This window comes from Amphiura filiformis, chromosome 1, assembly GCF_039555335.1.
Source record: "Amphiura filiformis chromosome 1, Afil_fr2py, whole genome shotgun sequence".
Lineage (NCBI taxonomy): Eukaryota > Metazoa > Echinodermata > Ophiuroidea > Amphilepidida > Amphiuridae > Amphiura > Amphiura filiformis.
The window spans coordinates 96092885-96164973 of NC_092628.1; the positions used below are offsets into that span (position 1 = coordinate 96092885).

At 35.0% G+C, this 72089-nt stretch overlaps 1 protein-coding gene across 1 annotated transcript; it reads left to right on the plus strand.

Moving 5' to 3' along the window:
- The first annotated feature begins 10575 nt into the window (after positions 1-10575).
- LOC140158823 (uncharacterized) lies at positions 10576-48141 on the plus strand. Its single transcript, XM_072182057.1, is given in 8 exon segments — positions 10576-10807; positions 38237-38592; positions 40373-41077; positions 42436-42612; positions 45312-45560; positions 45563-45881; positions 45884-46668; positions 46671-48141. Coding segments are annotated over 7 exon segments (2904 nt in total). The 5' UTR covers positions 10576-10807; positions 38237-38316; the 3' UTR covers positions 47064-48141.
- The last annotated feature ends 23948 nt before the right edge of the window (positions 48142-72089 follow it).

Consider the following 72089-nt stretch of genomic DNA (forward strand, 5'->3'; position numbering starts at 1 on the left):
CTCTTAAGAAGTGGTCCGCCATTGCGGTTTCAACGGTCTTAGTAAATCTTTGGTTGGATACCAGTACACTTCAAAGGATGCAGAGATTTGATGAAAGCTAATTTGTTAATCGTTGCTCACGGTATAGGATACGATCCTAGCCTGATTTTTTTTGTGTGGAAATTTACTTCAAGATTTAATTAGTAACATTTCTCTGGTTTTGTGTTGAAGTTTTAAAGTTAAATAATTTGTAGCCTAGAGGTACTATAGTTAATTAATGAAAAGGATTAATTGCGTATGGTTAATTTGTGCGGAAATATTTGATTAAATTATGCCAAGCATGGAATGTCACTTGTAAGAGCCTCAAGTTTGTTTGCTTGTTTCATACGGTTGGCTAACACTAACAGCTTGTATCATCTGAACAGTAATTGATGAAGTGGTATGATTGTAGTAGTTCTTCTGCAATTATTTAAGTCTAAGTCCCTCCATCACAAGAAGGAATACATGTGGAGCTGTGGCAGACTCTCCCTGGCATTATAACAGCTCGCTCTGGCAGCCTCGAGTGGAGTGGCTTTGCAGCCATGTGCGCTTCGCGCACTAATCACACTAATCAAGGGTATCATGATGATCAGAGGAACTGAATCCGTTCTAGTAGAGCTGTGTTCATGGTTTTGAATCAATTTAAATCGCATCCAACCAATAGAGTAAAAGGTAGGAATTTTTGTTATCTATTTGTGTCATACATGTACAGGGTGTCCCTGAAAGAACTGTATCATCAGGAACATTAATTTTGGGGAATTTATTGCCCAAACCAACCAAAACTAAATGAATGATGTGGTTAATAAATAAAACGGTTATCACTTACTTTTTGAATTTTGACAATTTGACCCCTCTGTTCTTGAGATATAAGAATTTTATGGACATGCCTCATGTTCAACCCACTCCACATAGTCAAATACCAATCAATAACAAATATGAATGCCACATGTGCACAGTGCACAGTGGCACTCCTAATGATTATTGATCGATATTAAATCCATGGAACGGTTTGAAAATGAGGTGGTTTCGTAAAATGGCTTACCAAGAATGGAGTGGTCAAATGCTAAAATTCTAAAAATCTCTGTAAGTTGACATACTGCTCATCCACATTTATTTACTTATTTTTAGTTTGGGCATTAAAATACCCTACAATGTACATTTCCGACGATTCAGTTCTCTCAGGGATGCCCGGTATAAGATAGGCAGGTCCGACATTCTGCATCTTTTTTACTGGGGAATGGTTTCGGGTGACATACATGATTTGGTTTGGAGTGATACCGGTAGGAGAATTCACATCGGTGTAACCATGTAACAAACTTTTGGTGTGATGAACAGTGGACCATTAGCTACTTTCCACACAACAGATTGACTGGTGATGTTTGTACCAGAAGTTTGAAAGCAAACTGTTGACGCACCCGACTTGTTACAACTTATTAAAGAGTTTTCAGTACTTCAGGTACACACCGAAAAGTTCAGAACTGTACCATCAATCAGTACATGCAGCAACCCTTATTTTGAACATCAGTACATGTAGAGCTTCATGATCAGTAAAAACATGCTGTAGAGAACCGGATTGCTAGTTGGCCAGTTATGCTTGGTAACAAAATGTGAAGTGATATCAAGTGTCCAGTATAAATAGATATAGGCATATTTTGAGTAAGTGCCGACAGCCGATATCCACTACTAGTTTGGGTTCTGAATAGCTTACGGTTGTATGAGTTACATAATGTGCATTATTTATGCATAATATTAATGAACTACTTTGTATGTTTAGGCCAACAAACTATTAATCCGTACTGTCACTGAAACACCAAGTTAGATTTATTTTGGAAGTTGGTAGGGTGTTTTATGGAAGAAACACAGAAGTGTTTTGATAAAATAATGATTAAATTGAACTAGATGCTTATTAATCAATCCAAACCTGTGGAGCATTGAGCAGTTACTTACATCAACTTATTCTGCTGGTTACATGTAGGTGAAACAGTTTACAAAACTTGAAATCTCTGAACTTAGTGATAGGATCTTTCAGAATGTTTTAATAGGATGTCTCTGATCTTGTTGAATTTTGAGGGCTGGAGAGGGATCAAGGGAGAGCTAGGGAGGGAGGAAGCCCAGGGGAGGTACTCAGTACAAATGACCAAACAGGTATGTTCCACTAACATGGGTAGTATTTTCAGCATTTTGGTATATCAATGACCCCTTTAGGCCAATTTTGGTATATGGATGGGTCCTTTTTTCAAAATTGTCTTAATTTTTTTGGAAAATAACCAATTTTGCCTCTATATGGTCAACATTTTTGAAATTTCGCCAAATTTTTGGGGGAAAGTTATTAAAAACTAAGACAATTTGGGTTAAATGTGGCTGAAAATTTTGACTGGTCCAAATTTCTTGAAATATAAGTATATTGATGGGTCCACTTTCAAATTCTCAGCAGTGCACCCCTAACAAAACCAAACTTAAGTACCCCCACTGGAAGAAAGTAACATATTTACAGGGATTTTTACAATCTTCTGTAAAGCTTTATAAACTTGGAGATAATAAATAAAGTAAATTTCATGGTTAGAATGGTGCTGAGACAAAAATACCTAAAGTACCTTATGTACGGTATTTTCCGGAGTATGGTCCTGGAATAGAGGTTATCCACTTCACTCATGTGTGACTTCTAACAAAAGGCACTGGTTCCCGTAGTATTCCTCATTCAAACTAATTCAATGCACGACCTCGGAGTTACCTGCATGACTTTGGCGGGCTATTTTGAAACAGTCATGGTTGCACATGCAGGTACTTCTTTAGAATGTCCTAAACAAGGTATAGCAGTCGTTGATAGGATATGCACCTTATAGAACATGGATAACCTCTATATTGTGCATAGATTTCCTTGTGTTCACCACAAAGCATTATCAATCCACCCCATAATCAAATTCATGCACTGAGATTACTTTAAGCTTTCCTTTATTGATTACTATTGATAAAGGTAAAGGTAAATGCAAGGTGTTTACCTAAGGCCAAAAAAAAAAAAGTTGATTGTTTGTCATCCACCGCCCGCTCCTCAGATGAAGGCCTGACCAATTTTTTTAAAAATAAAAATAAGTAAAATTCATTTTTTTTTTCAGATTTGAAGTATCTCTGGACCTAGCTAGAGCTAAATACTAAGATCTTTCATGGTTGAAAATTAAAAAATCCCCCAAAAAACATTTTGTGTCTTCAATATGCAAAGTTATAACTTGTGTTCATGTCATAGTCTATTATTTTTAGTGACTTCAAAATACATTGGATTTGAAATCATTAAAAGACTATGATATGACTAGTCTTTGTCAAAGACGACTCACGATCCTTGCCGAGGGGGGAGCCGGGTTGCGACAGCTCGCGCCCGGCGGCAGTATCAGGTCGCCGCGGAGCGGCGACCAGCTCGCCGCTGAAGCGGCGAGAGCGAGCTTGATCGCCCGAAGCGGCGACCGTGAGTCGCCTTTGCCAATGTGCAGTGTTTTCGTATCGCAACTAAGTCACGTTACCTGTCAAAGTCGGGCCGCCCTTTCACTAATAATCACTGATTAATAGACCCAAAATATAACTTCGTCTATCATCAACTAATTATCATGATTGCATCATACTGTGCTAATCAGGCATGGTAAACACGACCCATCACAACACTTGGTCCGGGTCGGGTCAACGTTGATCGGAGGTGACCTTGATGTTTGGTACAATCGAACATCCAGGGAAGCTGATCCCGGAAACTGAAGTGATGATGCTTGAAGTTGAGTGTAGAATTCCAATATTTAATATAAATACTGGAGTAGGCCTATATAAAACAAATATGGGTACATGTATGACGCACCTTCTCTGATATAATATTTGAAACGTGATGAACCAATCACTTAATTTGGACCATACACTCTCTTTTCAAATCATTTCTGCTGCAGCAGTCGGCGCATCGATGACCACAAAGCTGCCGAGTTTTTATATCAAGTAGAAGTATATAAAGGCCTTTATGAGACTGTTTCCGTGTTTTCTTCCTCGTCACAAAACAACCCGGAAAACAACCCGGAAAACAAACCAAAAGAGAAGGAACTTCATAATTAGGCCTACATTAATAGTGAATATTGTCCAAATATGGCTTTATTTGGGACTTCATTTTCACTTTTTCTAAAATCGTCCACCAAATGGAGCTAAATGGTTTAAATCGGGCTTTCATATTGCATTTTTTTCCAAATTCATAGGGGGTGAGAGAGAGAGAGAGAGAGGGGTGACATTCCCCTCAGATTTCCCCCTGCGTATGCATAAAGAAGTTGCCCTTTTCGTTTCTGCTTAAAGCTGCTTTAGACACCCGACACACCATTTAAAGCAATAATTTATAGGCCTAGGACTAATAGTCAAAACTCCCGGTCAAAACTTGAACATGAACCATATTCCCGACCATATTGGGCCGTCATTCCACAAATTGTCGGCTTTTTCAAACAAGTCATGTAGTACATGTAGTAGGCTAAGAACTAATTTGACAGAAGCATATTATTACACGTGATTTTACACCCCAACTCAGACCACATAGGCCTACATACAGGAAAACAAACCTGTCTTGTTAATTTTATACTCCAAAAGTATTAAAAATCTATGAATGAAGTCAAAACTCTTAATTTGATTATTGCGACCCATTTTTAGCTGAGCTGTGCTAGAGAGCAATGCATGCTGCATTGCCAGCTATAGCTGCATGCAGGTCTGGTCCAAACCGCAACTAATTACCACCTGTTATCCAAGCAGCGGGGTGTCATGATGGTCATGAGTGAATTTCTTGGCTGGCGTGATTGATATACGTAAGCCACACCTCTAATACCATATAAGGATGGAGAAATGCCAAATAAGGTCTGGGGAAACTGGGGAAACTTTCTTATGGCAATGCGATACGATAAGTTTCATGTTGGCACAGACTGGGAAACCAACTCAATATTTACCATGCTGTACTCCTACACATGTTGGTAGCTCATGGGTAGTAATCAGTTTCCCAGTCTGTAACACAGACTATGATATGACATGAACACAAATTATAACTTTAACTGCATATTAATGAAACAAAATGTTTTTTTTTTTAAGTCACCATGAATGATTGTAGCATTTAGCTCTAGCTAGGTCCAGGAATGCGCCAAATCCCAAACAAAAAAATTAAAATAAAAAAAATCCGCCCGCCCGCGCGTCCTCTTTTAAAGCTGTGGAGGACAAACAAACAATTTTTTTTTTGGCCTAATCAATAAAGGGCGGCTCTCTGGCTTTCAGGTGAACAAGGCAAGTTTATTTTAATGGCGCAAAGTTTTTGACTACACTCATTGTAACCTTTATTTAATTACTTCCCATCTATTTACCAAAGATATAAAATCTTTGTTCCCATTTCCAAGATCTCTGTGATCAAATTCATCACCCCAGAAAATCTAGCCAAGACAAGAAGAATGGTTTGTTTTGTTATTGTAATATCAACCTGCTGAATAATAATGATAAACTGGGACTGTCCCTGAAATGTCAGAAAATCCCTGCTAGGGTGTAGAGGGCACACTCATACAGGATTAGCAAAGTTAACATATAGGGCCCAATTGGGTGATTTTTGATGATGCTTAATGCACTGATTGTTCATGTTTTCATTATTTTGTCCCATGGAAACCGGTGGTTAAGAACACAATTGGGTATATTTTCAACATTTGCTATCTAAATTTCCAATTTAAGTTTTCTGTTTTGTAGAAATCATAAGTTAAGAAATATTGGGTGATTTTTGATGATTTGTTCCTTGATTTGGGCTCCAAATTTTGGGAACCCTGCACTCATGCAGTAATGCGTGTGGGTTTATTTTGGTTGAATCAATCTGTGAGTCACCTCAGGGTCACTTACTCCATTGTGAATGGTGCATTGTGATTGGACGAGAGTCATCCACTAATAATGGTATCAGAATGTGTGTAGAGTTTTACTTTGAAATCAGTTTGGTGTAAAAACTCTTTGAAGTGATCAGTTCCAATTTTGACTCCCGGTGTCGTCACTTAACATTGACTATGTGTACGCATGATCGTTCAAAAAATAAAAAAAAAAGGGGTTATTTTTAAACTATGTTCGCGAACATTTTATATTCGCGATGTTTAAAAAATAGGGTTGTTTTTGACCACGGTGTACTCGAAATTAAAAAATAGGGTATATTTTTGTGAATCATGATAATGTTGAAATCACATGATGCATCCTATTGGATGTATTTGTATATATTTTCTGTTATTTTCCTCATTTATATATTAAAAGGACAACAGAGTTCTCCTCAGAAAAGACAATGAATCAGAACAAGTGTTTTTGTGTGTTCTTGAAATGTTAAAAAGGGGTACTTTTGTAAAAGTGTACTTGAAATGCAAAAATAGGGGTATTTTTAAGGCTAATTTGTACCCGTTTTAGTGTACAATAGGGGTAAAAATGACGAAAATTTTCTTAAAACCGCGCAAAATAGGGGGGGTATTTTTGACTTAGGGAACGATCATGTGTTACGCCTTTGAATGTTAAGTGACGACACCGGGTTTTGACTTCCATAGTACAGCAACCATCAGGGCCATACTTAGTGGTTATTCCAATGTTGTGACAAGAAGTTGGTGCATATAAAAATCTACAGGCAGACTGGTTCTTCTTATTTTGGCCAGTGGTGCCATGCCAGATTGTGAGTGGAAAAATTATGGAATTAATTAAATATGCACATTTTATAATGCACTGAGCTGTACTTCATTGAGTGGAGAAGAAGAGTGGGCTGTATCAACATTGGCTGTGAATGTTATGGAATGCAATTAAAAAATCCTAAGATATTGATTCACCTGAGTCTGGGGCAAGGCTGCTGTGCAACGTCTTAGAAACAAGTTGGAACAAGTTGGTAAAATTTTGACGCATTTTTGAAGGAATATAGAAACGGAAACGCATTTAGCCTTGGATGTGAAGGAATTTATTTAAGAAGGCAAGTATCTATATGTAGTCAATCAACTAATTTATTTAAAGAATATAATTCTGTTGGCATTCCCATGCAGCTTGCAGTTGACAATTAACAAACTTCTGGTACTGGTACCTGTGGGTTCAATGTACGTTGGCTGTATGCAATTGCAATGCAATGAAAACCATGTGTAAAATGCATGACGATCTATGATGTGATGGTTGCGTAGTATACAGGTCTGGCTAAATCCCGGGGCTAAATAGACTAGAAATGAAAGGGCGGTGTGAAAATTAGCACCTGTTTTCTCAGGTTGATAATGATAAACACTGGATCTGGTATCAGCTAAAACAATGTTAGTTTTTTGATAAACCGTATTTCCTGTGCTGTCCTGGATTACAACTTTAGGTGTACCATGTTAACAGACTCCTAGATCCTCTAGATCATAGATGCATGTATTTATGGATAGTGTTTTGGAATAAACTTTCTTGTTGAACATCATCATCATGTATCATCATCCTCCAAATTGCTTATTTGGTAGGTTTATTCAATATTAACTATTAATGAGAAAGACACTTGAAAATATATGTCCAAGTCCAAAATGCATGTACATTTGTACATGTATACGGGACTGGTATCATCACTGGTAATAACCTGAGACAAGCAGAACTGAAAGTACATAAGATGACATTGACAGGTATTTGAGATGTTGGCTGGGACATATTAGAATTCTACAGGTGATCTTGCAGTTGGTATGTAAATTAATTGTAAATGGGTGGGGTGTAAATAAACATCAATAAGAATGTGTACCTTTAAAGTTAATTAATATATGCACATGTTTGAACTCAACTCTGTCAACTCAGTCACAAACATCTGTCAATTTATACAAAAATACATAATAAAAGGTCACAAGATAAATGTGATATAAAAGGTAATATAAAAAGTGCCAAAACATTGTTGTCTATGGCAAAGACCATTGCCATTGTTATTTCACTGTGGCATTTAATATTCAAGGAACCATTTATTTGGTAATTTTAGTGTGATGGTGGCATGGTGGGTGCTAAACTCTGATCCTCCCTGTCATCTCATTGCCAACTTCAAAATTATAATGAGTCTCTTAACCTTGACCAGTACTCTCATCAACTTGAAAAGTTTATTTGTAGTTTGCCAAAAAGGCCAATACCATGTCATTTTATGTCATAAATGACACCATTCAGTGTATTAAATTTGACCATGGTGCATGTGTAAATGTATGATGTAGTAGGCTTCAGTGATTAACTGAGAGTAGGGAAGAATTGAGCTCTTTGTAATAGCAATTTCTCCCCAGGGGTAAAACAGTTTATGAAGGAACACATGGCCCTACTAGTTTGGTGGGCTCCACTTGTATTTAGGGACCATCTCAGCATACCATGAATTGTAGTATTTTGATGATGATTTTAGGAAGTTGGTCCAAGGTCATGTTAGTGCCAGCTCAGCTGCTTCATTCAGAATCCAGTATCATCTGCTTGGGCCTCTTTTGAACTATGGTACATCACAGATCTGTGTGTACATGCAAACAGTAGCAGAATGAGAAAGTGACAGTGCTAATCATGCATGCAAGTTGCAACTTAGCAAGTTATTTTCTGGAGAATAATTTGCATCAATTCCAAAATATCCAACATGACATTTTTATGCTGCAAGCTTGAGCTTTACACACTGCATACACACACCCCCACCCCTACAAGTAGGCTACATTTAAACGCAGGCAACTGCGGATGACTGGATGTCAATCCGCCTTTCAAGTGCAGACACCCATTTGAGGTTGTTGGGTTTTTTTTTGCCTTACTGTGGATGTAAATGTAGGCCTACATGTAGTTCAGTTTTCCTTACATTGGTGTACATCGCTGGCTGCATGCGGCCATCAATGCCTTTTAAAGCCATATTGTAACATTTGCTGAGGAGGGCGTCCTCAATATTTTTTGGTATTTTTACCCTGCCAAAATCAAGACTTTAGGTGCTGTAGTTCTGTCAGAATCTGAGATTTTGAATAAACTAAATATTATATTATGATGGAAATATTAGTCAAACGCATGCACGATGGACGTAAAGGGCGTACATGGCGTGTGGGCGGTCATGACATATCAAAAGAACCGACTGGACTCATCGAATAAAGGAGCGGCTCATATTGCTTTGTGATTTACATTGTATTGCCTCATCTCTTTGGGCCAAAATGAGGACACATCTGACAGTGAAAACTAACATTTTGTGAAAAAAAATACAATTCTATTTTTTATAGAAATGTTACAAAACATGTTTTTATACCGTTTTTTCAATGTAGCTCAAACGCTGCCCATGGAATGGGTAGAACATGGTGTTCACAGTAAACAAATATTTCTTACTTCTCATTTGCAGTGTTTACAACAAGACTTTACTGTGTTGTGGTCCATTCATGACCTAAATGAAGACAAATTTTTTCTAATTGTTGGTATTATTCTGACAGCTGTTCTGCAATATAATAACACACTGTTTTGTCAAAAAATTGTGGCTGTGAAATGTTTTTCACCTCCTTTTAAATACCCTATGGTCATTAATACAAATAATGCAACCATTCTGCTTGATTTCTGGCATTATATTTGCATACAGGTGAACTCCGCCATATGCCCTGATGGACCTCATGTCGGCTTTTTAACTTTGAAAACTCACTCAGGCAGAAATATTCTCCTTCCTACATTTGCGGTGGGATGTTGTATGTAGCAGACTACTTAATGAGATTCTTGACTTGATAAAAATAATATTTTGTGTCATTTTTCTGCTAGGATAGATACATTGAGGCACGTGTAGACACAATTTCATTTGACAAGTTTCGTTCTTTTGTTGATAGTTGTAATTCTTTCCTGTTGAGAGATGGTTTTGTTTTTTATTCTATTTTGAAAAGGTAGGGGTCCTAAATATTTCTCTCTGGTAGGAAAGTAATGTCTGTTCAATGTAGTCATATTTTCAAACCTATTCTACAACCAAATTCCTCTCTGCAAGTTTCAGAAAGTGGTTTCCAACCACAATTACTTGGGAATGCAAGTTAGTATGGTAACTGGTCTCTAACCATCTTGATTCAAGTTATAATTAAATGATTTAAGATTTTAAGTCCAGTAATTATATTTTGTGGTGAGATGATGAATGAGATCTGAATACTAGTATGTGAATGTGATGCAAAATTGAGGGCAGTACAGGAATATAACATTGTTGATAACACTAGTTGTTAGTAAACAGACCTCATAGTGTTGCCATAGTGACATGTGAATTATATGAAGAGAAGCTTAGAATCAAGTAAGAGTAGATTCATTAATTAAGGGCAGCACTTTGAACTGACCTGGAACTGGATAAATATAGCCTGACACTATGATATGAATACTGAATTTTAAGTCCCAACTTTAGAAAACCTTATAGCGAAGCACAGGCACTCAACCCATAGTTCTCTAATTACATCCACAGTGTGAGCACATGCATGCACAAGTGATGCGCATGATACGGTAGTCCTGGTAGTTGGAATAAGTCTATTGTGTGCTACGCACGTACGTGCAGAAGAACAGTGCACTCTGTCGTTACTAGTATAGAGGATCTGTCAAAACTGTATAGAGCATTGAGCTACTGAAGTATAGATGCAATTATTGGCAAGATTCAGGTTGTAACAAATGTGTGCAGATCAAGATGTGATTGTAAACTATGTAAATGAGTACTACAGGTGGATTATGAGTAAATACAATGGATGTACATCACTTATTGTTATCTAAATGGAAGTAGTTCTGTGATCGTTCTCATAATGTTGTATGCAGTATCCATGGAATAAGTTGACCGAGGATATGATGTCATCATTTGGTTGATGTTGGGGTAAGTACAGAGTTGTGTGAAAACATTAGGGTAATTCTGTTTTGTTTGCGTAGTTGTGTGTGCATTATGATGTGTGAACTGTGAATGAACCAGGGTGTTAAAATAACCCCATTTGTTGCAGTGTATTGAACATGATGCTGGTTTAAGCATTAAAAATTGCTTGTATCTATAATGCATGGTACACTTTGTTATGGTTATAAGATTATTCTAAAGCACATTTGCAGCGTAAATTGTTATGACATCTTTTCATGTGTGAATGTGACGTATGTCATCACGACACATGTCATCACAACTGGTTAAATGAAGTTATAACTAACTCACAAATGTACAAATGGTGCTATTTTCTGATGGAGAAATATCAGGGCTGCAGTTTCATTATTTTTCAAGGTAGGGCACGTCATATTTTACTCCATGATCCAGTCTTTGGTGCAATTGGGATTTTTGAAAGTGAGCTATGTCACAAACCCAACAATTAATGAATTATGCCAAAGAATGTAACTAAAGGTACATCCTAATGACTTGGCATTTTATGCACAGAATTGAATAATTGTTCTAATGCAAAAAGCTTGACAAGAATATTGCAATATGATATCATTGGTACCAATTATGAAAATATTATATTTCGTTTTTATCCCAGCTAGACTCGAACACTGACACTAGTAAAGAATGCTTTCCAGGGTCTGTGCTTACAATGTACCTAAAGGCAGGAATTTGTGTGGATTTCTTGGAATCAGCATGCATTTTCAATTTGTTTTGCATAATTTGTAAGACATCTGCACTTTCTGACTTGAACCTGCATCACTGCATAGTGAGTAGGGATGAGCAATAAAATAAACTATTATTAATATTAATTAACAATAACAAAAACAGTTTTTTTTATGAATTCAATATTTTTTATCACTATTTTATATTGTGAGTGTAAAAACCTTATATACATGAGCTGTTTTTGAGATGTATGTTATTTTACAGTGCAAAATTCCATATGCTGAGTGTCATTGCAGTATTGTTCAAATTTGATTGATATGGAATTTCTCAGAATATAGAGTGAAAATGTCTGTTTTCATTCTTGGAATGAAAGCTAAAGTGATTGTGTAAATTTTAATTGTTGCTGCCGATGTTTGCCAAACAAGTTTTTGCAAAATAATATTAATGTTTTAATGGTATAGATCAATGGCAATCTAATTAGAACATGTTGGTATTGACATTGTAACAGAACCAGTAGACAATATTGATATGTAATATGACAACAATAAATACTCATCATCAATAAGGCACGGCAGTGCACACATGTTCTAGTTGTGAATCAATACTAGTCAAATTAAAATAGCGGCTATGCCATCATCGATGGATGGTTATTGGAAATTATAGTGTGATTGACATCGGGGTGAAGCAATAACTGAAAACTAAATTTTTTGTGTGTCATTTTGGTGTTTGACATGTAGGTCAGAATTTTTCAATTTCATACAATGTATCAATTTATAATTGAATGACAAGCTTGTTGAACATTAACAAAAAGAAAAATAAGTGAATTCTGGAACACTATTTTTTGGCCTGCAAAATTTGTAGGAAAAATAAAACAGCTTCACTTCAGAATTAGGTCCAAAATATATTATGACAATTATACTAGTAAATGTTGTGCTTGACTTGAATTTGTTTTCCTGTCCTGAATGACATTGTTTATAGTTTATTTATATTTGTTTGTTTTTAAACCCTTACCGTACTCGCTTGTAGGAATTTCAAACCCTTGCATCAAACTTGCTGTTTTAACAGATAACAGTTAAAACTGTTTCATTGTTGCTCCTACTATTTTCTAATTCAGCAGGATTTAATTGCTTATGCATAGATGTATGTTGCACTTTGCATAACTGTGTGTACTTGTAATTATGCATACCAAAAGCAAATGAACAGTCAGTATGATGCATTTTTAATAATCCTCTAACAAACATTGACAAACATCCCAATATTGGAATAATCCAAACATCCGGTAAGACAAAGATGCATTGTGTGGGTCATCATCTTAATTAGAGACCCATGCTAATGAAGCCTACATAATGACCTCATTCATTATCTAAATCTATGCATCAGGAACACTCATAAAGAAAGCTATTCATTAGGCTTGGCCATTCATTAGTTGCTTGGATTCAGATCACTAGAAACAATGACTGAGATTGTAAAATATGGTGAATTTATTACAGCATTGCTACATGCTGGAAATTATGACCAAAATGGAGGAAATGGGGAAAAATATAATTTTATGACTTGTATTTTAATCATTTTTGAAATACAGTGGTGAACTGGTTGTAGCATAAATTATGCTTGATGTTCAGTATGCTCTAGATACTGTTGGTGACTGGTTGTATTTGCATTTTTGAAGTATTGTAAAAAATGATAACTAGGCCTACCTGTAGGCTAAAATGTTTTGCAGAGGTCTTTTTACAAGTTGCATTGCGTATTATTTTGCAGAAGGCCTTATGCAAATGTTTGACGTCGTGCACGTATACACAAGGACTTGCGCTTAAAAGAACCATTGCAAACTGCCTGGCTGAGTTTCTTTTGGGGTGTTTGGTAGAACAGCCATGTCACCAAAGGTGTCGGCGATCAGAGGATCTATGCCAGTCGCAGGTATCTGGCTCAGTCAAGTGAATCTGCCTTGAGCTTGTCCAGAGGAAACTGCGAACTGAATTATTTGTGGGGGAAAGTGAGATGATATTTGGCCAAGGTGATGGATGATGATGATGCTGAGGTGATACAAAATCATCCAAGCTGCAACTTTGCCATCTGTCCAAGTATCACACCTGACCATCTGCTAATAGCATGGTGATAAGCACTCATATATTTGCATTTTTTGATGTTTAAAAAAAATTTGATTAGCCTATATTATGGATGTAACAAATCACAGATTCTAGAAGGGGAAGGAAATAATTAATTTTGAAAAATGGTGATATATTTGTGTTGTGTGAGAAGTGTACATTTTGTAGATCATAAAACTGACAGTTCGTACCTTTGAAACGGACACCCATTGTTTTTACAAACTTAAAAACTTGAGTTGTCATTCTCGGTTTTTTGTTAGTTTGCCTTTGTTTTTAAATTTGATAAGTTGACATACAAGTAGTAGGCTTTTATCACTTATGTGTGCTAATTCAGTAATTGTGATTTTATAACAGGTCCTAATGATTGTGTGGCAATTTGCCTCTAGGCCTAGTTGATATGGTCTTGTCTGTACAATTTTTTGCTAAAATTAAAAAACTTTTTTTTTAATCTGTAAAAAATATTCCTTTACAGAAATTAAAGTGGTATTTTAGGAGATTTTCCTCAAGACTATCATAATCTTGTGTTTTGATATCTGAATGATGCAGACCTTGTGGCAAGTTTACTTAGAATTTTATGATCATTAATATCGGTATTATCCATTGTCTTTTAGTTCAATTAATTTATTTATCCTTCGATAAACAGGAAAAGGAAACAACCAGCATTCAGTTGCAATATTCTCAATACTAATACTTTAGATTTTACCTTGACTTATCTTAACTTTTAATGTACGTATGACTTTGTACATTGAAAGTAACATGGTCAAACAAGATAATCCTGTAATTATCACAATGAGTAAACAAATTGCATTAAATCTCAATGTAATGGATTACAAATTGGTTCTATTGGAGATGATCTCGTCTAATCTATGCAACAAAACTATTTTATAGCCTAGATCCAGGAAAGTTGCCTAGATCATTGTAGATACTTCCTGAATTCTTAGGCAATTTTTGTTTTATTGGACAAGTTCATTAGGTTAATTTGGGTGCCTTTATAATACACACAATAGTATACATTCTTTTATGCTGATGAAGATATATATGAAGTTCATTTCCCCAGGGTAAGGATATTTAATTGTTTGGGTTGTAAAAAGAATTCCATTTAGACAAAAGAGAAAGAATTTGCTTTGTATTGAATAGAAAGTCATCAATCACAGCTGTGGTTTATAATAATTTAATGTGATTCATTGGCATGCAATGCGGTGAGTATCACTTGTGAGGAAGTCCACAGAATTCACAAATTTTGTGTAATGCATGTCTGACTGCAGTGTGATTAGTGTAATTTCTGGGAATAATGGGTGGGTATTTTATTTTATTGGCAAAAAACATTGATTTTAATGATTTTGTCATTCTAGTGCCCATATTAAGGGGGTACTACACCCCTCGATAAATTTGTGTCTATTTTTGCATTTTTCTCAAAAACTCATAACATAGTGGTAACAAAAGTTATGTATATTATAGGGGCAAGGAATCCACTTACTACACTGGAATTTCAGAGACCCAAGACAAGCGGTTTGTTATATAAATTTATGATAAGAAATAAGGTACCGCTGGGATGTACCTCGTTTCCTATCATATATACTGAACCGCTTGTCTTGAGTCACTGAAATTTCAGTATAGTAATTGGATTCCTTGCCCCAATAATATGTATAACTTTTGTTACCAGTGTGTTATTATTTTTTGAGAAAAATGCAAAAATAGTCAAAAATTTACCACAGGGGTGTAGTACCCCCTTAAACATAGTACAAATATTGGGTAAGTTGGGTTTACACTAGGAAGAGTTTAATCCACTCAGTTTTTCCTTTTCACGGCACTAAAAAATGAAATAACTTGAAATCAAGAGATTAGAGAGTAAGTAAAATCTGAAACAGCTTTGGTATAGAGTGTTTAAATTCTTTCCATCGCATGGTTCTTAAAATTAATTTTTTTTGTTTTTCTTTCCATTTTAGTATTTTGTTGTACTCTAAACACTAGACATGGCTTGAAATCACTCTTTTGAGAGTTGTAGGTTATGTAGGCTGGTATATCAAATACTAGATCACAGTATATAAGAATTTCTACATCTTTATTTACGCACACCACCACGAAGTGCAGCTCCATTCGTTGCTCCATGGGACATGTGAGAAATATGTTGACTTAACGTGATGTTTTTCCATTTACGCTTGATTTGGGACTTGCTATGCAGCACTGTGTAAACAGGCTACCAACTGTGAATATCTCTTAAGAAATTATTGTGAAAATGATATAATATATTTCAAATCATTTCACATTGTCGTTCTCTGTTCTGGCACGTGAGAAGTTTAAGGTGAGTATCTATCTTTGGTTGAAAGTTTACAGGAGGTGGTTTGCCTTTCATCTACATTATCATAGATGAACAGATTCAAATGTTGCAATTTACATGTAGAGGGTATTCATTGTCATAACGTGGGTGCATCCTTGAACCTTCTGAACCTTCTGAAGTTGTAGTCAGCAGGGCGAAAACCGCAAATCGCTAACTATTTGGTGACCTGCAAGCTAGAGGTTTTTCTTGAATATATCTAAAGATGGGGCTGATATAGTGGTTTGAGTGAGGGAATTCCATGCCCTTCCAGTTCTTGGGAAAAATGAGTTTTTATAGACGTCCTTCTTGATGAATGGAATTTCAACATGTAGGTGGTGGTTTCTTCTCAAACCCGCAGCAGAAGAAGTTTGAATATAGGCTTCTTTGTTGATTCCGACCAACTCATTTTGGATTTTGTAAAACATAGCTAAACGATTTCTCTCCTTCTGACAGCTAGAGTGTCCCATCCGAGATCTTCCAGCATCTGAGTGACACTACTTTCTCTTTGGTAATCCCCTGTGCAAAATCTTGCAGCTTTTCTCTGCACACTTTCAATCTTCTTTATGAGTCCCGCCCTGTATGGGTCCCATGCACACGCAGCATACTCTAAGACTGGACGCACTAACGTTAGATATGCAGTAGACTTCACTTCCCTTGGTGTGAGATGTTCATGAGTTAGACTATTGAGGAATATGGGATGTTTGATTTGATCCATGCACAATTTTGAATTCTGAATTTGGGCTGATTCAGGCCAAAAAGTTGTGTAATTCAAGTTGCTCTAACAAAATAATGTTGGGCCAAATTTTTGATTGAAGTATGTGTGAGACTCATCAAATTATGTTTGGACCAAATTTTACACGGGTCCTGTACATGTAAGTGTCATAACACATTTTTCATAGATCTGAAACCTTCATTTCATGATTGGAATTCTTTGGAAGTGCATTCATTTTGTATAAAGTACAATCATGCATTTGGTTGGATCATTGAGAAGGACAGCCTAACAAAAGGAAAACCTAGAAATGAAAGCAAGTAGGTATTTGAACTCTTCACTTTTATTGCCAACTTATATGATTAGTGACAGTGTATACAACCAGACCTTTTAAACTCAGTTCAATTTATTTTATGGAGTAATATGCAAGCAGTCATGAACAAAGATTCAACAATATTTTCAATCTCAAACACAATAATCTTTATTGTTAAAGAATCCATTGTTGATCAATCATCCATTCTGCCAATGTATTTTGTATGTCTATTGAATTTGGTATAACATGCTGTGTAATAGGAATAATAAAGGGGGTTGCCAACACTAGACTATTGGCATATTTATTAATATGTCCAAAAAATTGAATTTCAATTTCTCACCTTTCATACTTCATAGAATTCATAGTACAGGTTGCATACATGTTGCAAATTGGAAGTTTCAGTCATTTTAGTGTCCTATATGTAATACGGCCTATTAGTATTACTACAGAAGTGCAGAATTTAGTTGAGTAAATTGAAGGAAGTTTAGAATTGATTCTGTTTTGGGAGCTGATAAAGAGCCAATCGGTAAGTCTAATTAACCATAGCAACGAGCAGGTGAAAGTGTAACTCATTAATAGAACTAAAAGTACATATACATTGGTATGACAGCTGAATTTGACATAGGCTATGTGTGTACTGTTAATGAGGAAATGCTGTCTTCAGAAGACAACCGCAAACAATTAAAGGCTTTTTGTCCTATTGGAGCGGATCTTTTGATGTGATATCCTTGAGGTGGTTCTCAAGATTTCCTGATTTGGGATTATTCATAAAATATGAATAATATTTTTGATTTATTAAGTCATAATTGTAGTGTGTAATATAACATGTACAGGTGTCATTCATTCAGCCATACAATCCAATATTAAAGTAACATGCTTAAATGTTTATTGGATTTTCTAAGTGAAAGATGCACGTACTGCATGTTTTGTGTGGATTTATTAAAATATTATGCTATCTGATCAAGCAAACTGTGTGTGGACAATGTCACCCAAGTTGCTTTTGAGCAAGCTGATTTTCGATTTATCAATTAAATCCTTTTTGCTTTCTTTTACATGTCACTTTTGATAGCATTTACATCACATTATTAAAGCTGATTTTAAGGTCTTGATCATGATGCAAAAGAATGAAAATTGACTTTCCTCAACATTGTATATTCATTTTGCTGAAATAATGTGTTAAATGTTTGAGCATAAATATTGCATATTCTGTGATTTTAGTACAAATTATGGTCCAGATGTCTGCTCAGTCATATAAATTATTGGATGATTGCATCTTGGTGACAATATCATGATTCAGGCACAAAACATGATCCTCAATTCCACATCATTATTTCATGCTTTTATGATCAGGTTTCTGTGTGTGCCGCCTGTTCAATAGGTTTGAAGAAACGATGGGTAGAAGTTAACCATTAATGCATTGAAATATTAATGAAGTTTTATTATATTTTTACACCTTCTGTGATATTGTTAGCTGATATGCTCTGAGGACTGACCTTTGATTGACCCCTGAAGAAAGAAGCTATATACTCAAGAGCCTAGAGCTGCCAAACCAGCCTCAATTAATGCGATGGCAAATCTAACGCTCAAATCATGCGCGGTGTTGGATAGTTAGAAGTGCATCGCTGCGTCATTGCTTACGCTAGCTACCTAACCTAAACCTTGGGAGTTATTTCCAACTCTATGGACTTAAAAACAGTTTAATATCCACAAATTGTCTAGCCAAATAATGATTGTTCATCTAGCGAAATAATTTGTAGATCACTCAGGCCTTGAACATAGTGAATGTAACTTGTACACAATTGTTTTAGTTTATTAAATTCACAACTAATTTAGAGTAAATGAGAAAATGCAATATGTTCTGTGTTTATAGCCGAATCAATGCACATGATTTATCTTGGTAAAATGTAAACCTATTTTTAATTTGCAGTGCTCTATATTGTCAAACTTATCACAGTATCACAAATTGCCACCATGATTAAAGCATGATAATGCTTGTGCTTGTATTGTTGTAATGCAGATACTGGAACACATGTGTCCTGATGCCACCTACTTTGGCCAAAAGGATAGTATTGTTAAATTTTCTTGAAAGCCGACACCCCTTTGGCAAAAAAGCAGTTCATACATTTGGGCATCTTCATGAATAGTAATAATTATTATAAACCGCAAAGTTCTATTGATTGTCAGGATTTCAAGCAGATAGACCTTCAAGGTATATGATTTATATGAGCTAGCTCAAATATTGATAACTGGGATTTACCTTCAGAGAGCTTCTATGTTGTTTTGTTTGCTGTCAACATTAGCATTGTACAACTCAAAATTCTCTTTTGTAGTCTCACAATTTGCTTTTACTATTGGCAATCCATAATGTATCAAACAAAGCATTGAATGGCTGTATTTGGAGCTGAGCAAATCTAGTCATTTCAATTTTCATAATGGGAAGTGAGCAATTTAGCAAAGAGTATTATTTTATTTAATAGTGAAGGGAGGGAGGGGGGAATAATAGGGAAATACTGGGAGCTAGGGAATGGATCAATACTATGTGTGCTAGTGAAAACAAGTTGATTGGGCGGACAAGAGAAATAGGAAAACAATATCCCTGGTAACTCAGACTTTGAGACTCCAGAAACCACAATATAAACATGGAAATTGTTATTCAATTTCTTTTTATATCATCTTTATACTGCAATGAAAATTAAAATTTGCTGCAATAAAATCTTGATTTTTTTTTAAATATGGAATTAAGATGGTCATAGTATAGGGGACCTAAAATTGTCTAAGCATTTTCTTGAATGTAAATATTGTAAATCTAAAAGTGTTCATTATTCCCAGTCTGTGAAAATAAAAAAATGTTTGGACAGAATATATAATGAGCAGTGATTACGATAAAGCTAAATACACTAGTACTTGAAAAATAAAATAAAAGCATTTATCTAGAGCGGACTTACGGAATTGAATATCTTTATGCAATATTGTGATTGCAAACTAGCACAGCGAAGTAATGCTCTTGTGATGAAAGGTATCTTTTTTGTATTTGATAAATGAAACTGCAATTTCAAATGAAAAGAAAGGCTTGGATGTGTGTTGAATCTCCAGGGAAATAAGGTGTACAAGATTGGAAGTTTCAATTATCTTTTGAGTCATGGTATTTGTCTCCTCAGAGAGGATGAGAAGATCATTTTTTCTGATCTCATGCATTCTCTATCTTGAGATGCAAGTAGTGAGTGAGAAGTATTATACTAGGCCTATACTAATATTATGTGTAGCTTTATATACTGAACTCTTCCATCTTGAGTGGTTGGATAGCATGATGTTGTCCTAATCAAATTTTGCATTCTCTCTCTGATCAGGAAGTGGGTTTGTATGCACTACTATATAAAGTGATTTGCATTGGGACTTATCTGTGTTGCTTTAAAGTGATCAATTTATAATTATAGGCATTTATTTGTATTAAAGCAATTATATTGATAGCTATCTGTTGTTGGTTTTGATTTATCAATTTATAGGCATTGATGATATAAAATGGAAGGTGGAGAAGCAAGAAAGGGTGCACATTTACAAGATCAGCACACGTACGAGCATCTGGTTAACCTTATATTAGAATCTATAGAAGAGTTCAGATTAAAAAGCAGATAAACACCATTTTCAAACTTTTTGAGTTGGGCCACCATTTATCTCTAATCATCCCAGAGACCTAATACTGCACTGTCCTTGTGCTAAATGAGCATCTCCTTCAGCAATCACTTATCATTGGAATAGAGATGTAATTGCAATCTGCAAATAAATCATTCCTAGAAGAAGAGATAATAGACAGACATCATTTAGCTGGTGTTATCTGTAAGGCAACTAGATACGGCACATTTACCTAATCCAGTCAAGCATGCATGTTCCAGTGCTCAGTTTATGCCAAAGGGATATTATTTATCAAGCCCTATGGATAGACATGCTCATTATCATGCAAATGACTTGTATTGTTTCTATGGATTTCAGTGTATGGTTAGCCATGTCTCTTTTGGTAAAAATACGTCTAGTCGTCTACGTCTATCTCATTTATTTCTTGAAGATATATTAAAAGCAAGGAAGAGATTTTCATGACACATGGTGCTGAAAAGTTGACTCCAATGTGTCTGAGTACATTTTATCCACTAATCATGCTAATGAATTGATTTATCACTGAGCTTCAATGCATTTTGTTCAGGTCGTTGAATTTGGCACACTGGGTATAATGAGTGCAGTGATTAGATTGTGCATTGAGTCAAAGAGAGGATATACATAAGAAATCTGCTGAGATGAAATGAGATGATTCAAACAGTGTTCTAGTTGGCTTGAGTTGCTTAAAAGCTCGCATGGCAAGGTGCTGTCCAGGAATTGACAATGCATTTGGCAGTTTGCTATAGTGTGTATACATGATGAGTACTTGCAAGGAATTTGATGGTGAGTTAAACTAGAACTAGCATTTGCAAATCACAAGGTCCCTTGAATAACGTGAGCAACAGTGAGCAAAATTGCTAGCCTTTCATTTGGTTGCTCTTGCTCTATCAGAGCAGTGAATCAATGCTATGGTTTTTGTACCCTAGCTCTGTTCATGATACGATGTTGCTCTTCTTGTGTTCTGGCAAAACTCCATCCATGTAAAGTTTGCAGACACCAGTGCATGGATCCATGCACATTGTACAATTTGCCAAATTTGTGATTTTATATTGGTTTGAACTTTGAATAATACAGAGAATAAGGGGCATGTAATAAATGCCAATGATTTGTCAAATATCTTCAATTGAAGTTGTTGCCTATGTATAATAATATCCGTAAGCAAACAGACCTGGAAAATGTTGGCTGGTCCTTGGTTTCTAAGGCTGGACCTTTGTACCATTTACGGTTTTATATCAAGCATCTCTGATAGAGAATGCCTTTTAAAATGTCTTTGCCTGGATCAAGGTTTCAAATTTATCAACATTTCATCCCATTGTTTGTATTACTGTGACTACTGATGGGTAGGGCCAAGCAGCGTCTATGGGCCAAGAGGAATTCAGAAGCAAGTAATATCAAAGGAATTTGCTAATGAAGTAGCCACCATGTATCCATGGCCATTATACCAAGACAACAATTATGTACATTGTAAACAGAAAAAGGCGGTTTGGATGGATGATGGCTTTGGGTAGCTTTGAAGTCTACCGAGATGTGTAAGGTGAGATGGAGGTGGTAAAGTGAATGTGAGATCATTGTCATGTGATGAAAACAAACAACATTCATCATTGAATTACATTGGAGTACTTGCATGTTTATCTTGCTAATGCATTATGCTAGAGTGTCTAGATCTAAAATGTCTGGATTGTCTCCATCAAGAGATGTGATTATGGAAGTAGAAGACACAAAGAGTTAGCAGGATCTGATATTTCGGAAGGGGGGGGGGTCATGATTATCTAAGAAGCAACAAACTATAGGCCTACATTATTTCAATTTGAAATATGAATACTTTTAGAACACCAAAAAAATCGCAGGTTTCCATTGAGAAATTTTAAAGAATGGTGCATAAGGGGCACGTACACAAGTTTGTATTAAATGTGTAAAATGTTAGAATATTCTAAAAGATCAACTTTGAAATCTGTTTGGAATTTGTATTTGCTCCATAGAATTGTACCTCTGGCTCATGTCCTCATCAATGTTTGTTTGCTTTTAAATTATTTGTTTGTTTGCTTATTCTTCTTGCAAATCAACAAGCCACATCTGGTGAATGGTGACTAGACCTTATTGTAATATGGCAATACATCTAAAGATGGTTTCAACACATCCCAATTGTGCTTGTAGAATGCAAATTTCAGAGAAAATCCCTAAATCCCAGGCTTGACTGAGGGATTTGTGCATAATGACCTCTCAGTGTTGGATAAAGAAAATATGGGGGAAATCGTTATTTTGACAGTTCCAATTATTCATGATTCAGAATGTTAAGTTTGATACTGATGAAAGTTAACATTTTGATAGCCTGTTTGTATAATTAAGACTAGATATAAAACGATGCCCTATTATTTGCTGTTTTGCATCTTTTAGATTACCATGTTCAAGTTGACCCACTCGGCGACAAAATTTAAAGCACCATCAAATTGTGCAACAACTTTTTCATTCGTGGTAGAATTGTATGGAAAGTCTTTTGGTAGAACTAGAATGGGAGGGCAAGCCCAGAGGTGCATCAAATGCAAACAATCCCTGCTGTCAGACAGAGAAGCCTACTCCTCCCACATCTACTACCATGACAACGAGTAAGGGGTCATGACAGGATACATATGCTGGTACTATAAAATGCAAATATCCTCACTACATTCATTTTGACAATTATGTGCTTTTTGTGCTCCAAACAGCTACGAAAAGTAAGAATTTGCAAATATATTCTGTAATGTTTCCATCTATTGCAATGAAGCTTAGTTAAAATCTTAAATTTTGAAACAAGTGAAACAGTTCAAATTGGGCAAAGTGTGAGGCCTACAACCGGGCTTCAATTTACACCGTACCACCATGACTACCACAGATCCCAGTAGGATCTGTTGTAGTAGGCCTACAGTACTGCTGCATGAAAAATTTATTCTTTTGAAACCATATTATGAGCACAAGAGATTGATCTCAATTCTGATAAAATTTGTACCTCTGCACAGCACATCACAAAAGGCAAAATAAATTACCATACTCAGGAATTTTCAAAAGTTTACTACTTTACTTTAGAATTGATAATACCAGCATACAACAAAAGCTGTACATTTTATTTGGATTTTCATATCAATGTATCCAAGGATTTGCCATATAGCCTATGTATGCTGCAGATGGATTCTGATTTTATTTTATTCCTGTGTAATTAAATGTATTTTACTACATTTTAATATCCAATGTAACATTGCGTGAGAAACCTGTAGACTTTGTGGTTTACAGCTGCAGGCGAGTTTTAGTGGTTTTGATACTGTTTGTTTGGTACCAATTGGCTTGCTTCTTAGAAATCACAGCATATTACGGACAAATAAAAAAAAATCCAGTTGATCCTACCAATTTTTCAAGAAAGAAAAAACTTCTTGTTATTTTTTTATTATTTTGATGGAGGTGAAAAGATGGCTGGTCTGGCCTTTTATTAATTCTCCTTTGGTCAAAAATTTATTTCCAGGATCTGTAATTCAAAGAGACTGTTAAAATATTTTGACTCCAGGACAAGTTCTGTGATACAAAATATAAAAGTAGGCCTATATAAAAGTTGTCAACTTGAAAATATTGTATGCCAACTGAACAAGAATTTTTTACTTAAAAAGTGCTTTGAAAACTTGACTTCTTTTCCAAGCAGACAAATTGCTGTGAAAATATAATCATTTTATGCTCTATGTCAATTTGTTGCATTGAAGCTGCTTGGCTATTAATATTTCATAGTCATGGTGTCACCATTTTATTTGCACTTTATTTTATACAATTTTAAACAACTATCACATTTCTGGTCAAATTGACAGTATTGTTGCAATGACAACCGACTTCCTCTCGACTGAAATTGCTTTATACAAAAACTCCCTGTTTGAGATCAATAATTAACTGTATTTACTTGTTGCCCTTGAATTTGCATGGTAACGATGAAGAGTCGTTTGCACGTACGCTATGGTGAGATGTGCATAGAGATAGTATTTAAAGGTGATACTATGTGGTATTTAGTTTCTGGCTGTTTTGGGGGTTTTGTATCAAATATACAATTGCCATGGATCTTGATAATTAATTATAGAGTTGGTAAGGAATTATTGATTTAACCAAAAATACAAATTTCTGTTTGGGGTTTTTGTTTGCAAAGATGTTGTTGCAAAATAATAAAACATGTGAATATGCAAAAACAAAGTGGGTAATGGACACAAAACACATCAAGGATCAATAAATGATACAAGAGGATACCTTGAATATGAACCGAACAGGAAAGAAAACAAGCAAGGTACACCAACTTAGATAGCGCAAAATTGGCATTTGGCAAAGCACAAAAAATTACTAACTACTACAAACAAGATTGTCAACTTTTATGCAAATTATGTACATGTAGAAGAGAAAAGTCTAATTTTGGCAAATTTTTTACCCCAGTGCAACTCAAATTCTAAGAGTGGCCTACATTGTGACAACAGTTGTGCAAAAATGTGTTTCTATTCTTGGCTGTCAAAAAGGTTCTATGGAATATTCCCTTTAAAGAACTAGAGTTAATAATGCATTGATTGAGGCATTGATGTGCACTGAATGTTATATAAAGACAAAGAGAGCCCGACGACAGTAATTGTATCTGAATCGATTGGTATACGTATGGCGGATATTGGTGAATAATGAATAGGTAGATATCTCCGGCTGAGATGGATACAATCTTGCCAATCTGTGATGCAACCAAGAGATGCATAGTTTTCTATATGGTTACATCTCATCTTTTATGAATGGGCTTCTTATCTCGGGGCCATGATTATGATTTTTGAAATATCAGTGAAAAACAATTGCATAAAGGGTCATGAGTTGTGATACTGTTAACCTGGCATCATGGTGCAGTGATAAGAATGGTTCTGAAAATGAAAATGGCATATATATATCATTCTGCAATAATTTATGAGTAAAAATTAATACTTTCTACTCAAAATTCTAAATACATTTGCTGTCAATTTAATGGAATTGGACAAAGTATTTGCTCTTTCTGATTTTGAAACAAGGTATGGTAAATCATGAGCAGAAAAAGGAGAAAATAAAGAAGAAAGAGCATTTGGAATGACATCACTTATCAAAATAAAATTGCCTCCACTTCTAACAAAATATAGCCATGACTATGAGTTCATGCAAGGAGTAGAACATAAAGCCTAGATTGAAAGAAGAAAGAATCCCATTTCCTTATTCTGAAGATGGTAATTTCCTTCATCTTTAAAGGCTGCAAACGAATTGAGCTAACCAAATGCACTAGCGTTGATGAGTTTATAATAAGTCCATCCGTGCATCCATTTGAGCAGTAGATATGGAATAAATAAGTACGCATCACCAGTGATTCTTGCTGGAGGCATGAAATTTTGCGCCGATAGATAAAGTTGTCAGTGAAACCTGGTATTATTACTATTATTGATTCAAGATACGATATTGATTTGGGGAATCCATCATCAAACAGTGTGACATTATACAGAGATATTTTATTAAAAGGCTTTGAAATTTGAAAATATGTGAAAATAATTGTGTAAAAAGTGATGCAGGATCATGCATTCAACTTTTAATTGTTGAAATTACAGATGAGAAATGTTTAATCCATTATGAAATTATTGTCAAAATATAGGGCCCAGTTCAATTTGGAAATTTGAAATATTTTATTGTTATAAGTAAAAGATAATATGAAAACAGTTTTGTTGAGTCATGGAACAGTTGAGTCGATCAGTTTCTATGCAGCTTCCAATTTCAAACACGATTTGCAAAATTTGTTGGCCAACAATGTTAATTAAAATTCCTCATTTGGACAACCATTTTATCTTCAACTTTCTAACCCACTTGGTTTGAATAATTTTACTAATCCTCCAATTTTCCACCTATTTATCCAAAATATTTGAAAACTTAAGCTTACCTTTTGCCTGGAGTAAGCCCAACTCTAATTAAGGTGGATTAAGTGAAAATCTAACATTTAACTTCAAAACACACAGTTGCTAAATCTAAAAAAAGAAAGAAAAGGGGAAAAAAGGTCATAATCCAGGCTCAACCAATTCATTCACAAGTCTGGTTCTTATTAGCAACAAAAGGCATAAACCCTTAGTAAATCTGCACACCAATAACAATGTATAACCACACAATTCTTCTGGTCAATGCTCATTTTGGAGGTTTTTGACTGTTCAAAGTTGTTCATGTGTAAAATGAAAGAACACAGGATGCACGGAGGCTGGTTTTTGTTGCAGGTGTGTGTGTATACCAAGTTTATGTTGGGGATTGCTGGAAATGGCAAGTGGTGGACACAACATTGTAGTATTTACATTGAATAATAATATTACCACAGATCATTGTTGGAAATACCTCAACTTTTGAGTGTGCAGATTGAATCAAGATGTCTATGCATTCTGGTAGACAAAAATAGTAAGTAAAATTCTAAATACAGCTGTGTTTGTGATTGTATCTAGTAGTTGGCATTATAAAAAGTTAAGAATAGAAATTTTCCTTCTGTATATGGTTGTATTGATTGCTAAATCAGGGTGGTCAAGGTACTTTAGTAATTGATTGAGCTTTCAGTTACTTGAGTGACCATTGCAGTCTTATGTATTAACTGACCAACAATGATAGAGAAAGGATACTAAAAATATTGTATTGTTGAGAAGAAAAGCAAGATTTAGTTGCATTGGATGTGCCTGAGTGTCTCTTTATACAATGTGGTCATGTATCACTACTTTCTTGAGCTCTTTTGCTTTTAGTATGATGTATTCACTCAGAAAGGCTGCATCAGTCCAGAGAGGTTGTGTTGCCTGCGTCAGGCCAGCCCTTTGGGCTGGCTTTGCACCCTCCAAGTCTGTGAGAGCCAAAGACTGCAGGTAGTGTAGTGGTCATGATGCTAATGCTAACCAATATTATTGTGGATTCTTACTGAGTAATTATGTGAGTACAATGTATCTATTTCATTGAATCTTAGTTCAGTTTTCAATTCAAAACTGTCAATTGGTTTCAATGCAAGATGATAGTCCAGTTTCATCCATGGTCATTTCGCCTTGCTGGATAAGTAACGCCGTAAGTCCATTTACGGAGTTTCATGCTTCAATAGAATTTCAACCACTTATATGATACTGAATCTTCTTTTCTGATGAAATTAGTGAAACTATTAATCTTACATGCTGAGCTCTACAACCTGTTGTAAAGTGTTTGGCATGCACAAAGGGGGGAGCTGGTGGTTTGTGAGCCGAAAATGTTTGAGCAGTCGGGGGGATTGGTGGAATCAAGACCCTCCTATCCCACTTTGGGAAACCTGTGCCTGCAACTGGTGTTCAATGTTCCATCCATTCCCAGATCTTGATGTTTGATTACCTGAAATTTGCTGCCTGATCAGGAACAAACCTGTTGGCCAACCAGGATATGACTGACTGCTACACCAGGGCACTGAACCTGTAGCTAGGTTATCACTAAATTCAGCATTTGTTTCACTATTTTATTTAGTTTCCATTCCACCAATGTCGATCACCATCCTTCTATTCTCATACCATGTCAGATTAAATCGGTGAGCACTATCTGTCTTCTTAACCGTGTGAATGAAGTTGGCATTCCAGCTATGTGAAATGGAACAAATAGGCGTATAATTGCAAATCACATTGTAGGGTTGATGTTTACATTAATGTGTCTGCTTAGATATAGTTTACATGCCTTATCTGTCAAGTGGTATGTATGTGAACATGGGTATTTCATCTTGGGATGATGAGATTTCTGTCATGTGATTTTCTGGAAAGTAGGATCCTTTTTCAAACCTGTTGTATGGAGCACTGTTCTGTCAAGCAGGAATTTATGAAAGATTGAAGGAATGAGATTAATCATTTTGATGTATAAAGCACAGTGGAACTGCAACCCAAATCCATAAAACATGAAACCCAATTTCGTAGTAAATTACAAGGGAAGGGCAGGCAACTAAAATTTAACCTAAATTCTTTGTCTTCCAGCGCGTGTGGCATATTCCCCACAGTTCAAATGAAGTAATGACGAGAGTGAATAAAATTATATAAATTTTGCCTTCATCTGGGATTGACCCAGGAACCTCCTGCAGGAGAGTCAAAGATCTTTATTTTTACTGGACCCTGCTCTCACTTGTTGATACGTATCAATATTTTATTCATATCCCTTTACAGAGGCTCGTAATCATGCACACATCTGGTATCAGGAAAAGTGACCGATGTTATAGCATTAATCATTTTGTAATCATTGAAGATAATTATAGCATGGTTCAATAACCTGTAACCCATATTTCTGATGAGCTGGGATGGGCAGAAAAAGCAAACAGCTTATGATGATGCCATGATGATTGTGCTTTATGATTCGTGACAGTAGGTGAACATCCTCATTAAATGGCCATCAGATGATATGATGATGGGACACATGTAGTAGAATTTAAAAATACCATCTCAAACTTAAAACATTGTCCTAAATTATGTTTTTGGGCTTACAAATGATTTTCCTGTTTTGCCAAATCAGAAAATCCTAAAATTCACCAAAATTACGATTTTTGGGACAAGCATAGATGTGCTAGTGAAGTGGACAAAGGGCAAGTGTGAAAGCAATGTGTGATAATTCGAACATCACAATGATTGAATTGTGATGTACTGTTACTGGATATGTTGTTAGTGTTGAAAAGCTCAGATACTTTCACAAGTACATCACCTTAAGCCCAGATTTTTGCCCAGTATGTACATTATACGAGATCATGTGAAATCAGAATTTTAAACAAAAATTTAGGGCTTCCTCAAATGCTAGCAAATGTTATCATTTTGGTTTTATAACATAATTATCCAACACAGTACCAGGTAGCCAATTCAAATTTCCATAGAATTCTAATTAACAATCTTGCTAGTATATTTTATACTGAAAAAAAGTAATAAAATTCCTGATTAATAAAACTGCAGAAGCCAATCTGTTTCATGAAATTACAATTTATTCAAGTATTGGTCAGTTTTAGCTCTTGGTTTTACAGCCATATCAAACAGGTAATGTAGCATGAAATCATAACTGTAAAAGTGGAAATTTTCATTGGATTAATTTTTGCATTTTGCCAATTTATATAAACTGTTCCTTTTCTTTTTAAATTTGTGATTCTTAGTTTCCTTACATTGACCCATACACAAAGGAATATATTCGTGCGTTGTTTATTTTCGCGATACAAGTTTGGAACGCAAAAAGCGCGAAAATAAATGTAGCGCAAAAATGTCCACTTTTACAATATTTGATTCTTTGTGTAAAATACCAGCAAATTTGTGTGGTGTATCACTGTTACCATAGTTACAGCATCATGAACATTATAATCAGTATGGATGTCAACATGTTGACATGTGCATCATTTACAGACACTAGAAATTACATCAGATTAGTGAAATGTTGTCAAGGGCATAATTATAATTATTGATAATACTGGTCTCAAACAACACAGAATTTTATGCCAAATGCAGGTTTGTGCCCCAGTGGCTTTGGAGCTCAAGTCTCACCCCGGTTGACAGGGCCGTAGCAAGGTTGAAAATGTGGGGCGGCCATCACAAATGTGGGGCGGCCAAATTACAAATACATGCCCAAATTGAAATAAAGATAAAAAGAAAAACATAACAAATTTCTCAAAAAGTGGGGCGGCCATGGTCTCCTCGGCTGCCCCGCTTGCTACGGCCCTGCCGGTTGATACCAAAAAAGGTAGCCTATTTTGGGCACTTTTCATCAGCCACTCAGTCCCTGCTGCCCAATCCACCCCACTCCCACACCCCCACACCCCAATGTGAGGTCACCACAAACAAAACATTGAATGAATGAGAACAAGTTGGTAGGTCGCACTACTTTCGGGTTCTGTTGCTATGTACACTTTTTAGAACACTTTTCCAAAAAGAGTTGGTTCAATTGATTCAAAGTCCAACAAAGTTTCGGCCAAACATATTTTGTCCTCCTTTATTTTGGTTCAAATCTACTACTTTCAGGCTCTGTTGCTATACCGTAGTCTACTATCCAGAGAGGTGCGCTCGGTTGAACGCCTGGTGCTATGCGCTCGGTTGCTTGTGCTACGCGCTCGCTCAGTCTGTGAGGGCCACAAAATGCGGGTAGTTGGTATAGGGTTGGTTGGTACCACAAAATGAAATGTCATCATAATGTTAGTCTAGACATAATTATATGGTCTAGGCCTCTTCATCATTTGGTATCTCAACCAAAAAAAGTACATTGCCTCTGTATGCATTAATTTGGTATCAAATTATTTTATTGTCATTAATGAACAGATGCACTTTTGTTTTAAATAAAGCAATGTAATTTACAAATTCACACGGGTGTTTTAATGTGGCATTCTTATTCTATTTGTATCAATTTTAACCAGATCCACAATTTTGTACACCATTGGAACAGTTTAGAGAGGCATTTTACGAACACACCTCAAGTCAGCCTGAAAAGTGATGAGAAATAGACAAACTAAGCTTGAAAAATATAAAGAAAAACTGAAGGAAATTATTGTAGTTGATGGGTCTATTCACGCTGGTAGTTTCTACATCCTCTGATGCATATGGGTCCATATCAATTTGAATTTGGTGAATGCATGGTATGTGTATTATAAGGCACTTTTGCCTGATGCTTTTAAAATAACATATAAGACAGTGACTAATTTGCCATCTTCCATTTTCCATTTTCCATTTTCTGGTTTACCTGGTACTGCATGCTATTGAACTGATAGGTAGATCAGTTCAATGAAGGGAAAGTAATTGCACTAATCTATTTTGCCTCTAAACAAGTTCATTGTACCCATTTTGCATCTTACTTGCTTGGCTACTGACCGGGATGAAGACAGGAAGTTAAATTATTAAATTGTTTGATCGGAAAACTCTACCATATTTGAAAAGTATGGAATTTGGCACGTTTTGGAGGTTTGTTGTTTATAAATTATGCATATGTACTTCAAAAGCTCTTTATGATATACATGTAGTTCTTGGGTTCTGATGAATATTCATGCTGGTAGATTCCGCATCCTCTGGTGCACATGGGTCTCATCAATTTGAATACCATCGTGAATGCATTGGTATGTGTGTTAAGGCATGAATTCAGGCTCATTGCTTTTAAAATAAAATAATACAGTGACTAATTTGCCATCCCCCCTTTAGCTGCCTTACCTGGTACTGCATGCTATTGAACTGACAGGCAGATCAGATCAATGAAGGGAAATTAATTACACCATGGATTCTATTGTGCCTCTAAATGAGTTCATCGTACGCATTACTGGCTTGGCTACTGACCGAAGTAAAGCAGGGATGAAGAAAGAAAGCTAAATTAACTACATGTACAAATGGAATGAATGTCTTGAGGGAAATAGATGGATAGTTGCTATATACAAGAAATTATTTCTACAAGGCTTATTATTGACTGAGAGAGGATTTATGCAAGCGAATATTCTATTTATGGCTGATGAAGTTTTAAAAATAACAAAACGTATCCCAGGACTCTGATCAGGTACTGATCGAGTAGTTGTTTCATTTTCTAGGATTTATTGTAAGCAATAGTGATTGTGGATTGTCAATAAGCCATTCATCCATCACCATAATTTTCATCTTCAGTAATGTTTAATTTCTGATCAGTTGTGTGCCTCCCGGAGAAGATATCTTACCCTTCCCAGAATCCTTTGCAACATGATACATCATCTCATTTCATCAAATGACACTCCCATACTTTGTACAGGTGCCTTTTTTTCCATTTTGAAAATATACTGGATAAAAAATAACATATTTTGCAATATCTGGATGTGCTCAGTTCGTTGAGGTACATTTCGTCACTATTGACCCATGTTGCACTAGATAGCAAATCAGTACAGAAAATTGAAATGGGAGAAAAATGCATTTATGGGAAGTGTAAAATATCTTTTCTGATGCATCCATCATCTCAGATTGAAAATAACATGTCACTTCCCATCATTTGCACATGGATCTGTATTTCATTGTGACTCAAAGTGTGCCTTTGCAAACATGTAAGAACAGATCCTAGTTTTTAAACAAAAATATAATAAACTTGACTTCCCCAACTACTCAGTGCAACACAACACTGTCAATACTCTCATCATCCAAGAACGGAATATGCCGGAAGTTAGCATGTGGAATTGAGGTCTCTCCTCTTGATTTATGCAAAATAATGATTAAAATGTTTGATGATCAACAATTAAATCTATTCATTAACCTTTATAAGTGGATGGTTGTAATCCCATCAAAGGACCCTAGAGGCTAAAACTTGCTTCAAATTTGAAGCACAGATCCTATGATAGAGGGTCTGTGTTTGAAATTGAGCTACACTGTGAGCTCCATGATATTGGCCATTTGTGGTCAATACACATATCTGAACAGATTTTACATTTGTCAATACACATTTGAACAGACATCTTTGTGTCCAACTGGTTGAACAGGGAATATGCAGACATTGCCAATGTCAAAACCATATTTCATGTTGTTATTGGATTCCCTAAGGCTTACTTTGCTAATTGCTTCACACCTGATCTCCAATCGGTAACCTCAACCATCAGGTGAAGGTGTGAGTTCTCTTTGTCACTTCTCTGATCTGTCTACACTACAGATACTTAATCTCCACCATGATCTTCATCTCCAACTGGTTCAACAGGAAGACTTGGGTGGGGCAGTTATGATGATGTGAAGTAATGACTTGAGTAGGTGTAATGGTGCAACAGGAAGTATCTGAACCTGACCCCTGATGAGGGTTTATAAGCCACTTAATTGACAGCTTGTTTTGCCTCCAGGCCATCCCGAGGTCAAGTCCTAGTTCATAAGGCGATACACTATTACTTATTAGCCATAACAGTCTCATTCCAATTTGCACAATTCATTACCCTCTACTTGACACTGGTAGCTCATAATTTGACCTCAAGATATGGAGTATGAGTTTTGTACCCAACACATTCAGGTCATTCTACCAATGTGTATAATGTCTTGGGGTTAAAGAACTGTGTCCTGATTGTTGAGCATGATATCCTACAGTGTGATTACTGTGCTAGTGCTAGTCTCTTTCAAGCAGCTTAATTATTACAATATTTGAATATTGAGGTCAATCTGGTTTATTTGAGTTACAGGGATTGGTTACAGGTGACACTGAAAAATTTGAAATTAAAACCAGTTTGTTATCGAAATTGGAATGGAAAAGAACTTGCACCTTGAACTCCGAAAGTATTAATGTTTGGTGCAATCTATCATAAGTGAGAACATATGTCGCCAAATTGCTCTTTAGAGTAATTGACTCATTCAAACATGTTTCAAGTGGAGACTTTAGTAGAGCTTTTGACTTGGTGATTGTAGCTTTTCATAGATGGAGAGTTAAATTGGAGAGGTTTTAGCCATATCGCCATAGGCGTTGGACTTGTGTTGGATGACATTGTTCACTGGAATTTTTTGTCGGTAAGTTGTTAATGTAGTAGAGGGAAAAGCTTTGGGTATTTTCAATGAGTTTCAATTTTATTTTATCACGCACATATTCAACATCATATTTAATAGTTAAAGCTTTTGAATTTGATCTGAGATTGTATTCACAATGGTTACTTTGTACTGGTTGAGAATGGGTTGAGAAATGGAATGTGTGTTCAATGTTACAAAGTAAAAGCAGATCAAGATGATTGGAAAAGTAACCGTGAGGTATCGTTTGTATATCACATTGTTAGAGCATTTGCAGCTGCAGCAAAATACAAATGCTATTGAAAATTTGATTCATTTATCATGAATAGGTTACTATCAGTGATATTAATATTAAATTTTTTTTTAAAAGTTATTGAAATAAATATCAAGTAAAGCTTTGTAATTCAAACTTATAAAGACTCACTTACACAGAGACTAACACTATCATTTTCATCACAAGAAATATACAATTACTAGGTCTGTGCATAATGTAGCGATTCAATTAAAATGTAGGCCTATATTATAAGTTTAAATTCAAGTACTTTGATTTGTAAAATAAAATCACAAAATTCAAAGGCTTAAAATGAATGTTAAGGATTTGTCATAGTAGATTTTACTGTAGCACTGTAAAGCAAGAAATGTATTGCTTTCCTTTGTGAAACTAATTTGCTTCTCAAATGGGACCATCCAGACAGAACATTGATGCTATTTGCCCCTTTGTTTGTCTGCCATTGCCACACTACAAATTTACCCATCTGACATAAGTCTGACCTTGATAATACAATGTCAAGATCATAGGGGGTGGGCTAGCTTCCGCAACTACCCCACCCTTTCCCCAGGCTGTTTTAGTCTAATATACCTTGTGATAGAATCCCCACTGATGTTCAATATGAATTTTGCTCTTTGATGCTTATCCGCATACAAGTTGTGTTTGTCGCAAGTTTTCTTTTCATCAATAGTGTCCCAATTGTCTGACTCGTTTTGCTACATGTTACTTCAGATACTTCCAATGGGTGTCAAAAAGAAAACTTGGTTCTTTATAATGCATCCATGTAGGTAAATTTGTTGTTCTGTTGAAGGAGAAATTGTCCAAAAAAAGGGCCAATTTATTTTTCCTACCATTCCCTCCCTGTTCACACCCTCCCCCCCACACACACAGGTCCAAAATTATTGAATTTTGTACTATATTCGATCACTATTTTGTCACTATTGGATTGATTTCATCAACTTGAAATTTACGTCTAAGATTGGTTTATATTATTTAACACTATCAGGTGTAAAATCCACTTATTCTGCTTGACATTATAACAAAGCTATAAATACTAGTGACCCACATTGTTTTCTTTGGGTATCATTTATATTATTTATTTAACCTATATTTTTGCACCAAAGAAAACCGCACAAATATTGCTACATTTTTTTCTTTTCCTTTTGAATATTTGTGAATGTATATTGGTTATTCATTCGTAAGAATTGAGTACCTGGACAAACTTGGTACCATAGTAATTGAATTTTTAACTGAGTGACAACATTTATGTATAACCTACAAATCAAAGTATTGAATTTTTAAGAAAATATTAATGGAAGACTTAGTGATTCAAATTGCTGATTGTCACAGATTAATCGTTTCATCCTAAACTTGGAGACTCTATCATCATCTGCATCTTCACAAATCAGTTTCCGCAAATTGATTTTTTTTCCCAACACCAGAAGCATACACTTAGCCTGAGAGATCTAGAGATACTACATGGACATACACCCTGCAAAATATTTCCAGAGTGTATATGGTTCATCCATCAAGGGTTGGGCTCAGACCATTTACTCCATTGTCAACATTTCTTTATTTCCGTGGAACAATATACTTGGGAAAGAAAGTCCAGTTATAGATGCAGGAGGAAACCAGATTACCTGGAGAAACCTTCAAGGACGGATTTGGACTGGAAAGGGCTTGCACCCAGGACCTCAGTGGTGCCAAGCAAGGATCAAACCGTTACACTAACTCACTACCCCCACATTCATCAACATATATCTGAAGTGCCTGCATGATAATGGCCATTTACCCACATCTAAATAATGAGATCGAGGACTGTTAGTTTGTAATGAATGAACCAGAACAACACAAACAATTGTAATGAAGTGTTGCTAACTTGCTACCACCAGATAATTGATATTATTACTGCCTTGAATTCAGCAGCTGTTTAATTAAATCTTCTTCACATTATGCTGGGTGTGATTAGTTTCAACATTAGCATACATTTCTATTATTCACGGATAATAAAATTGTGCATATTTATGCTAATTTTTTATTTTGTGAAATTGGCGTAAGTGTTGGTAATTAAACCCATCTGCTGTTATCAAGATGGAAATTTCAATTTAAAAAATCCTTTTGAAATATTTCAAAATAAATTCACAAAACACAAATGTGTTACAGTACTGAGTGTGTGAAGTTGCATATTGCTATCAACCATGTCTAGCATTCAAACTTGCTTGTGTTATATATTATTGCATGTTATACCAGTATATAAATAACCATGGTAAGAGCTAAGCAACACTTTGAAATATTGACCTGTGTTTGTTGTTCTGGATTGTTCTGAATTAAAATTACATTTATTTGTCAAGTTTTAAATCAATTTGCTGTGCCTCAAAGCTACCTTTGATCATGTCTTATAGGGCCATGCGTTTTGAGTTGGGCCAGTAAATAGGTGGAGATGTTACATGCGCGCGGCATTTTAGGGTTCATCTTTTTAATTTTCTCAGTTAATTGTAGCCTATGTAGTTAAATTTGGTGTCAAATTAAAGCTTGTGATGAGACCAATACAGTAAACCTTAAAAAAGTTGTAAAAAGTTATTAACATTTGAATAATTTGCATATAATTAGCATAATGTGCGGGGTGGAGGAGGATCAGGAGGAGGAGGATCAGGAGGAGCAAATTTAATAAAAGTGACCCACAGGGGTCATAAGATGCAAGAGGCCCATTTCTTTTTTCACATTTTTACAATTCACTTTAAACTGCATACTATAACACCATACAATCATATTCCAGGTAATTTAATTTGCTTTGAGAAGCAATTTTGCATATTTTATTTTCCGTTCGGGTTACACATTGAAGTCAATGGGAAAATATGCCTTGAAAGAGGCTGGCGCAAAATCGTTTTAATTTTATTGAACCCTATGATGTTATATATGTATTTAAAGCTCTGACTGAGAGGAATTCAAATATGGAACTTTTAAATATGTGGGGTGAAGCTAACTTTTTTTTTTAATTTGTCAATTTTTACATTTTTTCCCTAAAATATTTGGTATTTTCAGTTTCATAACTCCTTAGTGTTACACCCTGTGTCATTTTAAAGCACATTTGTGGATTCCTTCGTTCATTTGCAGCCAGAAAATGTATACTTTTATGTTGGGTATAATTTGTGAAAGATATTCATATCTAAACGAAAAACATGTAATTTTCATCTCGCGAAAACATGTAACGCATTACCGGCCCAACTCAAAACGCATGGCCATAGGCAAGTAGGTGGTGCAAACTATTCAATAAATTTCAATTATTGCCTGCATGTAACCTTTAATATAATTAGTATTGATGTGCTCAGTTAGTTTCTTCAACTTCATATGCTTCATGATTATTTAGTGTGGTATATTGCATGTTATTACTGGGCACATATCTATAGAAAGAAGCCAGGTAGGTAGGACTTCCTTCCAAGAATATGCTACAATACTATGTCATACATGTATGTTTTCCCAAGCTCTGACCATGGCCTTTTAAAATAAGCAAAGGTTTCATGGTAATGGATGGTAATTGATTGACATTCTTGGAATAGAAGAGGAGTTATTTGTAAACATTTTTATTTTTATTCAAATGACATGGTAGTGGTATGTACGGATTCATAATTATTTCTACGTAATGTTTATTTGAGCAATGCATACATGTACATTGTTACAACTTACAAGTAACTTGTTGTTTCTTTGGACAGGAGAAAAGTGTGATCTTCAGAATAAAATAAAGATCCTGAAACTAATGAATGGACATTTTGATAAATTGTAATGAAATTACAGTGTGGACTGCATGTGACAGATCATCAACATTTCAATGTGGGTCATACATCATTATATAGTTATACCATTTTCAAGTTTGGTTCTTCTGTGTAATTTGAAAAAATTAATGACTCTTTTTTGTTTGTTTCATTTTCTACAGGCAACCAGTCCCGTTCATCTAACTGATGCCAGGGAGCACACCCTCCCACATTTTTCTCCTCCCACCGACACCAACATATCATGGCAAGATGCGAGGTCACGCTACCACAGGTTTCTTATGTGAACGGATTCACTGCGTTACCAGCGGCGTTCTCGGACGCCTCCCCGGGTTCGTCAGGCACCATGGGCAGCGTGAGCAGTCTTGTTGGTGATAGTGGGTATCGTGGGGGAAGTTCACGTATCAGCGATATTACTAATAGTTCAGAAGGACAATCAAGTTATTACGAGGATCAACAACAGCAACAACAGCATTGGGGACCACCCCGAATTATGCCCATCAGTGGGAAATTAGAAAAGGTAGGGAAAATTGCTTTTTGCTTCTTAAATCTTTTATATAGTAAGAGAGTGGTAAAAGCACTGTGATGGTAGTGGGTGTACCTTTTTCATAAGTCTCCTGAAAAGATGTAGACAAAAGTGTCCCGAAACATAGATCTGCTGTGAACATGCGTTCATTTGTGCCGGCACTTGTGGCACAGGTGACTGTCAATTTTGCAGCTAAATTTCGATTTAAAATTAACAAAATGGAGGGAATATTGACATTTCAGCACAGCATGGAAAAAATAGTTTATATCTTTTGGTATGGCTTGTATTGTTGTTGATCCCTAAACATACTTGTGTCATAAACTGATGGGAATGTACCTTACCGTTCTACCGTTATGCAAGCATAGTCGCAAACAATTTACATTTGGCTAAGGGTGATTTACCCCTTTTACCACCAAGAGAGCGAGACAGTCAAACCCTGACTTGTCAATTTGTAATTTGTCATGTGTGATCACTTAGTCTACTTCAAGTTTATTCATCCATAACAAAAAGAGCCCAAAATAAACAAACTTACTCATCCACAGAGATTGCATTATGAGATAAATCTTTATTCATTCAAAAAAAAGAAATTTTGTACAAAAAGTTCCGAGTTGTTTTAGTTGATCATTAACTAGCCAAGTTTAATCAGAAATCTTCAATTGCTCTTCCTGTACGTGAGAATTTTTCCAAATATGATAATTAATCACATAAGTGTTGAATGTGAAGTAAACAGAACTGAACGGAATCCTTCCTCCTGGTATCGAAATGGAGATTTTATGATGAGTTGGCAGAGTACATGTAGCACCTGTAAGAATACTGTGAATGGTTATCATGTATGACATTTAGACCAAATTCACAAACACATCCCCAATTGCAATTTCATTACTGCACCAGTTGGTATATTGGTAAAAATAATCAAAGACAAAGAAACTTCAATTACCATATATTGAAAACCATGTATAATGTTCAGTAATGTTTGAGAAATACATGTATGCAATTGATTGAGCGCAAATTAAAGAAGCTTGGTTTTGAGCCCAACAGCACCCAAGATAAGGTCAATTTAGAGCAAAACAAAGATGCACATGTTCATTGTAGATTCTCAGTTTTAATGTGCTAAATGTATTCTATAGTTTCACATATCTAAGTTTGCAAGGGGTGTAAAGCAACATAATATCAGTACTAGAACATTTAAACACAAAATACACAGAATGGTATGAAATCTATTGGAGTCTATACAAATCGTATGATTCTGTTGGCATATTTCTGTTAGTAAATACACCTAGCTAAGGTTTCTTTAAGCTTCTACAATCTGGTGCACAAGGAATGTCACAGGTGGTTGGGAGGATCAGAGGTCTAACTTGTGTTTTGTATTGATCTCAGATCTCATTTCTAATTTGCATAATATGTGTACATACATAAAATATTCCACATGATGAAGACACAAGTCTGATATTTTGATCATGTGGAATATTGAGAATGTGGAATTTTAATATATTGTTAATTCAATTAGTAATTTTTGCTTGACAAATTGATTTGAATTAATTTTAAGTACAAACCTGATGGATCTATTCACTGAAGTATATATTGTTGTTGTTAAATATTAATATGAAATACATTTGAGCTAAAATGAAAGCAGCTTCGTTTTTGGCCCAACAGCATTTTGAAATCTGTATCTGAAAATTGTGTTTTTATGGGGAAAAAGAGAACAATTTTATTGAAATAGCAAACTGTGGTGAGAATTTTAACTGATGTATTTTCTTCATGTTTCCTTTTCTAGCACAAAGAAAAGCGTCTAATCCGACCTATTGCAGTGAAACCATCATCTCCATCCCAGTCTCCATCCAGTATATCATCCAAACCAAGCCTATCATCAGACTCACCTGGAATGCTAGATGACATCCCAGAATTGACTCAACCCGATGTTGTATTAGCCAATCAAATGAGACGAAATCACTACAACAACCCAAATACCCATTACGGGAACAGCGGCGGTGGTGGACCAAGCGCCAAACGCTTTGGTGCCCCACCCACCAAAGCACAATCCTTGCAAGACATTAACACCCCAACTCATCAGAACTATCGGGTGCAGTTTAAAGAGGCGCCCGCAAGGGACTACGACTCAAGAGGGCGCCATGATAGGTTGCAGCCCTCACAGTCGATGAACCATTTAGATCAATCATGGCAAAATGATGGCTATGATGATCACCACTCTGGTTATAGACAACAGCAGTCGCATTATAATCAGAGATTACAGAATGAACATAAAAGAAAACCATACAGCCAATCCAGTACAGTATTAGATACCAGAAATGGGTCATATAGACAAGAGGCTAATAGGATTAATGGACAGCATAGTATGTCTTCAAATCATCTCTTAGATATCAAACATAGCCATGAGAGATCATCATCATCTTCACATGTATCATCGGTGCTAGAGGACATTGAAGATGAGGAGATTGTTGCACTCAGGGAAAAGATCAAGGTAAATGCTCTTTTTACTTCCTCATTTGTTTGTTTGTTTGTTTGTGTATTTGTTTGTTTGTCAAGATAATTACGATAACTTAAACAACTGGAAATTTCAATTTCATTTGTTTAGTGACTAGCTGCTGTTACCTGTATACTACTAAACTATGTGAAGGACACCTCCAAAAATATGTGAAAGAGGGAGAATATTACAATATTTTATACAGGTGTCCTTCATTGAAATGACACATGAACAAGATTTATTTTTGATTGACAGAAACAAGATCTTTTTAGTTGCATGCAAGTCTCACAGAAATCCATACATTTACTTTTAAAAGGTACATGTATGTGGATTATAATTTGGGCCTACATGAAATACAACTTTTGGAATTTCTACACAAAACAAGTACTGTATAGCACTTTTTGGTTCACAAAATTAATGCAGGAAATAGAACACGGAATACAAATGAAATTTTTGGTGTTGCACACCCGAGTTTAATTTTAACAGCCCTGATGATCTTACTGCAATATAAAGCAGCCATATGTAAATAAACCAGTTTTGTAATTATATCTATCTGTGACCGATAGGTTGACTTGAATAAAATAAAAATTAATCATGTCTGACAAGGTCAATTATGTTTGAATTGAAGCAGTAATTATCATTTCGCTGTCTCCTAGCGATGGATTATTAGGCCTATCCAATGTGGACAACGTATTCAACATTCCGTTCTAACATCTCTCACAAGCTGAATATTCATTACTGTACATTTGTATTCTACCAAGCATTGCTTTATAGTGAATCTTCTAGGAACACTGTTTCTGCTATTTGAGGAAGTCTTCTCTTCAATATACGCAATTTATGGTTTTGAAAAAAAAAGCTTTCAGGAACAACTGAACATGCTGTGTGGAGTTCATCGCCTGCCTAAATAGCTCACTTCAATAGTCAATTAAGCGATCTGCCTATATGAGTTATCAAATTTGATGATTAAATATGCATGGAATGATAGACTACGTACATGAAGTCATGGATACTAATGTTGATGTTAAAACTGCAAAATGACACGAAATGACTCTGTAATGTACAAAGTAATGGATCTTCTTGTTCTGTAATTGGTACAGAACAGGAGAGTGATGTGTTACTAACAGTACCACAATGTGAATTGAATGATTTGTTTCTGTGCAATTGCTGTCATTGCTGTTATAGAAATATCAATTTGAACGTGAGCAGATGAACTTCTTAAGATGGGAATGATCGTACCTTTTTCAAACAATTTGGCCTTTGCAGACCATCTATATGTGTCAACTTACTCTTTTTTGGAAATTTGAAAGTACAAATTCTCATATTCAATGCATAATATATCAACTCTCTTTGCACAGGATCAAGAATCGGAGTTGGCAACTCTAAGAGACACAATGGAGAAGAACGAAGCCACCATCTTTGAGGTGTATGAAGAGAAGCAGAGAAGATGGGAAGATGAGATTACAAGGCTAAGACATGAGCTTCAGAAGCAGGATGATGGTTCCAGGCAAACAAGGCTTTCATTACAAGGGCAGGTGGGTAATAATAATATTTTGATCGGAGGAAGCGTCCACAGCTCTTCTAAAAACTTACATTTGCAAGAGTGATCTATAGCTCCTCTTGATGGCTCATCTAAAGCTCTCCTTGAGGAAACTGGAACAGCATTCTACATCTCTTAATGCAATTTTAAAAGGACAGTCCCTGGGCAATGTTCATTTAGGTGTTCAATTGCTGTTGTTGATGTGATCTATTAAATCTATTAATAGTGTCTCTCTTAACACAATATCAAAACACAGTCCCTGGAGATGTTCGGTTTGTTTTTCAATTGCTATTGTTGCTGTGATCTAGTTAATTTATTTATAATGCTCTTTTTGAGAGATGAGAAGTTTGAATTGCATTGAACCAACAATTAAAATCATTTTTCAGAAAAGGAGTGGATGCGTATGTAAAAGATTGTTTATTTTACTCATGCCTATTTATGACATATAATATACTGTAAATGTGGTGTTTCTGTTTTGCTCTTAAGGGTGCACAATAGTAATAAATTTCCCTATACTTTGTGTACAAAATGGCCTCTATTCAAATGGCTCTACCTACCTTACGAAGCGACTCAATTTTTCAAAGTGATGTTTTCCTGACTGACAAACATACAAGCAAGTAAACAAACTAAATTAAATATATTGGTGACCATTGAATTTTCGAGCTACCGGACCACGAATGCAATACACTTTTTTCACCCAATTTTCAAAATAGAAGCACTTGTGATTTTACCTAGAAGCAGCCGGTTTAAGAAATACATGAAAAATCTGAATAAAAGCCCAGAATCTTTTCCAATCTTGGTAGATGCTTAGATTCAAGCCTACATTTATTACCTGGCACAAATTTTTCCCAAAATCTGCACAATTTTTTTGGTTTTTAATATTGATTTATAGTTGGTTAACTTTTACCGAAATGTAAAAACACCGCAGATCAGGACGGAATCCCACAAGAGACATTATTTGGTGATGTGAAATCTTCACGGACCTCAAGATGTTTGATTTTATAATTTCCTAAGAGTTTTAATACTAATTAACATTATATAACTTCACTTTGAGTGACCGATCACAAGTTGACATTTTTGGGGCCAAATTCAACTTGGCGCCAAATTCAAATAATGTGCTATCTACTGTAGATAGCACATGTAATGGAACAAATTAAAATCAATTTATTTTGACAATGTTGATCCCAATCTGTAGGCCTATAATGTCTGAGACATGAAGTTAATTTGGTAATGCACGCAAACAAACAAACATAAAGGCTGCTGGAGCTCATGACACGGGCCTTGGATCAGGTAAACTTACCTTATGTGTGTGTGTAGAAGGGGGGGGTAGGCAGGCTAAACTTATGACAGACAGCAAGACAGACACACATATATGACAGAAGCAGCAGGGAAAACATGACCACAAAGGCAAATGCATGCATGAATTATACAAGTGTTGAATTACATGGGTCTTTGATCATGTTGGTGAAATCATAAGCTTAGCCTAGCCACCACCCCCCCCCCCAATCCAGGCAGTTACATAACAGTGCCACCATACCGATGTTTTCTCCATCTCCAATTTGGCTGCCTGTCATAATTAAGCTTAGCCTACCCTACACACACACACCGACATATAGAAACCTTCCCTGTTCATGCATTGACCTAACAGTGCCTCTATACTGATATTTCTCCAAGTCTCCAATTTCGGGCCATAACTCACCTTAGCACTGATAGCCTAGCACTGATAGCCTAGTAGGCCTAAATGTTGCTTTTTTCTGCAATTTTAGCTATAAATTATATGAATTACAATCAAAAACACCTCATCAGTCAATATGCAAATGCTAATCAAAATTTGTTTGGCACAGGTCTAACTTGCTGAATCAAAACGTCTTCCGTATAGGCTCACACACGTACTCTCGCTTGAGGGTGCACAATAGTAATAAATTTCCCTATACTTTGTGTACAAAATGGCCTCTATTCAAAGGGCTATACCTACCTTACGGAGCGACTCAATTTTTCAAAGTGATGTTTTCCTGACTGACAAACATACAAGCAAGTAAACAAACTAAATTAAATATATTGGTGACCATTGAATTTTCGAGCTACCGGACCACGAATGCAATACACTTTTTTCACCCAATTTTCAAAATAGAAGCACTTGTGATTTTACCTAGAAGCAGCCGGTTTAAGAAATACATGAAAAATCTGAATAAAAGCCCAGAATCTTTTCCAATCTTGGTAGATGCTTAGATTCAAGCCTACATTTATTACCTGGCACAAATTTTTCCCAAAATCTGCACAATTTTTTGGTTTTAATATTGATTTATAGTTGGTTAACTTTTACCGAAATGTAAAAACACCGCAGATCAGGACGGAATCCCACAAGAGACATTATTTGGTGATGTGAAATCTTAATTGTTCATGCATGTTGCAAATATTTACATATTGATCCTGTTTTTAATTTGATTGTTAATTTCGGGTTTAATGCAGACTTCTGTCTTATTGTTACTAAATAAATACAAGCAGTGCTAATTTGCAGGCACAAGCTTAAAGAGAAATTCAAATTTGGTTAATGACCTGAGCTTTTGAAGACAAAGAGCATGAAAATGCAAAAATTGAAGAAATGTGAAAATTTTCACTCTTACACTGACAGATTTGGTGCTTTCATTTGATTAGTAATCTGTTTTTGTTTGTTTTCATGAATTCATTTCCCAGATCTACAAATTGGAGCAGGACAGAAAAGCACTTCATTCCAAGTTGGATCATATGCAACAAGAGAAAGAGAACCGAAAGAATCTGGATGCAAATCAAAACGATAGAAACTTTGTCAGACCATCCAAATCAACCAGCAGAGAACGTATTCATGAAATCGGAGATCCAAAAACACAAAAACAAAAAGACCAAAAACACTTTCAGAGCAATGGTTTGAGGAAACAAACTTCAAAAATTGTTGCTTGTTCGAGATGGATTTAAGATCAGTGCTTGCTACGAGGCATCTGAATGGCCATGCCAAACATGGCTCTTTTGAACAGGTTTTACGAGAAAAAGAGGCTGAACTTAACCAGGCCCATGTAGAAATTGGACATATCAGAGTTATCAAAGAGAATTTGTCTCAACAGGTCAAAGTTCAAGAGGAGGAGTTGTCTTTACTTAGGAAAAAACTTGAAGATAAAGAACAGGAATTGAGTCAGGAAAAATGTGAAGTTGATTATTTGCGCGAAGTTCAGGACAAGTTGAATCATGAGCTGACCGCCAGGCAGAGGGAGGTGCGAGCCTCTCAAGGAGGGAAAGGGGCAGTGGGGGTAATATAGCCCAGCTGGCTCAAATTCAAGATAAACTTGCCCAAAAACATAGAGAACTTAGCCATATGGCTGAAAGACTCAAACAAATGCAAGCTGAACGAGACAATGAAGGCTCCAGCTTGAGAATTAAGCTCAAAGAAAGAAACGAGGAAATTAAAAAGTTGCAAAATAAAGTGCGCTTCCTGGAGAAAGAGAGGGGTAGGAGTGGGGGAAAGCATAGCAAAGTTACCCCTGCTCAAAGGCAACTTGAGAGTGATTTTATGGATTTGCAAGTGAAGCTTACTAAAAAAGAACGAGAATTGTTTAAAACAAAGCAAGAACTTTTGAGCATACAAGAGAAGAACAAATACGAAATGGATGTGTTCAAATCGAGGCTGAAACAACGAGAGGACGAGCAGAGAACCTGCTTGGAGGAACTTAAGAAACGTGAAGCCGAGATGAGCCGCATGATGGACAGGCTCGACGAGCGTAAAAGTGAATCGGAAAAGTTAAACGGGGAAATTGAAAGATTAAAACGACACAGTCATAAATCGAGTAAAACTGCACATGTGCAGGAGATGGAAAGGCAGGTGGAGACACTTGCAGAAGAAAATGATACATTAAGAAATCAGATGGATGATCTAAAGGATGATAATTCATTATTGCAGGAAAAACTTGGTAGAATATCACTAGGTGTGCGCAATTTGAGCAGCAGTCAATTGAATCTGTTAGGTGGGTCTCCCCACCAGAAAATGAATCTTCCAAACCTATGTCTCCTCCAACTGTTGTCAAACAGAATGCGCTGATGTCTAAAGCTATAGGCTCTACTGCTGTAAGGTCAAAACTTGTTAATGGCTCATCAGCCAATAAAACAGCAGGTCCTGTGAAAGCCAACACGCCAATGAGTCCGGAACATCACATCACGCTCACAGGAAGCCTCCGACGCGAGATGGGAGAGTTAAAGAAAGAACTGAATGCTGTGAAACAAAAGAATAAAGACCAGGAAGCACGTCTTGCTCATGAGCGTAAGAGTTGGCATGATGAGAAAGAAAAGGTGATTGCGTACCAGAAGCAGCTGCAGCTTAACTATGTCCAGATGTGTCAAAGGAATAAGAATCTAGAGCAAGAAGTGCAGCAGTTGACAACGGACTTGGAACAGGTACACAAAGAAATTAGCCACTGTTGACCACATATCTTGTAGTAACCTAAATATTTCTTATACATGTATCACTATAATTTCTTGACCTAAACAAAAGCCAGGTGAAGCACTGATGAGTACTGGGTGAAAGTAGTGAAGCAATTCATAATAGCTATCTAATATAGAATTGACTGACTAGGTGAAAAAAGCATATGGTTTTGACTTCTGATTTGAATGAAGGTCAGCTATTGTTTTTCACCACAGTTAGAGAGCAGGGAATCTTGTTTTGAAATCAGCATAATTGATTATAGTAATTAACCTTGGACTGCATCTGCTAAGGCTGTTGTAAATTGGATGAAAGTGTGCTACTTCCAGTAATGCTAAGACATTAAACATGCTCATCTACCGTGACACAGTTCTCTAACTCCAATGTGTTTGTTTATTCATAGAATGACCTTTGAATATGTTGGGTACACAAACTCATACCCTAAAACTTGGGGTCAAATTTTGAGCTATGAGTATTGAATAGAGGTTAATGAATTGAGCCATTGAAAGCGAGACTAATTTATGTAGTGTGTAAATGACTAGCCATTAATATAAAGCTAAACTCAAAAGGCTTCATTAGCCATTTAGTCTATTATTCATTATGTTGATTTTAATACAGAACCAAGTTTATATCAATAGAAATAGGTGACAGTGTCCTTCTTTTTACTAAGTAAGGCTTACGGGATGAAATGTGAATGAAAGCCTAAGTGATCATTACCGTCGTATTTTATGCTGCTTGATACTCAATCATGTGATGCGTATAGACTATAAAATGGATACAAATCATTTATTAGGTGTAAACCCGATACCTTTTAAGTCACTTTGTTATATTCAGTAAGCTGTAACCATGACAAACTGGATTAATTACGACTGAAAAGTGTTAATAATGATGCAATTGATATCTGGCGTCAAGTTAATATGTTCACTTCACAGGCAAATTTAGTGTAAAACATGGACAGTTAACTGAATTTATGATGTCAAATTCAAGATAATTTGTAGCTACCCACTCTTTTTTACTGCCTGCATTTTATTATCATGTTACATTTTCGTTAATAGCATCTAATGTATGTCATGTCGTGACAAAACTCTATAAACCACCATCTTCCATTACCATAATTGAGCTATGTTCACTGCATCCATAAAACGATTACCAGTTGTACTTTTTCTCAGTTTCTATGTGCACAGCAGCTCAACAATCCAAAATGTGTGGCATATTCTCAGGTGATTTTGTTATTTTTTGCTCATGTTTGTATTCAATGAATGCAAGGGTTTTGACCTGTTGTTTAAGGCTATGTATTTATGGCGTCAGTCAGCTCAATCACAATTTCTACATATGGACTGTATTAAACTCCCACATAAAATGTCAGAGAAATACAGTTATATTTATATTCCAATTTCTTAGATGAAAAGATTATTTTGGTTTATAATAAAATGATTGAAACAGAGTTGAGTGTTTAGGTTCAAAAGCCTGCAGCAGAAAAAGAAGATGGTTTTATTACTTGTCACAAGTTTTTATGAACAAATTGGAAAATGCAAAGAAAATACTGAAAGTGTTCATTGTATATGGAGGAAAAGAAAAGGAAGAGGAAAAATACTCCATTATGTATATTCATTCTCTGATATCCGGTGAAAAACTCCCAGATTTATGTGATAAATGGCCAAGAACTTGACAAGGGATGCATTCATAGTGTTTATAACAAAAGCAAACCAAAGCTTTTTGATATTTTGTAGTATCAAAATCAACCTGCTTAGTAATTATTTTATCGGCCTTAAGGCACTTTATATTATAATGGCGTGACAAAAAGTTCAGCAACTAATTAACTTGCATTTCAAATTCAACTTATTTAGGTAGCAATTTTAACTTAACAAGCAGGTTTATTGGAAGTGCTTTTGGCTGGTAAGACCCAACATTGTTTTCTGCCAGTCACCCTGCATGAATGTAGAATGTTTATTGAACTTTTTCTGCAGGTTGTATACAAGGGATGATAGGTTAGCCCAACACACACACAGACATTGCCTTGTTTCACTCAATCTCACGGGGATCATTATTGTGTAAAATTGCTGATCATAAGGTTGACATTGACCTATGAGGTAGCACTGAGGTTGGTTTATTCTGTAGGTCATGGGTGTCGGAGTTAATAGATCGCACAAAAACCGTGTGGTTTGTGATGAATGAATCTATACTCCTATACCATTTTGTATACACCAGAGTTAAGTCATGCCATATAATGCCATAGGCGTAGGATTAAAATAGTGTTTCCACTCTAAACAGATTGACCTGATGCGGGTTTATGGATTGGTGTAAATTTTTGGTAGGTAGGCATTTTACAAAATGGGAGCATTATTGGATTGACTGGATTACGAGTTGGTTATACATGTAAATTGAAATATTTCTATTGCTTCAGATATTAAAATGCCAAACTTATTTCAGCAATGCTGTAAAGCATTTCAAGAAAACTGCTCAGATTTGGTATCATACCTTTGAACATCATCTACTATTTTGCCCCAAAAGAATGATTACTGAAGTTGTTCACATTTTGATTAATTTTCCAATCTCATCCAAAGTGATACCAGTAGACCTAAACCCAATCAAACACTGTGAAAAATGCTTGAAAACGGTGTCATTTAATTAAATTTTGCAATCATACTTAATTTGCATAGAGGTTTTCCTGAGGATATTCAATGATTAAATATCAAATTAATATTGTAATCAAGTTACTGTGATTTTATGGGTTTTATTCGTGCAGTGATATTTTATTAATCATGGAAAGCAGGATCATAGGGGTGGTTGATATTTTCAGCTGAGGAAAAATTAGGTAGATGGTGATTTTTTACTGCATCATTGAGCTTGCATCAAAACTCTATTTGCATTCAATCCTCATTGTTCAGGAATTATGAAGTTGACTTATATTTTGCAAACTGGTTTTATTTAACTAAAATGTAGAGATAAGATTTTGGGTGTGGGTGACACAAATTTGTTACACTTTACCATGCGTACAGTGGAGTGTGGATAGTTTTCATACATAATCCATGATTATTTCAAATGCTTTGTATTCATGTATTGTATCCTTCCAATGAGCATAAAACCATGGAAAAAGTGACTCCATAAGACCTAGAAAGAATGCTATTATATCATAAAGATAAAGCCTAAGAAAACAACTTCAAACACCAGTGATTATTGTAATGATAGGCTCTTTAGTTCTGGTAATAGATATTGTCCTTCCACCAGATTTAATGACTAGCTCGATATTCATCTCTTTGAAATTTAAACACAAAGCACTATTGTAGTCCTTGGAAATTTAAAAAGAAAGGAAAAGAAAAGGGTATTATTAGCAGTTGAATGTATGCAGTGAAGCAGTCTTGGATTTTTCATTAAGAACATGTGTAAAGCAGTAACAGGGATTTGAGGGATTTTTAAACAAAAAGAGTGCAAATCTAAAATCTGTGTTTCTGAAATATCATCTTTTGAATTCAGGCCGGCTTTTTGTAAAAGACAAAAAAAGAGAGAGGGGGAAAAGGGATTGATTAAAATGGTATGGAATGAAAATGGTTTTAATAGTGAGTGATACTAAAGAAATAAAGATATCATCTGAGAGATTTGACATGACAGATATGAAAGTGAAAGAACTTTTCTCAGGTTAAGCAGGGTCAGTGAGCTTGCTTGCTTGTCTGCCATGCATGCATGTTGAAATCATGTTACATTTTGATGGTGCCAAGGAAATGCAAACTGTACATGCAGGTTATATCATTGCCCTCGAAGTGAAGATGCAGGATCTATAAATTGTTGAAAAGAATAACTTTGCTAATAATAGTGCATTTTTATCGGGGGACAAATATTGAATGTTTTCAAAAACAAAGCAGATAGATACTGCATTGTCACCTGGAGGGCAGATTTTTTCCTTCAATATGTTCTTGTTCACACCAAAAGAGTTGGTATGAATGATATTGTAAGAAAGTCTAGGTCTAATTTGTATGGATTTATTTGGCATATTAGGATGAAAAAGAGAACAGATTGAAGTGAAAACATACAAAGCTGAATTTGATGAACATGAGACTCATCTCTCTAGATTTCATCCCATTGTGATTTTGTTTAGAACAAGTTCATAAACCTACCAATGTGTATCAAAGTGGGTCAGATAGGTTACATTGAAAATTTGTGGAGTGTAACATTTACATGTATATCCAGTATTCACTCATATTCATGGATGTTGTGTTAAAAGGAAACATGTGTCTGTCATATTGGGCAGATGCACAAAAGCGCTGCATCATCTGAGGTCAGTCTAGGAAAACGCAAGAGGTTGCATATTATTATATTATTTCATTTTAAAGGTGCTTATGTATACATTTAATTATCTAACCAAAGACTTTCACCATTAACTCATGTTTTGTTTGTATTTGAAGAAGCTAGCCTTGCTCTCAAATTAAGTAATTGTATGATTTGATTGGTGTTTTGTAGCATTTTGTATTTGCTCCTGGAGCATTGTTGAGTGACATCAAAGAATAATTCATAACCTGCATTGTCACTGCATTGTCACTTAATAATGATCTTGGAGCTTCACAAAGTATGCTGAGAAACGTTAAGGTTTAAACTTCTAACATGTATGTATTTTGTAGATATTATATTATTGTTCTTTTAGTTAGATTGATTTAAAAATGATATGTATATGTAGTAAAGTTTACTACTGTTTAATTTATAAAGTTCAGTAACAATTTCCCAACAAAATTGACATGTATCAGCAGGTATCACAGAATTGTACAATTTCTTACTTTTATTGGTAATATTAAGATTTCATAATTTATGTAAACTTAAGCTGTATTGACATTGTGTTTGTGTATTGTGAAAGCAAAGTAGTTTATCATTTTCATTTGCTTTCAGTTTTTTAGGCCATGTTACTTTCACTTAAATGTAACTTTCATCATTGCTGTTCAGTAGATTTATGCTGTTTTCTGCTTATTAATAAACTGTAAAATGTAGCTTATATATAGTAGTAATATGGGGGAATATTGTTAATTAATTAGAACTAAGCATGCTGCAACTCATTGAATGTTTTTTATCAGACTGACAACTCATTAATCAAACTATGTCAGATTGCCTATATTGTAATTTCCCTTTACTCAACAGGTGTGCATCAGTCCTTGTAGTTATTATGATTAGTGTATACTCCACTATTGAGCCATAACGAAAGCTTTCATTTACAGCAGAATTGCGTGATGAAATTGCAGCTTACGCCACATGAAATGCGACTATTATATAGGTAGACCATCTGTGGTTGTATTGTTGTATTCTAACAGGACATGCATCATCCAACAGTGATTGGGCTATTCCATTTAAAATCCACACTACCTCTGTGGAAGATTTTGAAAATAACTTCTACAGGGGGAGTATGAATTTCAAATGAAATTAACACATTTATAGCAGCTCAATTTGAGCCCCAAAGACTTCCAATCAATCTTAATATTGATTTAATCTATAGGCATATATTTGTGATAAATCAAAAGTTGGATCAATTTTAAATCTTTAGGAACCTGACCAGGTCGGTTTTTCTGTTATTGGAAATCTAAAATGTTAGCTGAAATTTCATCGCAAGGTGAAGTGGAGTGTGCAACACTTCTTGTACTAGTGACATATTTCATGAATTTTCATTCACCAGCCGTCAATTGGAATTATTCTCTAACATTTTGCAATTGGTGTGCAAAACTCACACTAACACTACCTACCCTTTGTCTCTTTGTAGTATGAAGAACTCTCAGAAGGCCTAAAAATTCTATCAAACCCTCAATCTTAGCATGGAATAGTTGACATGAAAGCAATCCAGTGAACTGGAAAAGATGGACAGTTCCGTAACTTGTGATTTCATCACCTTCATGTTATAAGTTGTTACCATAATGTAGGAAATGTTTTATCAGGTGCAAGTCTATGAACCACAACTAACTAAACAAAAAAGTCTATTCTAATTTAACAGTTAAATTGATTCAAATTCCAGTGCCGATTATTCCACAACTATTTCACTCTTTGCATGGTAATGGCCTGTCACATGTGACAGATAGTTCAATATAAAATAAATGGTAGTTGAGACAGGACAATAGACCTACCACTATGAATACCATTACTTATATTTATATTTACTTTAAATTGAATCTATTTGTTGCTTAATAGGTGTTTGCAGTGTGTGCAGATGCAGACAAATTGATCTAATTACTCTGTCTGACTTGCTTTCATTTACACCAGAATTCTCTAAATCTTGATAGATGTTGTGAGCTACATCCTTACATTTTGGCAGTGGCAAGTAAAAATGCAATACTTGCAAATATAGTGAAAAATATATGCTGCCTCTTTACTAGGGAGATGCATGGGTGTTATTGAATCAGAGTGCCCACAAGTAGAAATGCAGTATTTGCCAAATATGGTACTAGACAGATACTACCTTCTTACTTGGGAGGTATAGGTGTTTGGGTGAATTGAATCGGTGTGCCTCAACATAATCTTTCGTCAGTGTTCTCAAACATTTCTGCTGTTAATGCCTAGATATGCTTGACTTAAAAAATGATGGGATACATTAGGCTGTGATCACATAGAAGGATACTGTATACGGTATTCGCTATACGCTCATTCGATCAGGCTGAGTTTACATAGGAGTATATTATGTAAACTCAGCCTGATCGAATGAGCGTATATCCTATAGTGAATACGGTACATGTAAAACTAAAAGGGAGCATCTGGCTGCACTGGACAAAGTAGATACTTGGGATGGCAATTTTGCAGACCTGCAATATCATGTATAAGGCACAGTTCAGTTCACTTTCTGTATGCACTGTTTAATTAACCGAATTGAAGCACTCTAGGTATCAATAATGATATGTTATTAATGTTGTTAATAACATATGCCTATACCACCAGCATTACAGCGATGTAATCATTTTAAGTATGTGTTGTAAATTCATGAAATTCATGTGTAGGGAAGTGCGTGTTCAAGCCATGCTCAAATGTTATTCATCATTAAGAAGCCACCTGATTGTTACAGTATGATGATCATCAAAAAAGTGCAGTGACTCCATGCTGCTATTTAAAGGCACAGTAATTTATACAGAAAATATGAAATTTGCATGATGGGGAAAGAACCTTTTTTGCAAATATAGTATATTTCTAAAAAAGTGCAGTGACTCCAGTCATACCCTGTAACATGAACTTTTCATAATTGGGAAAAGAATCTTACATATTTTCCCAAATTCTGAATTTTCCATAAATTCCTGTCGCAAAATGAACCATTTATGGGCATGAAAATTTAATGAATATTTTGCTAGTGGCAAAATAGACAAACATTTTATTATATTGTGGAAATTTCTCTCTGTATAATAGGCCTACTCTTAGATATGGCTATATCACATGATGGATATAAAAGAAACCCAACTTTTTTAAATCCAATATGGCAAGCTGACATAGTATTAATTAACCCTTTTTATATTTAATATTTCCATCTTGCAACTCAAAAATTGTTTTCCTCAGTGCAGGAAAGTAATTTTGCATGTTCTTTCACCAACTCCCATGTCCCAAACCCCTTTTGAAAAGAGAATATATATTCCAGTTGACATCCATTGCACTTTTGATCAAGGTCAGTTCAGAAAAGGAGATAAGGTCAACCTGAAATTTGTAGTAATTTGAAAGAGTTTCACAAAATCCAAGGTTACCATGGTTACATCCATTTCCTTTTTGAACACTTTGTTGTACTAAAGGAAGTTAGGAAGATGCACTGGAATAGAACAGCAAATATTGTTGGCCTTTGCAGTATGAGTAGTTGGCAGGTTGTAATTAATAAAATTGGCTTGAATCAAAATTGATTCTTGTAAATTTAAGTCTAAGATACTTGGCAAGAATCTAATGATTCCAGCAAATTCCTTTACAAGAATCAGATTATTTCTAACCCTGCCACTCATCACATTGCAAAGTTCCCGGAAACAGAAGACTGAGCAGACAATGTAATGTTGTTTTGTCAACCCTGGCATACCAGTGCATACAAAGTTGATATCTATCTTGAACCATGCTCTTGACTCTGGTAGGCGTGGGTCAAAGGTTAATGTTGTCAACTGGTCTCTCTTCAAATCTTAAATAAACCTACAACTCATTTTTGGGATTGTGTTGTAGAATTAGGATGTAAGAAAATCATTAGACCTCCCGTAAATTTAGGCCATAATTGTTCTTTTCGTCAACTCAACCTCCCACACTTTTTGGCTATAATGCTGGGATTTCCCCAACATTTTAATTGTCAATGCTGTATGCAACTCATTATGGGATGGTTTGGTAGGAATTAAGTTAGGCTATATAAATAAATTTTGTAACTCTCGTAAATTTAGGCCATAGGTAAGCTCTCATCAACTCAAAGTCCCACACTATCCACTTCAATATTCCATTTGTGGCTGCTTGCACAGGTACACAGTTGCCAAGGTACCCGACTGGTACACACAGAGTACCTACACAGTACCAATGCTGCCTCTGCACAGTGGTACTACACTGGTACTCACCCAAGTACCTTGGTGACACTTGACGACGGTATACCTGAGCAAGCGGCCGCAATCGGAATCTGGCAGTGTATTGGTAATAACATTTTTTTTCTGATTTTTTTCCTTGTTATTTTATTTTATTTGTGTTATACCAATATTACAACTCATGTGGGACCATGTTTAAAATTTTTATTAGGATTTTAAGAAGTAATTATTACCGATAAATACCTCAGATTCTGAGAAAGTTCTTACGTCAACTCAAAGTCCCTATTCCCTGATAAAAATAGAACCATGCAGAATACATTTTTGACAGGAAATCTACAACTCAAGGGGATTCAGTTGTAGAGTTAGTTTTATATCCAATATACCCATGCATACTGATAAAGAAGTAGGGTTTAGTAGTGGTTTACTAGGGTTAACTAACTGTTATTTTGTTTAACAACTTGCATTTCAACTTACTTTGCGTAGATATACCATTTCAAACAATTCTTGTAGATTGTTTTGAGGTTAATAGATGCTTTGAAGTACTGAAATGTTGTAAAAGATAACCCACCAAAAGGCTAACTTTTGTATTGGTAATTTATTGGTTGGATTTAATAAGGTAGAGAACATCCAAAAATGCACCTATTTAAATGAATTGGGTGTATTTTAAGGATGTGAGATTTGTAAGAGTGTTCAACAGTTTTATGTAGAGTAGTTTGCTAAATTTGGATTAAAATTGTACTGCAGTTTTAATTGCTAGATACGAAAGCAGCCCACCTTTTTTCATATGTAGCTAGTAGTTTTTGTACGCTAATTCATAGTAGAAAAATTTTAAATTAAGTAATGGTAATGGGCTGAAAATGAAAACAAAAACAGATCTTGTAGTAATTATTTGAATTTACAACTCAGTAGTTTGATTTGAAAGCCTGTTTGTTATAATATCTTTTTTGTTGTGTATCATTCATTCTTTCTTATAAATGCCGAAAAAAATGACGAAATTTTCATGTGCATTGTTAGTGGTTTGTTAACATGTGTAGAATATTTGGTTATTTTCCCTTTAAAAAGAAGTTTGTAAATTATGTGTGATTTGCTTTGTTTTGTAATATTTTCTTGTTTCTTTCTTCATGCAATGTTACCGTTATATGCTGAAGTAATCATATTTTATGAATGATTTTAATGTTGTACAATTTTGTTGTCATTGGAAATTGTTCTGTTCTTTAGTGACTGGAATTATTTATGTACCTACCTGTGAAACTTTTTTGTCTTATTTGAGAAGTTGAAACCACAGAGAGTTTGCAACTTTACACCAACTAATATTGTGTTGATTATTATGTTTTCAATATCATATCATTATTGTAAAGGAAAGTCTATGAAATCATGATGTGAGAAATGATTGATTTTGTTTACTTATTTCTTATAAAAATTATTAATAGATTTGACAATCATAACAATATGTTACAAGCAACAATTGATTGCAATGAGATACCAGGTAAGGGAAATAACCCATTCAGTGTACTGCAATACTGCCTTATCCTAGATAAACTTTGCTCTTTCTGGAGTTGAAGGAAGCTAGAGTAAAAGTCAGTGGGGGAAGGTGCAAGCCTTGTTGTACACAAATGTGGCAATAGGAACTCAATGTAGGAGTTGGCATCACAGCTTTTGAATAGAGAACGAACTGTGTGAACTTATTTTTAAAGTCCTATAATAAGCCCACATGGAAACTTCTAAACCCAGTGACGTCACCTTCAACTCTGGGTGTACTGAAATTTTAAAGCCGAGTTCGAACTCCTTGGTATTGTTAATGGTATTGCTCATGTGATATCATTTATATTTGCTACCTCTTTGTATTTATTGTATTATATGATTTTGAAAATGTAATCCAGCTGCAAACTGCATTACATTTTAGTTATTTCTAGATGTTTTGTTTCCTTGGAGAATGTTTTTATGTGTTGCAAGGTAGCATCAGTTTCATTATTGTGAGCATTTTTTGTCTGTGTACGATTGAGAATACACAAAATGACATTTCAATTGTTCTTTTTGTGGTTGCATAAAGAATGACGAATAGAAGTATGTTTATAAATTGCATCTACCTGGCTTAAAACTAATAAAGTAATTTCACTCCATCAATATTGCTCTAAAAAGTTCTCAAACCACAAAATCAAAATGATTTGTCATCTAAAACCATGAATGTAAATCATAAGACATGGTTGATTAGCTTTAAACAAAGCTGTGATCAGACAAGCAAGTTTTAATGTAAATATGTTGTACATTTTGTGTAATACATTTTGTAAAGTCTTTGTATCTTATTTATACTTTGCAATATATGATATTTTGTATGTAGTATTATATTGTTCTTTCTGTTACCTGGATTTAGGGTGATATGCTCTCATATTCAGAACAAACCATGTACATGTTGAACCTATACATTGGTTTGCCTCAAGTTTGGTAGTGACATATGTGAGTATTTCGCTGGTTGCAGTATAAAATCGTGTATGTATGTAATATTAATGGTACAGAGTAGTGATGCATGCGTACAAGGGCGGGTTATCAGCACGCTTGCAGCACAATCGCAAAAAAGCAGACATCACTACAAAACTTGAGGTGAACCAAAGATTAGATGTGAATAGATTTAAGGTTGAGAGGCAGCTTGCTCTTCCATTTAAAAGAAAATATTGACATTTTGTTTGCATCATTATAATAGTGCTTGAAACAACCACCTTGGGATCAGGGTTATATCCAGTGGGAGCAAAGGGAGCCTCAGCACCCCAGGGTCTGGCCCTTTACACATGTTTTTGTATAATAATTTATAATGGATAATATCAAGATCATGTCCGAATGATTCAAAACATGTTTGGGATTGTTTCGAAAAGTCGATCCTTTTGTTTGAACATACGCTCCTGAAGGGAAAATAATAAAACCTGTTGACGGTTTTTACTTTGAAAGTAAAATATATTGTAGAGTTGTATTTTTTAGAAAATCATATAACAAGACTATGAAATGTGCTTTAATTATTGAGTTGTCATTCCAATTGGAATTGCCACATTCATACCACCACTGACTAACCTGTTTTCTGAAGGTAAACATTGAATCAAATCAACCATAACATGTATGCCTATAATTCATTGTGAATTCAGACACAGAAAATAAATTAACGAAACGATTTATTTCATTGAATGTGGCAATGTTGTCAAGTGCATTCTTTCTCATCATCCAACCTACTGTACTTGTGCTACAAGAATGCATGTAGTTACAAGAATGGCTCCTTGTGGTGATTGTTTCCAATATTCCTAAAAAGAAGTGTTCTTGAGTTGAGTTGAGTTTAAAACGATAAGAAGCACATGCAACATATTTGTTCATTCTTTTGATGTAGAAGTCAGTACAGGTGGTCCAAACAAAGTGATTTGAGGCTTCATTGTAGGAGTCAATTTTTCCAGGTATAAACAGGGTGGATCTGCAAAAACCATGTCAAATCAGCATCCTCCCTAGTAATTTGACCGTGTTCTATATGTTGTTTATGGCAGGTGAAAAGGGCACATTATGATGGTGTAAACATACCATAGAGGTATAACAGTTATTCTTGACCAGTAAAAGCTGAAGACAAAGTATATTATTATAGTTGTACAGTTTCATATTATTATGTAGTTTAATAAAAATCTTACCATACATAGAAACAATTTTGATTGGTGTGTGATTAATTGTTGTTTTGCATCTTGTTAATCCCAAATATTGTGTCGTCAAATTATTGTAATCTTACATTTTTTATTGAAAATTGCATTGAATGTGAAATACATGTTTGCCTCTAGGCCCTATTTCAAAAGGCAATGGACATGGCTCAAAAAGTGGGGAATTTGGGAAGCTCCTCTTTGGAGGAAAACTAGTCTGGTATTTGGAGGGAAATTGTCTTTTTTTATATATAAAAACATGCTATAAATAGTGGGAAATTTAGCTTGCTTCCCGGGAAATTAACATTTTTTAAAGCCCTGGAAATGGCTATTAAAAGTTCACCCTATTTTAGCATGATAACAGGGGGGCAGAATTTAACCAAATTGATATTGAGGTTGATGTTTGTATTCAAACTTAGAATTTCTTCTGGGCCTGGTGAATTCCTGTTAACGATTTCTGACAAAGGGAAATAAAATAATTAAACAAATTGACATTGAAAGTGAAAATGAATTTGAGGACCGTTTTTGAAATTGGGCTACTCGGACAGGCACATCTTAATCTTTCCAAAAGAAAACGAATATGTCGCTACAGCCAGTTTGGTCTTTGCAGCCATTTGGGGGGGTGGTGGGGTCAGCTTGCGAGTCCAACACCAAATAAGTTTTTGCCACAGGGCTACATTATACACCCAAAGCCATGGGGTGCACACCAAACATGCCAAATGGCAATATGAAAAAACCCACTTTTTTTCTTCACAAATTGTTAAAAATCTATCTTCCTTTGAAGCAAAAAATCACAAAAGGTCTGTTGCTTTTTTCGGGGAAAACGATGACATTAGCCTGTTTATAGGAAGAATTTACAAAAGATCCACTTTCTTGAGCCCCCACCCCATATAAATCCTGGCTACATGTAAAATACCAGAATACAAATTTTCCGTTTAATAAAAATGAACACAGATTTATTTGCTAAATTACTATTCTATAATGGAGGGCGCTGTTGTAGTTACTCACATGAAGCAGAGGGTATAAGATTTCTTGGCTTTCGCTTGATCGCTTCCTACCATATTGCAGTTACTGTCCGTTTTCCTATACACAATACACAGTGCTCTCACCATTGACGCGCGACCTTTACAAATAGTGTATGTTAGAAGTATATGCATTTGCCTAGTTAACATCACTGTGTGAAAAATAACCGGCCAATATTTAAAGTATTCTCCAAACTTCTAGCAAATATATTTCTCTAACATGACCTAACATTACAGCTGGGTTAGATGTTCAGAAATAGTCGCACTTTCGTAAAATATGAGTGAGGGCAAGGCATAGCTGGCTCATAGCTAGCCAACTCCCCGTGTTAATTGAATGGAGATTTGACCGAAAATATTGGTAACGGACCGCTCAGTTCTGAAGGATGCCACAAAAAACGGTACAAGATACATTTAAAGTATTCTATGAAATTCTAGAAAATATAGTTTTGTAACATGTCCTAAATTTTTAGCTAATTTAGGTGTTTGGAAATAGTCGCACTTTTGTGTTTTAGGAAGGATAATATGTAAACGACAGATAACACCAAAAATAAGAAGAAATTATTTCCAAACCGTGTTAAGTCAACAACCATTATGTTGCTCATTTTCAAGAATGCTGGTTAACAATAAGCAGACCTTTGAACAAAGGTCAACATACCATTGTTACCTTGCGTTTCCTTTATAATCGGTTACCCAACTGAAACTATAATACCAGCTCATTGCGATACCGCACATGTAAAACAGACACATGTGCCAGCTGGGTGAGGGCTGGCTGAGCCCTGGGGGCTGAGCAACCATCCCTCAACCGCGGTGGAGGCGTCCGGGCCGCGTTATTTCTTTCTGCAACCATAATGGGCCGCAATGCGATAACACACAGTACATACATGTAATTATAGGCCTATGAGGCTAGATATAACACGAGTTTATTACCATTATTATTTCCTCTTACTTAATAAAATAAAAAGCAATCGATAGAATTAAAATTCTACAACGGTTTACCTGGGGGTTCGAACCCACAATCTATGTATCCATAGTCTAATGCCTACACGACTGTGCTATGATTCGTTGTGCCAGAAAGGTGTTTGTTTATGATACTTATTGATTACGGAATAAAGTGCATACACACAATATACTATTACTAGTATATTAGTACTAATAAATACGTATATAACCCTAACCCTAACCCTAACCCCTAACCCTAATCCTAACCTAACCCTAACCCTAACCCTGACCCTAACCCTAACCCTAACCCTAACCCTAACCCTAACCCTAAACCCTAACCCTAACCCTAACCCTAAACCCTAACCCTAAACCCTAAACCCTAACCCTAACCCTAACCCTAAACCCTAACCCTAACCCGTAACCCGTACCCTAACCCTAACCATAAGACCCTAACCCTGACAATAATGAACCTTGCCTCGGACTATGCGGTTAGTGACATATTGCGGCCCATTATGGTTGCAGAAAGAAATTAAGCGTCCGGGCCAAACTATCACACGGCTGGGACAGGATCATAAAGGACATTCCTCGTTGATTGTCATCAATACCGGAAGTGTCCGGTACTCAAGGTCATTTGCATCACAACCCAGCTGAAGACTGAAGGTTTCAGTCGCAACGTCGCGACGCGTCGGTTCGTCCGTCAAAATAGGTATGTCTGGTTGACCAGATTTAAATTAAATCTTAATTTCAACATACCCAGATGAATGAGAGTCTACACAGTTTCAATCAATGTGATGTTATCTACCAAAGATAGCACTTAATGTGATGTTATCTACCAAAGATAGCAATTAATATGATGCTATCTACCAAATATAGCAATTAATGTAATGCTATCTACCAAAGATAGCAATTAATATGATGCTATCTACCAAAGATAGAACTTAATGTGATGTTATCTACCAAAGATAGCAATTAATATGATGCTATCTACCAAAGATATCAACTAATGTAATGCTATCTACCAAAGATTGCACTTAATGTGATGTTATCTACCAAAGATAGCAATGAATATGATGCTATCTACCAAAGATAACAATTAATGTGATGCTATCTACCAAAGATTGCAATTAATATGATGCTATCTACCAAAGATAACAATTAATGTGATGCTATCTACCAAAGATAGCAATAAATGTGATGCTATCTACTAAAGATAGCAATTCATGTGATGCTATCTACTAAAGATAGCAATTAATGCGATGTTATCAGCCAAAGATAGCAATTAAAGTGATGTTATCTACTAAAGATAGCAATAAATGTGATGCTATCTACTAAAGATAGCAATTCATGTGATGCTAGCTACTAAAGATAGCAATTCATGTGATGCTAGCTACTAAAGATAGCAATTAACATGATTAATATATTTTTATCTACCAACGATAGCCATTAATGTGATGATATCTACTGTTGATAACAAATCATATGATGCTATCTAGCAAATATTGCAATAAATGTAATTTTGCTAAATATAGCAATTAATGTGATGCTATCTACTATAGCTAGCAATCAATGTAATGCTATCTACCAAAGATAGCATGTGACGGTATCTATCAAAGATAGCAATTCATGTGATATTATCTCCAAATAAACCAATAAATGTGGTGCCATCTTCCAAGATAGCAATAAATGTGATGCTATTTACCAAAGATATCAATTAATGTGATGTTATCTACTGAAGATAGCAATTAATGTGCTCTCTACTAAAGATAGCAATTAATGTAGTGCTATCTACTAAAGATAGCAATTATCTACTAAATATAGCAATTAATGTGCTAACTCCCAAGGATAGAAATAAATGTGATGTTATCTACCGACGATAGTAATTAATGCGATGCTATCTACCACAGATAGCACTAAATGTGATGCTATCTACCAAAGATAGCAATTCATGTGATGCTATCTACTGAAGATAGCAACTAATGTGAGGCTATTGCTTTCTATCAAAGAGAGTGTGATGCTATCTACCAATGATAGCCATTAATGTGATGCTATCTACCAAAGATAGCACTTAATGTGATGCTATCTACCAAAGATATCAATTAATATGATGCTATCTACCAAAGATAGCAATAAATGTGATGCTATCTACCAAAGAGAACAATTAATGTGATGCTATCTACCAAAAAGAACAATTAATGTGATGCTATCCACCAAAGAGAACAATTAATGTGATGCTATCCACCAAAGAGAACAATTAATGTGATGCTATCTACCGAAGATAGCAGTTATAAACATGCAAACCATCTCAAAAGTTAGGTCTTTATAGTAGGAAACTTTCTTTGGCGAAGGCACCATGTCAACAATGCCTAGAAAAGCTGCTTTTTGCCTTGTAAAAGTACGTAATTTTTCGCCATTTGCTGCTGTTCCTTTTCTCCGATCAGTACCAGATAGATCGGTCTTCCTTTTACGTGCTATTAACCTGTGTTAACCAATCAAGGATCGTAATTGACAGTGACATCAGACGCGATAAATTCTTTTTATCTCTATCGGTGCTATCTACCAAAGATAGCAATTAATGTGATGCTATCTACCAAAGATAGCATTATATGTGATGCTATCTACCAAAGATAACAATTAATGTGATGCTATCTACTAAAGATAGCAACTAATGTGAGGCTACTGCTTTCTATCAAAGATAGCAATTAATGTGATGATATCTACCAAAGATAGCAATTAACATGATTAATATATTTTTATCTACCAACGATAGCCATTAATGTGATGATATCTACCGTTGATAACAAATCATATGATGCTATCTACCAAAGATTGCAATAAATGTAATTTTGCTAAAGATAGCAATTAATGTGATGCTATCTACTATAGCTAGCAATCAATGTAATGCTATCTACCAAAGATAGCATGTGACGCTATCTATCAAAGATAGCAATTCATGTGCTATTATCTCCAAATATAGCAATAAATGTGGTGCTATCTATATACCAAAAATAGCAATTAATGTGATGCCATCTACCAAGATAGCAATAAATGTGATGTTATCTACCAAAGATAGCAATTAATGTGGTGCTATCTACTCGCCCATGGGAGGGCGAGTTAGCGCAGCGGTAATTCCCTCGCTTTGCACCACTGAGGTCCCGGGTTCAAGCCCCGGCGCGGCCCAAGGACTCATGTGCACTTGGTTTATCCCGATTCCATGCTCGCTCTCGCAGGTTTTCTCCGGGATCTCCGGTTTCCTCCTGTATCGCAAAAATCGGTGATTAGTTGTTTGGTTATCAAAACTTCCTTCACCCAATGGAATTTGGGGAGCTGCACAGATAATTGGTGGATGTTACAATCTAAATGCGGATAGGTGTGCGCCGTTCGGCAGCAACCTAGTTGATGCGATCTGATTGTGATGATTCACCATTGCAGCGAAATTACAGCGCTTTGAGTCCTCTAAGATCTGGAGAAAGGCGCTTTATGAATCCAAAATTTATTTATTATTATTTATCTACCTAAAATAGCAATTAGTGTGGTTCTATCTACTATTGATAGCAATTAATGTGATATTTACTAATGATAGTGAGGTAATGTGATGCTATCCACCAAAGATAGCTATTAATGTGATGCTATCTACCAAAGATAGCAATTAATATGATGCTATCTACCAAAGATAGCAATTAATATGATGCTATCTACCAAAGATAGCAATTAATGTGATGCTATCTACCAAAGATAGCAATTAATGCGATGCTATCTACCAAAGATAGCAATTAATGTGATACTATCTACCAAAGATAGATAGCAATTAATATGATGCTATCTACCAAAGATAGCTATTAATGTGATGCTATCTACCAAAGATAGCAATTAATGCGATGCTATCTACCAAAGATAGCAATTAATGTGATACTATCTACCAAAGATAGCAATTAATGTGATGCTATCTACCGAAGATAGCAATTAATGTGATGCTATCTACCAAAGATAGCAATAAATGTGATGCTATCTACCAAAAGATAGCAATTAATGTGATACTATCTACTAAAGATAGCAATTAATGTGATGCTATTTACCAAAGATAGCAATTAATGTGATGTTATCTAATAAAGATAGCAATAAATGTGATGCTATCTACCAAAGATAGCAATTAATGTGATATCTATCAAAGATAGCAATTAATGTGATGCTATTTACCAAAGATAGCAATTAATGTAATGCTATCTACCAAAGATAGCATTATATGTGATGCTATCTACCAAAGATAGCATTAAATGTGATGCTATCTGCCGAAGTTAGCAATTAATGTGATGCTATCTACCTTAAATAGCAATTAATATGGTGCTATCTACTAAAGATAGCAATTAATGTGCTCTCTACCAAAGATAGCAGTAGTAATATCTACTAGTTATCTACTAAACATGCTAAATATAGCAATTAATGTGCTATCTCCCAATGATAGCACTAAATGTGATGCTGTCTACCAAAGATAGCAATTCATGTGATGCTATCTACTGAAGATAGCAACTAATGTGAGGCTTTTGCTTTCTATCAAAGAGAGTGTGATCCTATCTACCAATGCTAGCCATTAATGTGATGATATCTACCAAAGATAGCAATTAATGTGATGCTATCTACCAAAGATAGCACTTCATGTGATGATATCTACCGTTGATAACAATTCATGTGATGCTATCTACCAAAGATAGCAATAAATGTGATGCTATCTACCAAAGATAACAATTAATGTGATGCTATCTACCAAAGATAGCAATTAATGTGATGCTATCTACAAAAGATAGCAATTAATGTGATACTATCTGCCAAAGATAGCAATTAATGTGATGCTATCTACCAAAGATAGCAATTAATATGATGCTATCTACCAAAGATAGCCATTAATATGATGCTATCTACCAAAGATAGCAATTAATATGATACTATCTACCAAAGATAGCAATTAATGTAATGCTATCTACTAAAGATAGCAATTAATGTGATACTATCTACCAAAGATATCAATTAATGCGATGCTATCTACTAAAGATAGCAATAAACGTGATACTTTCTGCCAAAGATAGCAATTAATGTGATGCTATCTACCAAAGATAGCAATTAATATGATGCTATCTACCAAAGATAGCAATTAATATGATACTATCTACCAAAGATAGCAATGAATGTAATGCTATCTACTAAAGATAGCAATTAATGTGATGTTATCTACCAAAGATAGCAATTAATGTGATACTATCTACCAAAGATATCAATTAATGTGATGCTATCTACCCAAGATAGCAATTAATGTGATGCTATCTACCAAAGATAGCAATTAATGTGATGCTATCTACCAAAGATGTACTGAATGTGGTGCTAGATCTACTAAAGATAGCAATTAATATAGAAATAAATATAGCAATTAATGTGATATTATCTTCCACAAATGAGCAATTAATGTGATGCTATCTACCAAAGATAGCAATTAATGCGATGTTATCTTCCAAAAATAGCAATTAATGTGATGCTATCTATCAAAGATAGCAATTAATGTGATGCCATCTACCAAAGATAGCAATTAATGTGATGCTATCTACCAAAGAGAGCAATTAATGTGATGCTATCTACCAAAGATAACAAATAATGTGATATTATCTACCAAAGATAACAACTAATGTGATGCTATCTACCAAAGAGAGCAATTAAAGTGATGCTATCTACCAAAGATAACAAATAATGTGATGCTATCTACCATAGATAGCAATTAATGAAATACTATCTACCGAAGATAGCAATTAATTAGATATTATCTACCAAAGATAGAATTAATGGGGTGCTATCTACCAAAGATAGCAATAAATGTGATGCTATCTACCGAAGATAGCAATTAATGAGATGCTACCTACCGAAGATAGCAATTAATGAGATTTTATCTACCAAAGATAGCAATTAATGTGGTGCTATATACCAAAAATAGCAATAAATGTGATGCTATATACCAAAGATAGCAATTAATGTAATGCTATCAACCAAAGATAACAATTAATGTGATCCTCTCTACCAAAGATAGCAATTAATGTGATGTTATCTTCCAAAAATAGCAATTAATGTGATGCTATCTACCAAAGATAGCAATTAATGTGATGCTATCTACCCAAGATAGCAATTGATTAATGCTATCTACCAAAGATAGCAATGAATGTGATGCTATCTACCAAAAATAGGAATTAATGTGATGCTATCTACCAAAGTTAGCAATTAAAGTAATACTATCTTCCAAAGATAGCAATTAATGTGATATTATCTACCAAAAATAGCAATTAATATGATGCTATCTACCAAAGATAGCAATTAATGTGATGCTATATATCAAAGATAGCAATTAATGTGATGCTATCTATCAAAGATATCAATTAATGTGATGCTATCTACTAAAGATAGCAACTAATGTGATGCTATCTACCAAAGATAGCAATTAATGTGATGCTATCTACCAAAGATAGCAATTAATGTGATGCTATGTACAAAAGATGTACTGAATGTGGTGCTAGATCTACTAAAGATAGCAATTAATATAGCAATAAATATAGCAATTAATGTGATGTTATCTTCCACAAGTGAGCAATTAATGTGATGCTATCTACCAAAGATAGCAATTAATGTGATGTTATCTTCCAAAAATAGCAATTAATGTGATGCTATCTATCAATGATAGCAATTAATGTGATGCCATCTACCAAAGATAGCAATTATAGTGATGCTATCTACCCAAGATAGCAATTGATTAATGTTATCTACCAAAGATAGCAATGAATGTGATGCCATCTACCATCTACCAAAGATAGCAATTAATGTGATGCTATCTACTAAAGATATCAATTAATGTGATACTATCTTCCACAAATGAGCAATTAATGTGATGCTATCTGCCAAATATAGCAATTAATGTGATGCTATCTACCAAAGATAGCAATTGATTAATGCTATCTACCAAAGATAGCAATGAATGTGATGCCATCTACCAAAGATAGCAATGAATGTGATGCTATCTACCAAAGATATCAATTAATGTGATACTATCTTCCACAAATGAGCAATTAATGTGATGCTATCTACCAAATATAGTAATTAATGTGATGCTGTCTACCAAAGATAGCAATTAATGTAATGCTATCTACTAAAGATAGCAATTAATGTGATGTTATCTACCAAAGATAGCAATTAATGTGATACTATCTACCAAAGATATCAATTAATGTGATGCTATCTACCCAAGATAGCAATTAATGTGATGCTATCTACCAAAGATAGCAATTAATGTGATGCTATCTACCAAAGATGTACTGAATGTGGTGCTAGATCTACTAAAGATAGCAATTAATATAGAAATAAATATAGCAATTAATGTGATATTATCTTCCACAAATGAGCAATTAATGTGATGCTATCTACCAAAGATAGCAATTAATGCGATGTTATCTTCCAAAAATAGCAATTAATGTGATGCTATCTATCAAAGATAGCAATTAATGTGATGCCATCTACCAAAGATAGCAATTAATGTGATGCTATCTACCAAAGAGAGCAATTAATGTGATGCTATCTACCAAAGATAACAAATAATGTGATATTATCTACCAAAGATAACAACTAATGTGATGCTATCTACCAAAGAGAGCAATTAAAGTGATGCTATCTACCAAAGATAACAAATAATGTGATGCTATCTACCATAGATAGCAATTAATGAAATACTATCTACCGAAGATAGCAATTAATTAGATATTATCTACCAAAGATAGAATTAATGGGGTGCTATCTACCAAAGATAGCAATAAATGTGATGCTATCTACCGAAGATAGCAATTAATGAGATGCTACCTACCGAAGATAGCAATTAATGAGATTTTATCTACCAAAGATAGCAATTAATGTGGTGCTATATACCAAAAATAGCAATAAATGTGATGCTATATACCAAAGATAGCAATTAATGTAATGCTATCAACCAAAGATAGCAATTAATGTGATCCTCTCTACCAAAGATAGCAATTAATGTGATGTTATCTTCCAAAAATAGCAATTAATGTGATGCTATCTACCAAAGATAGCAATTAATGTGATGCTATCTACCCAAGATAGCAATTGATTAATGCTATCTACCAAAGATAGCAATGAATGTGATGCTATCTACCAAAAATAGGAATTAATGTGATGCTATCTACCAAAGTTAGCAATTAAAGTAATACTATCTTCCAAAGATAGCAATTAATGTGATATTATCTACCAAAAATAGCAATTAATATGATGCTATCTACCAAAGATAGCAATTAATGTGATGCTATATATCAAAGATAGCAATTAATGTGATGCTATCTATCAAAGATATCAATTAATGTGATGCTATCTACTAAAGATAGCAATTAATGTGATGCTATCTACCAAAGATAGCAATTAATGTGATGCTATCTACCAAAGATAGCAATTAATGTGATGCTATGTACAAAAGATGTACTGAATGTGGTGCTAGATCTACTAAAGATAGCAATTAATATAGCAATAAATATAGCAATTAATGTGATGTTATCTTCCACAAGTGAGCAATTAATGTGATGCTATCTACCAAAGATAGCAATTAATGTGATGTTATCTTCCAAAAATAGCAATTAATGTGATGCTATCTATCAATGATAGCAATTAATGTGATGCCATCTACCAAAGATAGCAATTAATGTGATGCTATCTACCCAAGATAGCAATTGATTAATGTTATCTACCAAAGATAGCAATGAATGTGATGCCATCTACCATCTACCAAAGATAGCAATTAATGTGATGCTATCTACTAAAGATATCAATTAATGTGATACTATCTTCCACAAATGAGCAATTAATGTGATGCTATCTGCCAAATATAGCAATTAATGTGATGCTATCTACCAAAGATAGCAATTGATTAATGCTATCTACCAAAGATAGCAATGAATGTGATGCCATCTACCAAAGATAGCAATTAATGTGATACTATCTTCCACAAATGAGCAATTTATGTGATGTTATCTACCAAAGATAGCAATTGATTAATGCTATCTACCAACGATAGCAATTAATGTGATGCTATCTACAAAAGATAACAATAAATGTGATGCTATCTACCATAGATAGCAATTAATGAGATGCTATCTACCAAAGATAGCAATTAATGTGGTGCTATCTACTAAATATAGCAATTAATGTGATGTTATCTGCTAAATATAGCAATTAATGTGAGGTTATCTTCCAAAAATGAGCAATTAATGCGATGCTATCTACCCAAGATAGCAATTGATTAATGCTATCTACCAAAGATAGTAATTAATGAGATGCTATCTACCAAAGAGGGCAATTAATATGATTCTATCTACCAAAGAGAGCAATTTATGTGATGCTATCTACCAAAGATAGCAATTAATGAAATGCTATCTACCGAAGATAGCAATTAATGAGATGTTATCTTCCAATGATAGTAATTAATGAGATGCTATTTACTAAATATAGCAATTAATGTGATGTTATCTTCTAAAGATAGCAATTAATGTGATGCTATCTACTAAATATAGCAATAATGTGATGTTATCTACCAAAGATAACAATTAATGTGATGCTATCTATCAAAGATAGCAATTAATGTGATGCTATCTACCAAAGATAGCAATTAATGTGATGCTATCTACCAAAGATAGCAATTAATGTGATGCTATCTACCCAAGATAGCAATTGATTAATGCTATCTACCAAAGATAGTAATTAATGAGATGCTATCTACCAAAGAGGGCAATTAATATGATTCTATCTACCAAAGAGAGCAATTTATGTGATGCTATCTACCAAAGATAGCAATTAATGAAATGCTATCTACCGAAGATAGCAATTAATGTGGTGCTATCTACCGAAGATAGCAATTAATGAGGTGCTATCTACTAAATAGCAATTAATGAGATGCTATCTACCAAAGATAGCAATTAATGAGATGCTATCTACCAAAGATAGCAATTAATGTGATGCTATCTACCAAAGATAGCAATTAATGAGATGCTATCTACCAAAGATAGCAATTAATGAGATGCTATCTACCGAAGATAGCAATTAATGTGATGCTATCTACCGAAGATAGCAATTAATGAGATGTTATCTTCCAATGATAGTAATTAATGAGATGCTATCTACTAAATATAGCAATTAATGTGATGTTATCTTCTAAAGATAGCAATTAATGTGATGCTATCTACTAAATATAGCAATTAATGTGATGCTATCTACGAAAGATAGCAATTAACGTGATGCTATCTACCAAAGATAGCAATTAATGTGATGCTATCTACCAAAGATAGCAATTAATGATATGCTATCTACGAAAGATAGCAATTAATGTGATGCTATCTACCAAAGATAGTAATTAATGAGATGCTATCTACCAAAGATAGCAATTAATGTGATGTTATCTTCCAAAGATAGCAATTAATGTGATGCTATCTACTAAATATAGCAATTAATGTGATGCTATCTACGAAAGATAGCAATTAATGTGATGCTATCTACCAAAGATATCAATTAATGAGATGCTATCTACCGAAGATAGCAATTAATGAGATGCTATCTACTAAATAGCAATTAATGAGATGCTATCTACCAAAGATAGCAATTAATGAGATGCTATCTACCGAAGATAGTAATTAATGAGATGCTATCTACCAAAGATAGCAATTAATGTGATGTTATCTACCAAAGATAGCAATTAATGAGATGCTATCTACCAAAGATAGCAATTAATGAGATGCCATCTACCAAAGATAGCAATTAATGAGATGCTTTCTACCAAAGATAGCAATTAATGAGATGCTATCTACCAAAGATAGCAATTAATGTGATGCCATCTACCAAAGATAGCAATTAAT